Here is a 51,705-nt window from a genome sequence, read left to right as displayed (position 1 = left end):
AGTTTCTACGTCTACATTGCGCTTCTTCTTGCATTTGTTGTAGTCCTTTTCATCCTCTCTCATAGTCAGATTTCTGAAATGAATCGGGAAGAGCTTATGGAAAATCTTCCGGAGGTAATGCTATCTGCCCCGTCTAATGAGGCTGAATTTAAGTTTACTGGGGATCTATGTTTTATTTTTCCCGTCCGTATATTCGAAGTACCCGAGATAAAAAATATGTTATAATTACGGGCAAAGAATTCAGATCGTTATAGGTTTTGACTTCATTTCCTTGCGCTGTTTAAAAATTTTCTGGCGATTGGCTCCCAGCTTTTCTGTTATTCTTCTCAGATTATATAGCAATTTTTGGAAAACTGGATATCCTTTAATTTGTTCGTAGTGCGAAATGAACGCCAATCGTCTTAGTTACATCTCCCTTAAAATACTGTGACCTGGATACTTCTGAGGATACCTTTCACCTATACATTTTTTATTGGAGATGAAAACAATTGACCGTGTTGTTTTTTCTGGCTGAGCAGAGTGATTCATCAGAGTGATCAAGTGTTGATCCAAGCATGCTTGTTTTCATTGCAGGTTTCTGATGAAAAATTGTGGGATTCTCCCTTTGATTTCGGTTATAGCACTTGTGTGAAACGATCTAGCAAGTACGAAGGTTTGCTCTCTATTCCTATTCTGCAGATGGTGCATCCAACCAAAATCTGTGGCCAAGAATTGTCTCGTTTTTTCATGTTTATTAGGTGAATGGGCGAAAATTTTTGTTCCTCCTGAGGGACGTTTTTTCTGATGTAGCCATTGAAATTCTAAATATTTTATTGTCCTGATTCACGTTTTAAACATTTTTATTAGCTCCACGCTTACGGGACCGGTATTTAACTGTAAGAAGCAATGGAGGGCTCAACCAGATGCGCACAGGTGTAAGTCATTTGATATTTTTTGCATTACTTTATTTCTCTGGAAATATCATTTGTCCTTTCGATTAATACGCTGTTTGAAATCCATCTTGTTTCAAATCAACCAGACGCATGAAACTTCAGTTTGAAAAAAATTCCGCAGTTTTATTTTTTGCTACAGGAACTCATGCTTGATTTATCATTCCTTTTTATTGATCCTCTATTCCCTGTCCACGGAAGCATTTCCCATACGATCAATTCGATCTTTTTTTTAATGTGGGTAAACATTCGATTACCCGTAGAAAATCAATTCAAAATTTCCAAAAGAATTTTTTTTGACAATCATAATTATACAGATATGTGACATGGTTGCTGTGGCCAGAATATTGAATGCGACTTTGGTGGTTCCTGAGTTAGATCGGAAGTCTTTTTGGAGAGATTCTAGGTCAGACTTCATTTTAAAGTTTCTCCTTTGTTACCCCCATATATTATTATAACTTTTTCACTTCCTCCAAACAACAATGCTTGGTGAGCATATTCGTCTAATGAAGAGCTCCATTCTTTTCATCTGTACAGCTCCTTTGGTGACATCTTTGACGAACTTCATTTCATCCAATCTTTGGAAGGAGACGTACGAGTAATAAAAGAGCTTCCCAAGGACTCAGAAAATTCTCCTAGAACTCGCAAACATTTCTCATCCTGGGCAAGTTTTAATTATTATCAGGAACTATCGCAGCTATGGGAAGAATATCGGGTATTCTTCATTTCTTTTTTTCGTAATTTTATGAAACTTTCCAAATTGCTGGCTTAGACATAACCCATCATGCTAATTATTTTTTTCCTGTCTCAGAACAGGTGATTCACGCTCCCAAGTCTGACTCAAGGCTTGCAAACAATGATCTCCCCCTTGATATACAGAGGCTACGTTGTCGTTGTCTTTACAATGCTCTTCGTTTCTCTCCTCCCATCGAGACACTTGGAAAAGTCTATATACTCTCTATTTCATCATTCTGTTTCTGCATTATTAAACCTTCATTTTCTGAGAATTGTAATTCACTGCAGAAACTGGTGGAGCGGTTGAAGTCGAGGGGGAAATACATTGCCCTTCATTTAAGATTTGAAAAGGATATGCTTTCATTCACCGGCTGTACGTATGGTCTTAATCCTGCTGAAGCTGAGGAGCTGCGAAAGATGCGGTTGTGGAATCAGCTTATTTTCATCTTGAAACTGTAATTATTTTGAGTGTATCTGATTTTGATCATCTTTTTATGCGCAGGGAGAGGACAAGCCACTGGAAAACAAAGGACATTAACTCAACGGAGCAAAGAAGGGGAGGTTTCTGCCCTTTGACTCCAGAGGAGGTGGGAATTTTTCTACGAGCGTTGGGATATCCGCCATCCACTTGGATCTACATCGCAGCAGGAGAAATATTCGGCGGTGACAATCGCCTTTTGAGCTTTCGATCACGTTTTCCTCGTCTAGTATTCAAGGTCCGTAGATTCCTCTCCCAAAGTTATCTTAAGTAGTGTAAAATTTTACCTGTATCGAAGGAGGGTTTGTAAATGGTATGAACAGGAAGATTTGGCGACTTCTGAGGAGCTGAAAATAGTATCAAATCATGCGTCGCAAGCTGCTGCTCTAGATTATATTATATCTGTTGAAAGTGACGTTTTTGTGCCTTCATACTCTGGAAACATGGCGAGAGCTGTTGAGGGTCATCGTAGATTTCTTGGACATCGCAGGACTATTGTTCCTGATAGGTAAAACTTGTTTCCTCTGTTTTTTTTTTAACTGATCTCGTAGAAGTGTTCCAAATTTTATATTTTTTCCCAAAAAACAACCCCGAAGTGTCATAAGCATGTACTTTTGAAATATCCAATAGCTTTTGTTTCTTTTTTCCCCTTTTCAGGAAAAGATTAGTAGAGCTTTTTGATAAATTAGAAAGAGGAGTGTTGGCGGAAGGACCAGCATTGACCCAGCTTGTACGTCGCATGCACCTGTCCAGGTGGGTATTTATAATTATCTTTAAACAACAGACATAAAATATTTTCTCTCAATTAATAATTGAGATTGTTCTGTATTGGCAGACAAGGGGCGCCGAGGAAAAGACTTGGTCCAACACCAGGAATTAAAGGCCGTGGTCGCTTTAGAACTGAAGAATCTTTCTACGAAAATCCGTTACCCGAATGCCTATGCCGAAGACGATTACATGGCTGAATCAGAACTGTCAGATTGGGTTATCAAACTCAAATACACCAATAATATAGTTTTGTTTCCTTTTGCAAAGTGGTATTTTTGAAACTAAATACTGATGTATACATAATGCACATACGAGGACAGGATGGTTCTTCCGTCCCAAGACAAAAACTGTCCTGTCCGCAGGCGTTGGAAGTAGGGAACGGCAGCCGTCATCCGTCACGTCACACGTCACGGTGACGGCAACACGACGGATTACGTTATGTTGACGGTGATGAAATTAAGGGCCCATAACGGTGAAGGTGACGGTGACGGTGACAAACCCGCCGTGACGGTGATGCGACGGTGACGGGGGGCCTCGTACAGGTGATGTGTCGGGATGTCACGGATTTTTAAAAACTTTAAAATTGGTCGAAAAAGCTGAAAAACATTATATTTAAGCTTTCCGACGGCCTACCATGGCGCTAACTCGATTCCTTGGCATTTTGCACAAAAGTCCCCGCTTTAATTCAGGCGTGTAAACGGACGCTGCCCAAAAAAAATTGGAGATATGCCCCTCTGATTCTCTCTCTATATTTCCCTACAAAAAACCAAAGAAAATTCCATATATATTATATAAGACCTTGTAAATATTTTTATTGGATTTTCACTCCTGCAACGCGCGATCGAGAGCTGTTTTAAAGGCATATTTACAACAAAAATTTAAGGATAGTCCCTCTGACTTTAGAAATTACTATAAACTCCTATTTTCCTTGTAATTATATCCTTTTCTATTTAAAAATTCATGTATTCCTCGAATAAATTCCCAAAAAATAATAAAATTCCAGAAAATCTAGAAAATTCAGTAATTCATCCCCACATAAATTAACATTAAAATTAATTTTTAAACCCGCCATTTATATTTAAATAGAGTTATTCCAAACTTAAATAAATTCCATAAAATTCATAAATTAACAGAAAAATAAAATCAGAATTCACTTAGAATATTAATTAACATGTAAATATATGATAACAACCCTATTTTAAATTGTTTATATGCGTAAAATTGTGCTAATTACTTGAGTTAAGCACAGAATTTAAGGTGTTATCATTCATCTCATTGGGTTATTTATTCTTGCACAATGACAGTTTTGAACAGTTTTGCATCAATTATGCAAATGAAAGGTTGCAGCAGCATTTTAATCGTCTTCTCTTCAAATTATAACAAGAGGATGTTGTCAAAATCATCATTCAGAAAGCTATTGGTGACGTATTTTGTGATTTAAAAAAATGGAATACGATAAAGACCCTAGGATGTTTTATATAAAGATATCATAGGCCGTATTTTTGTAAAAATACGTTTACGACATTGTAATTTAAAATGCTCTATCTGGTGTTTCGGTTTATTTTTTTGGCAGAGAAGAAGTCGAAGTAAAAGAAAGGATTATTGAAGGAGAAAGAAATAAAAAAAGGAGAATAATATCTAAAAAGAAAATAGGTTGGACTTAATGGGCCTGTAAGGGTTGAGCAGGTGCTTCAGTACCCACGCCAGCCACAGGCAGGCGAGCGCGAGCACTCAAGCCCACCACAGCCAACAGGGGGTAGCGCGCCTGATAGGCAACACAACCGGCCACATAAGGTACGCAGAGGCCCACCAGGCCCATAGAGAGGAACCCGATCGCGCTTTAGAGTAGGTATGGCATTTGATTTCAATATGAAGCAGTTGAGATCTATATAGTGACGTGTTCTTTAAAAAGTTTCCATATAGGATTTAGAGTCCCACTATCTTTTATTGTTGCAGCGGGCCAGGCCACCGATGAGCAACAAACGGATCGTGGCCCAATGGGTCACGATCTAAAGAAAACAAAAAAAGTAAATTGAGATCGGGCTTCGAGCCAACCCTACCCGAATCCCATGTCTTTTCGGGCTTATTTTAAAAGACAAATATGATCTCATATGTCCGATCTTCTTAAGGAAGATCAGATGGTGAGATCTCCCATTTAATTTAATATCTTTTATTCTATTTTTCCAGGGCCTTGATTGGCTATCACGGATGACGAGGATCGTGGGACCATCGACGGATGAATCTGCAGAAAGGGAGGGTGACGGGGTTCTGACAAGTTGCAGACGGGGCGTGCCGATGTGGCAAGTGGGGGTACACTATTTTAATCGGGGTCCACGGCTACGATTTAATTGCAGCCGTCAGACCTAGATGAAGGCTATCTAACAGATAGGGGCATTTTGGTCCACTCTTGCCCCTGGCCGTCAACGCCGCTGGTCAGAGGTCATTTTTGGCTAGCAAGGGGGACCGTTGGGTGATCCAACAAGGCCGGAGGACCCCTGGGCCGTCCCCCTCCATTGGACAGCCTGGGAGGTCCCTGCCAAGCTGTTAAAGGGGCCCCGAAGCTACCCAATTCTGTATCTTTCACCACCAAATTCTGAATATCATTTTTAAAATACAAAATCAGAGGGGGGAAGTTCCTCCTTTTTCTTTCCATTTTCTTTCAATTCTCTCGGTCAACGGCAGTGACAGTGCTGTGACTTGAAGGGACAACGTAGCGAGAGTGAAAGAAGAAGAGGGAGTTGGACGTTCTTACCTGAAGGACGATGCGGCAGGAATGAGGTCTGGAGCCGTCGGTGACCACGAGCAGCTACGGACATCCAGTAAGTATCCGCCTATCCATTTATTTTCATACACATCTCTTGACAAACCTGGATAGATATCAAGTTTTTGAGAAGTTCGGACCGCGGATTCGTTGTAGCATTTCATCGAACACCTTTTGTGTTCAATCATTATTTTTCAATTTGCCAAGTTTCATTTTATCAACCTTATAAAAATTAAAAATATGTATTCATTCATTTACTCCAATTTCTATCGGGAATTCTTTCGGACAGCTCACGGGCGTTCGACAGAAGTTCCCCTTTATATTCATTTTCTACTATATCAAAATTTATATAACTATATAAAGCACATATAAAATTTAAACATACATCCCCCAGATTTCAACTCCCTTTCCGGCTTTTGGTCGAACACCTCTCTGATGTTTGACTAAATCACATTATATTTCTTAAAATTGACCATAAATATACCTATGAAAAGATATAAAACATTTAACAATAAATCTACTAATCCTTTAGTAAATATTTTACCTATATAAGTAGTATTCTATAACTATAGGTTATCTTATAGTCATATAAATACTTCTTAAATACTATTATTACCCCTTTACTTCTTAATATCTCTCTATTATTATCTCAACACTTAATTAGTATATCATAGTTAGATAATTACTCTGTTCCTCCCTCTCTATCTTATTATTTCATATAACTAGTTCTCTAGCTTACCTATTTATAATTAGTAAAATAATCTATCCTTAGCTATAAATTTCTACTTTGTTCTTTTTATTTTCTTTCCTATTATTAAAATAAGTACTCTTATTCAGTAACTCTCTAATTCTCTTATTAACCTATTATTCTCTATCTGCTTATTCATTACTAATTTCTTCTTATACTTACTATCTCTGTTAGTTTTAGTATTAGAAACTCATAACTCAAGTATCGAATATATCCCTAAAGGCCAGTCCCTGTGGAGACGACCTTACTCTACACTATACAATTCTGAGTAAGTTTACACATCGCATTTTATTTGATTGAAGTGAAAACTATACAACTAAAAAATTAACATCGCATTTCACTTCGTCAAATTAGTGCCGTTGCCGATGACTGGCGTCCCTTAGGTTGATTTGACTTTTGAGTTGTTTTATTTTCTGTATTATTTTCTATTTTCTTGAGCGTGACATAACAGGAAAATAAAATTTATCTTATAACAGCTAACTAGGATAAATTTTAAGTGATATGTTTTCTCTCCTAAGCAAAATATTTTAATTATGGTATTTTTATGCTTGCATGCATTATTGCTAACCTTGTTGCAGGTATAGGAAATACTTAAATTTCAGGTGAAATTTTATTTTCTAATTTTTGTTATTTTATTTTTAAATATTTTTGTGTACTTTACATTTCTATTTTTAATGATTTTACATTCTACCCTTTTGAAAGAGATATTATCAAAAATATCTATGTACATACTAATGGTTATTATGTGGTCATCAAGCCAATCACAGTACCATATTTATTTAAGTTCATTGAATAAAATATTTACGTTCATTATTATTCCGTGTGATGTTTATAATGAAGTCCATGAATATGTGCAATGACTTAGTGAATTATGATGTGATCATAATACATTGATCACTAGTCTTAAAACATGTATTCTATATATTCATATTTGATGGATAGTCGAGACGCACATCAAATTATCTAGATAGAATAACACTAGCTAATCTTACTTATACGATAAGTATATCTGATCCTGTGGCTGTTAGTGTGGCGACACTAAGGACAGATAGGGGTGCTCTTTGGATAAAGAGTTCACTGAATTGATCCGTACGAATCCCTGAATGGTATTATACCTAAACGTCAATCAGGTTGATTCAAGTCGCGGTTTTATAAGTGATCAACTAACTTGAGACACCAAGGACATCTCGTGAGTGGACAACTACGTTTTGACTATGACTTACTAGCCTCTAATCATGGGATTCAAATAAGTTATAGATCGGATGTTTTATAAAGCTTACAAAGATGATTGAGTGGTCGACACGGGATCATCCATCCTTGGTATAAGAGGAGATTGATTCAAGTAAGATGATGTAGAAAAATCCCTTGCCAAGGTAGTGAGGATATTGGAGAAGGCGTTATCCAATGATCCCCATCACGCATTAGTACTAATCCAATGAAGGATTAGGGTTTGACAACAAACCATAACCTAAGTCGTTCGAGAGTCTTGCGTGGATGGTGGATTATAAATATACAAAACCGATGACGGTAAAGGTTCCATGAGAGAGTTCGAGACTACTTGGTATCTTCTAGAGTACTAGGTGTAGCTTGACACCCCATGGGTTGGAAACTTAACCTATCGATTGGGTTAAACTGATCATTATTTAATTAATCTATATGTTGATATAGTTAATTAATAAAGTTGGTCAATAAATGTTATTGGTGTAGTAAAGTATTGACTAGAATGATACGTGGGCCTAGAGGGTCACACGCACAAGGTCACAAAGACATTGGTGGATATATTTTACTTTGTAGGGTTTTTGAGAAAAACCTTTAGAGAAATATAAAGAGGGAAAGAGGTCTCATTTTAAGCACCCATACAAGCCTGATTTGAGAGCCCCTCCCTTTCTCCATTCTCTTCTCCACTCACGCAAGGGAGAGTGGCTTGATGGTGAGGAGCTCTTCTAGATTTTCAAGAAGAATCAAAGAAGAAGATGTGGAGATCCAAGCGCCGAGTGATCGCGTGGATACTTCTAGAGGTCGGACTCGTGAACGACTTCAGAATGATCTCGGAGTAGCAAAGTCAAAGGGTGGAACGAATGAGTTCCCCACAAGGTACAGTCAATGTTTTATTTTGAAGATCGATTGTGAATCGATCGACACGCTTTCATATCCATATAAACGTGTTTTCCATGGATGAACCATGGCACCGAGCCCAACACATACCCTCGCATGATTGATCCATTGAAGGAAACTATAGTTGGAACCATGCTTATTCAAAGCATGAATATCCATCCTCACCATGGGATAGGTGTGATTCAGCAAATGATTATTAGATATCGCGCTCACAATACACATATTCACATATCCAACAACCCCTGACTACTCAACACCTCTTTATTATTATGAGGATGATCATAGCCAATACCTAGCACCTCATGGTTGTCCTCGTGATTATCACCAAGATTTACATTCGAGAAAGGACTCGTTCCATACACTAGTTGTGATTACTCATATGGGGACGTTTTTCAAGGTTGTTTTTCCTGTCATACGTAACGGGACGCCGCAAAGAGTGACGCGTGACTCGAATGTGACAGATTTTTCCAAAATTATAGGATGTGTGATGGGACGGTGACGTGATGAAATTTTCATCACATCATCGTTCGTCACGTATCGTCATCCGTCCAGTCACGTTCGGAGCGCCATGTCTGAGATGTGTCGTTCCCTAGTTGGGAGGGGGACATGGAAGAATGTACTAAAATTCCATTTTATGATATTTTCTCAAGCTTAGAACTTCCATTTTATTTTCCTTTCCCGACGCCACATGGAATTCGGTCGCCAGGGGTGTTTTGGATTCATTTGTCGAACTCTAATTTGCAAATAATATAGTTTTTTCTCTTTCCCAAAGTGGTGTTTACGAAACCAAATACAGATGTAAATGTAATGCACGTATGAGGTCGGGATTGGTTTTTCGTCTCAGGACAAATAACCATCCCGTCTGCCGGGTTTGGATGGCAAACATTGTGAATGTACCAAATTTCTATTTTATGATTTTTTCCTCAAATTTTAAAACTTCTATAAATCAGAACAGTTTTCCAACCGGACAGTTCCCAGACAATACTAAGGGACGTATTATGGGACCAGAACCGTCCTGAACCGTCCAACCATTACAAGAAGAATAGAAACCGATGAATGAATTGCTGATTAGTCTGAAATTGGCAATATTATGGTTCGTCATCCGGCATCCATCCACCCGGCTCGCGGTTCAATATTATGCCCGTATAGTTCAGGAACGCAGACGGGACGAAAAAATAGTCCCGCCCGATAATACATATTTCCAGGGTAAGTTCAGGGACCACCGGACAGGCGGTTTTGTCCCGTGGGACGAAAAAACCGTCCATCTGAAGGTCTCAGACGATGGATGGACGGATGTGGACGAAAAACCGCCGGATTCACATCCGACAGTTAAGATCTCACCACATGGCCGGATGTGGACGAAAAATCTATATTAATATATTAAAAATATCAAATGGGTTTTTTCGTCCGCGACGAATTACGGGACAAAAATTCGTCCCTGGAGGATTGGACGGGACGAAAAACCTTCCCGGTATGATTGGACGGGACGTTTTTTATCATTGGATGAAATTCGTCCCCTCCTCCGTCCCTGAACTTACCATGGACGTCGGACGGTCCGGAACTATAACTGCCCGTCTCTAAGCAACCCGTCAACCGTCCGCGAACCCTATTTATTTTTAATTTACGGAAATTGCTTAAACCCCGAGAGAGGATAGAGCGGTCGTTACAAATCCATGCCCTCTCTTCCCTCGTTCAGAGTCAAGGGGAGGAGCGACGACGGTCGATCGGAGCAGCCGATCTCTCTCGCCAAATCGTTACTCTCTTGGTAGCTGTGGAGGATGATCTCTGCAGGGCCGGGGAATTCTGTCTCGGGATGCTTATTCCCAAAGACCTTCATCCGTCTGCCTCTTTCTCGCGTTAACTTGGCTCCTTACAAGGGCAGATATCGTGGGTCTAGGCTCGCTGGGAAGAGAATTTCCGAGCTTGGAGTACTCTTTTGCGCTCAGGATTCCGTTTTGGTATCCGCCGGTCGAGATTCGGCTGAAGAGGACTCTGAATCCGCTCAGCTGTTTGAGGTAAGGAGTTAAACGAGGTTGAAGGTTTTTTTTTTGCTTCCAAAGATGACTTTGTCTTAATTTTTTTCACTTATTGTGTCCATTTGTTCTATACATTGTACGAGTTTTGTGCTGGGCACGCAGAATAGACGTCCCTGAGGATGTGATCTTGGGAGATGCTCTTTTGATCATGTGTGTCCTCAATCAGTCTGTCATGCTGATTCCGTGCCAAGAATCGCCACTGGCATCAATAAAATTACCATGCGTTGGATGTTGGGTCGCTTCAATAGAACATAGACGTTTTTACAGCTTCCGTTATACAACAAAGATTTGGTATTGCTGCATGCAGACGTATGTTTGTCTCATGATTGTAATTTTTTTGCAATGTCGATTCATTCTTGAATCACTTTTGTGTACTTTTATGACTGACTGGAGGAAAGCTTCGAGAAAGTTATTTGTGCCTTGTGTTCAGTTTTTTTCCATTGGCATCATCCGCTGTTCGGTTATGTATCGCTTCTGAAGAAAATTTTTGTGCTTTCAGAAACTGAAGGATGGAGAGCGAGAACGCGTCAATAAGTTGGAAGAATTCGAAAGGAAGGCCGATGTGCAGTTGGAGAGGCAACTCGTTTTAGCTTCTTCTTGGAGTAGATCGTTGTTGAAACTTCAAGGAAAATTAAAAGGAACTGAGTGGGATCCAGAAAATTCACACAAGATTGATTACAGCGAGTTCTGGAGGCTCCTTAACTCGAACAATGTGCAGTTCATGGAGTATTCAAATCTCGGTCAAACTGTCTCTGGTGAGTCCTTTTTTCGGATTTGTGTGAATATAAAATTCATCAATTCTCATCACAGCCAAAAGATTTATGACTTACCTTGGTTTTTACAAAAAACATACGCACTCTCCATGTAAAGAAAAAATTATTACCCAAGACGAGGATTCTTGTTGTAATATGATGTTATTAACTTGCCTCCTTATCCATGCAGTTATACTACCGTATTATAAAGACGAAAAAAAAAAGGGTACAATAGATTCTAGCAGGGACATTGTTTTCCGTCGGCATGTTGTGGATAGAATGCCAATTGACGCCTGGAATGATGTGTGGCAGAAGCTACACCAACAGCTAATACACGTCGATGTAATTAACGTAAATTCAGTTCCTGCTGAAGTGTACTCTACTGTTGCTACTGCTGTCATCTGGTCTATGCGATTTGCCCTATCGGTAGCATTGTACCTATGGATCGATAACTGGGCAAGACCGATCTATGCTAAGCTGATTCCCTGTGACTTGGGAGCTCCTGAGAAGAAAGCTAGGATGCCTTTGAGACGGCGTGCTCTGGGATCCTTGGGAAAGTCCCGGTGAGTGGTTGAGTTTTTGCTATTAACTTCAATTCGTATTTTGTTTTATTTGTTTATTTTTTTCGATGATAAGTTATGATTTACTTTCTTATAATGATTACAAAAAATGATTTACTTTCTTATGTTAACAGGGCAAAATTCATATCGGCTGAGGAAACTACGGGTGTTACATTTGACGATTTTGCAGGACAAGAATATATAAAAAGAGAGCTACAAGAAATAGTTCGAATCCTGAAAAATGATGAGGAATTTCAAAACAAGGGCATTTACTGCCCCAAAGGAGTTCTACTTCACGGGCCGCCTGGAACAGGAAAGACTTTACTCGCTAAAGCTATCGCAGGAGAGGCTGGACTACCTTTCTTTGCAGCGAATGGAACAGATTTTGTGGAGGTATGCATGACTTTCCTTTTTAATGGGAAAGAGTGGCATATGGCTTTTTTGATGGTCTTTCTCAGCAGTGCAAATTGTGAAGTTTCATGGCCTCTCGTCTTTGCCTACTCCTTAATATTGGCTTTCACGAAAAGAAAGCATGTGATTAATTATATTTATTGATGAGATTTATTATGCGTGAATCTTCAGATGTTTGTAGGTGTTGCTGCAGCAAGGGTTAAGGATCTCTTCTCGAGTGCTCGATCTTATGCGCCATCCATTATATTTATTGATGAGATTGATGCAATTGGAAGCAAGCGCGGTGGCCCTGATGTCGGTGGGGTAAGATTGATTCCTCAATTTCATGATTTTATCACGATACCAGCCTAGAACCAGAACCTGTTCTGGACTTTGATTGACATATGTGAGCTTCTATTTTCTATTTTTATTTTGCGGAGAGACTGCAAACTTCATTCGTTATTGATTGCATTTACTGCAGGGCGGTGCTGAGCGAGAGCAAGGCCTGCTTCAAATCTTAACGGAGATGGATGGTTTCAAGGAATTTACGTCACAGGTATAATGGGACTAGTTTATCAATGCCGTCAGGGCGAGGGCTTAATTGTAATTACGCTGCTAAAATCAGCTTTTCAGGTACTAGTGATTGGCGCAACAAATAGATTAGATATACTTGACCCTGCTCTTCTGAGGAAGGGCCGGTTTGACAAGATTATTCGGGTCGGTTTACCTTCAAAAGATGGCAGACTGGCCATACTGCAGGTACGATCTTGAATATTCTTGTTAAGTAATTTCGTATTTGAACCCCTGCATGTTATCTACTAACCGGCACAATAAATGTCATAGGTTCATGCGAGGAACAAGTTTTTCCGTAGTGAAATGGAGAAGGAAACTCTTCTCCAAGAGATTGCAGAGTTGACAGTTGATTTCACGGGTGCTGAGCTGCAGAACGTCCTGTGAGTGCCAAACATAAAGTCTATATCTAATAATAATAAAATCAAAGTTTCGCTGAAATGCTGGATTCCACAATCAAAAACCTCAAAAAAAATTGAAAGATGATTGAAAGAGAAAACCTCAAAAATTGATTGCAGCATTTGTCACCTTTAGGATCTTGATATTTTTTTTGAGTCATCGGCAGGAACGAGGCAGGAATTTTGACAGCCAGAAAGGACCAGGACCACATTGGGCGGGAAGAATTATTGGAAGCATTGAAGAGGGTATACATTTGTACTATTCCATTCAAATCGATTTGCATAGTGAACTTGATACAAGGGTTACTTCTATTTTTCCCTTCATTATTTTCTTCAAAAACATTTTTCCCCTTCATTATTTGCAGCAAAAAGGTACTTTTGAAACCGGTCAAGAAGATAGCACCGAGATTCCTCATGAACTGAATCTGAGGTTGGCTTATAGAGAGGCATCTGTTGCTGTTCTTGCGTGTTACTATCCAAATCCCCACCGTCCATTTGCTGAGGTCTGTAGAAGAAAGGCTTCCCTTACCTTGTTTTCCCCTATTTCTGTTGTGCCTAAGACGCTTTTCTCCTTTTACAGACGGATATAAAAACCATCCAAAACAAACCAAATATGCGTTATGCAGAAGCATCAGGAAAAGCCTTCTTGAAGAAATCTGATTACGTTGCCTCGATAGTGCGGGCCTGCGCACGTAAGTTTTATGCTGTTGGAATGTCCCTGGTTTTCTCTTAGATAAAAACCCATTTTATTGTGACATAAAATTGACTTGAAATTTAATTATATGCAATGTGACAGCAAGAGTGATTGAAGAAGAGATATTCGGCATCGAAAACTTGTGCTGGATATCTGCAAAGGCAACCTTCAAGGCTTCAAGGCTTGCGGAAAAATTAATTCTCCAGACGGGGATGACGGCGTTTGGAAAAGCTTTTTATAGAACCCAGAGCGATTTAGTGCCAAATGTGCGTCATCCTTTTGATCGTCAATTACGTCAGTTAATTCAGAAAGTAATGATAGCCTTGGGCTTATTTGCAGCTTGCGCCCAAATTGGAAGCGTTACGAGAAGAATACATGCGATTTGCTGTTGAAAAATGTAGGTCAGTGCTTAGGGAGTATCGCTCTGCAGTGGAGACGATTACAGGTCACAAATCTGACTCTTTTCCTCTCATCTTTGATGAAATCCAATGTCTTTTCTTCAATTTTCTAACTGCTAAAACTTAATAATTTTTTTGGCGCTTTGATTGCTTTCAGAAATTCTTCTAGACAAAAGGGAGATCCAGGCAGACAAAATATGGGAGGTCTATAATAAGGCCCCGCGGATCCCTCAGGTAAGATGGTTTATAACCCAAATCTAGGGTTGAGGAGATGGACGAATTTGTCATCGTCATTGTCATCTATGCAGATCATCATTACTCTTGTTACTCGTCAGCAGTTAGGATAAGGCTGATGATTTCATAGCTGCAGACAAATGACAATGATAGTTACGATGATGAGTTGTCAACGTCATTGTTTCCGTGTCTCGGATGGATGACAAAGTCGATGATGACTTATCATCCTCAAGCTGAACGCCTAGAGAGAGAATGGTGAGATGGAGTCACATTTAGAGGAAAAAAGTATATAGTATATTTTTTTTTAAAGCGAAAAAAGAATACTTTATTCACCATCCCATCGGCATCATCCTCTTCATTCATCCGCTGCAAGGATGAAATAGCTGCTGAAAATTGAAATGGACGATGACGCATTGTCATTGTCATCCTGACCACATACAAATGGCAAGAATGATTTTTAATTTGAAAAGTGAAAATGGCAAGAATGATGGCGACTTGTCATCATCATCTATTCCACTGAAACCTACCGAGCATTTTGGTCAGACTGACCTATTTTATTATCTGATCGTCCTTTTTACTTTGGTTGAACTGTTTGTTTCTATGGAAGCCTCCTGTGCACCCTGTTGATGAGTATGGAGCGCTTGTTTATGCTGGAAGATGGGGTATCCATGGAATTTCCCTCCCAGGAAGGCTCACCTTTGCCCCAGGGAACGTGGGATTCTTCACCTTCGGGGCTCCCCGGCCAATGGAGGTTTAACTTCTTGCCGTATACTAACCCAAGCTCTTCAAACGTTATCCTGAAATGTTATTTTCCTTTTTTGCCCCCAGACCCAGATCATCAGCGATGAAGCTTGGAAACTAGTGGATGACATTTGGGACAAAAGAGTGCAGGAAATCTCAGATGAAGTCTCAACGGAGATCAAAGAGGACACCACACCACCGCAACTCTTGCTTGTCGATTACATCCTCTAAACATTTTTCCTCGCGTCTTCATGAAAAACGGTAAAGGAACTTATCTGATTCTGTGGCAATTGTTCTTATTCATTGCTTCCTCTACGAACTTGTCATCATCATTTTCTGTTATGATTCTCATGAGAGTAGTGTTCATGCCAGACTCAGGATACATGGATTATAAGAGGAAAACACCAGGGAAAAGGTCAGAACAGTAGGCTAGAAAAATGAAAACGGGTACCTGGTTGATGTTAAGAGTAGGTTGAGGAAAGTATCAATGGAACTTAAGATACTCCATTGTGAGAAAGAAAAAGATGATAGGCTAGGAAATTATTCAGATAGGTATATGATCCTTAACATGATGTTAGGATATCGGAGACCTTGCAAGTTTTAATAACACGCTCTTGATTTTTTCCTCATCTCCTGTCTCAGGTGGAGAAGCTGCGTTCAGCATCCGGCGCGGATGCACCTTGGATGCCATTTCATTCTGGTACTCCATCAAAGCAGGGGAATCACTTGTCTTGGAAATATCTTTCCTGGACTGTGCGCTGGATAGGAAAAACCATTCTCTCGGTTGGATCCTGTCACTGCTTCAAAGATATATAGATGCCTCATCCATCATCATGCAACAGCTGTTCCAGGTAGTGGCCAATGAGAACTGGTTTCTGTAAGAATATCTGGCCCTTCGTCCACACCCCCCCCCTTCTCCCCCCGGCCTGTTATTTCCTCATTCTTGTGTCATGATCATAACTGAGTTGTCTGAGCTCTGTAAGAATCTCCAAATCTTTCCCCCTTGTTATTTTCATATTGGCATGTCATTAAGCTAACAAGATCATTCACAAAATGATCATGATCCTGTCATGCCGTAGTATCTCTTCTGGGATTTGAACCTGCCACCTGACTCTGATGCCATGTTAGATTCAACTGTGCTACCAACTGTGCTAAAAGATACAACTTTTCCTCTTTAAGCAGGATGTTGTGCTTCAATATGTAGGATTTTGGCTAGCCCATGCAAAACCTCATAAATCTCGCTCCTCTTCTCATGCCTCAAGTCCTTGGCCATGAACTCGTGGACCTGGAAGCCCACCTGGATGGAGCTGCACCCGGGTGTCTTTTCCAAGCCATCATGCCACATGGCGCCCCGGATGCTCGCCACGTGGTCCCACTGGCCCGCCGCTGCACTGTTATGGGAGATCAGGACCCGGCATCCAGCGGTCAACGGCTCGACGGCCGCCATCTTCCGACCCAGCAAATCAACAGCTCCGGCATCTCCATTCCACCGGCAGGGGCTCAGGAGAGCCGCCCAGACGGCCTGGTTCGGGTCAATGGGCATGCTCTCAACGAACCTGACCGCCTCCTCGGTCCTCCCCGCCCGGGCCAGAAGGTCAACCATGCAACCGTAGTGCTCCATCCTCGGGTCAACGCGGAACTCCGCCACCATCTCCTGAAAGAGCCGCTGCCCTTCTTCCACCTCTCCGCCGTGGGCGCAGGCCGAGAGCAGCGCCAAGAAGGTGACGTCATCCGGCTCCACCCCACGGCGGCGCATGTCGCCGTACACCTTCAACGCCGCCCGGCTGCGGCCGTGCACGCCCAGCCCCCAGATCATGGCCGTCCAGGAGATCACACACCGCCTCTCCATCTCCATGAACACCCTCTCAGCGCCGGCCACATCACCGCACTTGGCGAACATGGTCAGCACGGCGTTCCCCAGCTCGGTGGCGCCCCCCAGCCCGCTCTTCTTGGCGAAGGAGAGCACGCAGCCGCCATGCCCAAGCGCGCCCAGCCCCCCGCACGCCGTCGCTGCCGCCACCAGCGTCACCTCGTCTGTTCTGCACCCGCCGTCGTCCAGCATCTCCCGCCACATCCGTAACGCCTCTCCGTAATTCCCGTTGGCGCAGTAACCAGAGATGACGGCGTTCCAGGAGACGGTGTTCTTCCCCGGCATCCGCCTGAAAACAGCCGTCGCCGCTGCCATCTCTCCGGCCCCGGCAAACCCGGCCACCATGGCAGTCCACGTCACCACGTCCTTGACCTCCATCCCGGCGAAGAGCTCCACCGCGGCCGCCACGTCCCCAGCCCGGCAAAGCCCAGTCAGCATGCAGTTCCACGTCACCACGCTCCTCTCCGGCATTTCCTCGAACAACTTCCCCGCGGCGGCTACCTCCCCGCGGAGCACGTGCGCGTGGAGCATGCAGTTCCACGTCACCACGTCCCTGTCCGGCATTTCATCGAACAACCTCGTCGCCGGGGCCGCGTCGGGGGCGGACTTGGAGTAGAAGCTCAGCAGCGCGTTCATGACGAAGACGCTGGACCCGCAGCCGTGGCGGACCACCTGGCCGTGGACGGCGCGCCCTTCGCGCCACCGGCTAGCCATGGCTCGGACCAAGAACGTGAAGGTGAAGCCGTTGGGGGAGAGACCCTTCTCTCTCAACCGCCCGTAGGCTGCCAGCGCTTCTCCCCAGCTCTTCCTCTCGGCGAAGCTTCTGATCAGCTTGTTCTCCGCGACCAGGCTACAGTTTCGCAGAAGCTTCTCCGCCATTGATGGCAAGGTCGCAGAGGCGAGCTTTCCTCCGGCGACAGCACGCGGTCTATCTCACGACGGGCGGCTCCGACTCTTCCATTTGGTGTTGGCTTCTAAAAGGGTACCTCGGGGAAGGCCTTCTTCAGGACGCCCTCGCCATGATGAAGCCAAGCTTCCCTAGTGAACGAAAACGGGAGGTGCTTCCTCTACTGCTCAAGGCCTGCGGTAAGCTCAAGCTCCTCTCCCTTGGAGAGACCTTTCACGGGGTTTTTCTGAAAGAAGGTCTGACTACCGAGCTCTGCGTCGGGACGACGTTGGTGTCCATGTACGGGAAATGCGGGGCCGTGGCCGACGCAAGGAAGCTGTTCGACGAAATGGGTCAGACAAACACGGTCACCTGCAACGCCATGATCGCCGGGTACTGCGACGGACGCGACGTGGCCGCCGCTCAGCGGTTGTTCGACGAGATGGCGGATCGGACCCCGGTGACGTGGACGGTGATGATGCAAGGCCTCGCCAAGGCCGGGGACATGGCCGCCGCCCGAGAGCTCTTCGACAGAACGCCGCCGAGGATGAAGACGGTGGTGACGTGGACGGCGCTGGTTCAAGGCTACGCCGCCAAGGGCTTAATGGCGGCGGCGAGGGAGGTGTTCGAGGAAATGCCAAGCAGAAACTTCTTCGCCTGGTCGTCGATGATCGCCGGGTACTTCAAGGCCGGGTGCCCGGACGACGCCAGAGAGGTGTTCGATAGAATGCCCGAAAGGAATCTCGTCAACTGGAACGCGCTGATAGCGGGGTACGCGCAGAGCGGGTTGTTCAATGAAGCGATCGACTGCTTCCGGAGGATGATGGCGGAGGGGTTCGAACCCGACGAGGTGACTTCGGCGAGCGCGCTGTCGGCCTGCGCGCAAGCCGGATCGCTGGAGCTCGGCAGAGACATCCATGGCTTGATCGAGAGATCGTCGATCACCGTCAACCAGTTCGTCCTCAACGGGCTCGTCGACATGTACGCCAAGTGCGGAGATCTCCCCGCGGCGGAGAGAATCTTCAGGAAGAAGACGAAGAACAGGAAGAACAGGGCGTGCTGGAACGCGATGATCTCGGGGCTCGCCAGCCATGGAAGAAGCGAGGAAGCTCTCGGTCTCTTCTCGGAGATGGAGGGCGAGGGGGAGGTCCCCTGCGGGGTGACCTGCCTGGCCGTTCTCTCCGCCTGCTCTCATGGCGGATTCCTCGAACAAGGGCTGGAGATCTTCGCCAGGATGGAGACTAAGTATGGGGTTGTTCCAACGGTAGAGCACTACGGCTGCTTGATCGATCTCCTGGGCCGGGCTGGAAGAGTGAAGGAAGCTTGCCAGGTGATGAGAACGATGCCGATGGACAAGAACGACGCCATCTGGGGGGCTCTTCTCGGGGCCTGCCGCGTTCATGGCGAAGAACAGCTCGCCGAAGAGATCGCCTTGGAAGCCGGGCTGCGATCCAGAGACGACGACAGGTTCGTTTTTCTCGCTAACATCTACGCGGCTTCCAGCAGGTGGGAAGAAGCGGAGCAGATGAGGAACCAGGCGGGGAGGAAGATCCCCGGCTGCAGCTCGCTTACTTGAACATCTTACAAGTGTGATTACAGATCCTCTTCAAAACCGCCTGAAAATGTTGGGTTTGCCTTGGATCAAACGATTCGGAAGGAATCCGAGATCCTCTTCAAGTCCTTGTAGTGCTTCTTCCATTGGAGGCCTGAAAGGGAATGGGCGATGACGTGAGATGGTACCGTTGGCTGACTAAAAAGAAAAATAAAAATAAAAAGAAAAAAATAAACAACTAAAAAAAGAAAAAATAAAAAAGTTAAAAAAATAAAATAAAAAAGAATAAAAATAAAAATTTTAAAAATTAAAAAGCTAAAAAAGGAAAAACATAAAATAAAAATGAATGAAAATAAAAAAGTTTTAAAAAGAAAAAAAATTAAAAATAAATTAAAAATAAAATTTAAAATAAAAATAATAAACAAATAAAAATTAAAAAATAAAATAAAAATTAAAATTAAAATTAAAAATAAAAATAAAAATAAAATAAAATAAAATAAAAATACAAAAATTAAAAGAAAGAAAAAATAAAGAATAAAAGAAAAAATTAAAAAAAGAATAAAAATAAAAATTTTAAAAATTAAAAAGCTAAAAAAGGAAAAACATAAAATAAAAATGAATGAAAATAAAAAAGTTTTAAAAAGAAAAAAAATGAAAAATAAATTAAAAATAAAATTTAAAATAAAAATAATAAACAAATAAAAATTAAAAAATAAAATAAAAATAAAAATTAAAATTAAAATAAAATAAAATAAAATAAAATAAAATAAAATAAAATAAAATAAAAATAAAAATAAAAATACAAAAATTAAAAGAAAGAAAAAATAAAGAATAAAAGAAAAAAATTAAAAAAAGAATAAAAATAAAAATTTTAAAAATTAAAAAGCTAAAAAAGGAAAAACATAAAATAAAAATGAATGAAAATGAAAAATAAATTAAAAATAAAATTTAAAATAAAAATAATAAACAAATAAAAATTAAAAAATAAAATAAAAATAAAAATTAAAATTAAAATTAAAATTAAAATTAAAAATAAAAATAAAATAAAATAAAATAAAAATACAAATACAAAAATTAAAAGAAAGAAAAAATAAAGAATAAAAGAAAAAAATTAAAAAAAGAAAAATAAATAATAATAACCGTTGGCTGACGATGAAGAAAAAACAGGATGAGAGATGTTACCGTTGGCTGTCACGTTGAAGAGGTAGAGGCGGTTTCCGGCAGCGGAGGCGGTGATCAGGACATGGGGAGGCTCCAGCTCGAACTGGTAGTATGTTCTTCCTTCGTACTGTTTCACGTCTGAACTTAGAACTTTGCCTTCAACGTTCTCTCCGATCACCTCTGGGCCGAAGGCGTTGATCACCTTCCCCGGAGTGCCTATCTTCTCTATGGTTGCATCGCCCTCCAGATCTGTACATTTAAAATTCTTAGGAATATTGCAATGAAACTTACTACTCATTAAAGATGAAAAGTAGCTCCCTTGCTATAAGCTATAGCTTTTAGCTAGACATGGTTGTTCTGTTCTGTTCGTTTTAAATGAACAAAAAATTCACACATAAAAACCACACAAGGCCTTTTCTTTGTTCTGTTTTTTTTTCAAAAAGGAACAAAATTTGCACATTTGCACAAATTCGCACATTCGCACGAAACTAGAACAAAATTCGCATAAAGCGAACAAAAGAACCGCATACGGGTCTGTGTGATGTTCTGTTCGAATTTGTTTTTGATCTGTTCGGAAAACCGAACAGAACGAACAATTTGCACAAAAAGAACAGAACTACCATGTCTACTTTTATTTAGCACAGTTGGTAAGCGCTTGAATCCAACCGAAGAAGATGCGCGTGTTGTCACCTGAGAACCGAAGAACAGGAGCTACGATGACAGAGATGCGGCCTTGTTTGGAGTTGGCGAATCTGAGATCGATCTCGGTGCCGCCGAGGTCGGCGATTGACACTGGAACCTGGGAAATCAGTCAGGTTTTGTTGCTGATCGTTTGATTATGTTCCTTGATTTATTTACCTCTTCCCATCCTTCAGGCACATCAAATGCGTAGGGAATGATCGGGCTCCAGCCAACACCGTGTCCCCCCGACTTCTCATCCGGCCTCTGGTACGTTCTCCAACCTGTCTGAGTATTTATATAAATAAAGTACGTAACATGCAAGCATGTCTGAGTAACATACGAATAAAGTTTATAGCATGCATGCATGAAGTGAATTACAGAACAAGAATGTCGTTCTAGCTTTTCCTTGGGATTATGAGATGGGTTAGTTCATCGCTATAGTGCCTGGTAATCAGACATTGGCTCGAGGCATTTTGTCTACCCACCTTGCAGATCCTTGAACCGATTACCATCTTTCAGCTAACCAACAAGGGATAGTACAGATATATTCAACTGTTGTCCCTGGACTATGCCTTTCAGCCTGTTCATAGGCCATGACATGCGTGCATGCATGTCCGAGCATCATATGATTGAAGGTCACAGCATGAATGCATGTCTGAGCAGCGTTTGAATAAAATTCATAACATTCATGCATGATTAAGTAGTGCATGAATTAAGTATATTACGTGCATGTATTTCTCAGTTGCATATGAATAAAGAACAAAACAAGCATGCATGTAACCAACTTTATTGATATGCTGCTTAAACATCCATGCATGTTGTGAAGCTTATTGATATGCTGCTCAGACATGCATGCATGATGAGCTTTATTTGATATGCTGAGAAGCAGACAAATAAAGTCTATAAAATGCAAGCATATCTAAATATTTCACTACAAGAGAAAACACAGATGTAAGAGAATTGATTCTGATCTTCCAAAACGACAAAATCTAACCCTAAATAACTTCCAGGACTTTGAGAATAATTCAATGAGGAGATTTGCAACATTCTCAGCCGATCAAAATCCAAAACAAATCGCTAGATTTTTTGAAGAAGTAGAAAAAAAGGGATATGTACATTCCATTGAACACTCAAATCCCAATATTCTTAAACCGCGATAATTTCAGCAGGATAAGATTGAGAAAAGGGGTTGGAATCGGACCATTTTCATCTGGCTCGGATAAGCCTGGGATTCTTCCCGCAAGAAGGCCCTGTGTGACGGCCAACCCTAGTTTGGGGAAACCCAAGGCCGCAGAAGAAATCAAAGACAACCCGGAGAGCAGAGCCGCTCTTCTTTTCATGAAATCCTCCTGAACATCGGCATCGTTTCCCTTGGCAGCGATCCTCCTCCCATTGCCGCTCGGAGATAGTTTTGAACTGATGCTCAGGCCCAATGAACAGCGTCCAATAGCGGCAGCAGAAGCCATGAACTTGGGCTGCCGCTAATCCTGAAGAAATCAATCGATCTGCCAACAAGGCTGGAAGATTGAATTCAGATGTCGATCAACTACGCCATTTCAGCGGCGTCTGTGGTAGACGTTGGTCCCCCTCTGGCTCGAAGATCCTGTGATAGGCGTTGGGCCGCGTACTCTCGAGTGCCATGGGAGAGCCGTGGCCGTCGGATTTCAACGGCTGAAGTCCGGCGGACTTTCGATTGTTTGTTAAAATGCGTGTCCGATTAAATTACTCAATTTAATGGCACTGAATTTAACGGCATGTATTTTGTGATGTGATAGATATGCATGTATAATTTACTCAATTTAATAGTTATTTTTACTTGTTTATGCATGCGATAAGGTGTTGATGATAATCCTAAGATTTTTTAGTGATAATCAATTTGGGAGAAAAGGTATGACTTTTAGCCAGTTATTTTTATTCACATTTTCTTAGGCTCAAAGTTAAGACGAATCTTAAAATTAAAAAAAAACGTTTGCTTCAGATTACAGATTTTTTTTCTTGTTCATCAAAGTTTTCTGTAGCATTTATGCCTATCTAGTTTGTCTTTCTTCAATTTGGCTTTATAAGTAAGCCTGATAAAATATGCCACACGTGCATGCTAATTTAAACCCTTTTACATGACTCTTTCAGTGGCGTGATATATTTTCAAGTATAATATTTTATCCACTATCCGTTTTCTAGGTCCTGTACAATAAAGACAACTTTTATTGAAAATAATTATTTATCATTAAAGAATATTTGAGTAAGTAGGCTTTAAAATATGTTCATAACTTTGATCCATTTTTAAAGTACTGAGATAAATTTTGATGTTTTTATAATTGGCTTAAAGGATCCAACTATTTTTCACATTTTCTAACTTTAAAAGATAATCATAATTGTTTATCTATAAGAACGTTTTAAGCACTTGAACACAAGTTGAGAGGTCTGTGAAAAGATCGTTATATTTTCCAACCCATCTTACAATTGTTTTGTATAGTACTTAGTTTGATCTACCTCAATTTTTTTTATTAAATGGTTCAATAGCTTTTACACATAGGTAGCTTGTGCTAAATCAATTTTTCTTTAAAATTTAAAATTAAGCTTAATAAAATCTCCCACACTCCGATGCTCATTAAACTAGTTTGCATGTCTACCTGAGTGAGAGTGGCGGGACCACCAATGATCCTCCATAAATATATGTAATCCTTGGGCCCTATTTGCCACAGCTCCACCCTCGAGATGAAAGACCAGAATGGCTTCAAGCTCGGATCTCATCCTCCCACTCCGTTACGTCTATATCCCATCTCTTGTGCACCATCCATGAATCCTCCTTAGAGAGCAGCATCTCCTTCGAAGCAACCACTAAAATCCTAAAGTGATCGATTACATTAAGTAGCAGAAAAAATCTAGGAAGCCTTGCTCCTTCTCGGTCACCTTTTTGCATTGCCCACCACTGAGATGGTTTCTCTTTTCTTATAGTGGCACCTCCTAGTGACCTTGGTGTCCCTCTATATCTATTCCTTGAGCTAGTGGCTTAAGTTTACTGTGGATCCTATATTTATGCTTTCAGTTGTCACTTGTTTCACAAACAGTGTCTATATTTATGTGGTATTACTCTATTAAAATTTACATATTCTCTTTCTCCATTCAGCTGCCTCCCTCTTCATCTCTAATTTTCATATGTCCTTTTTCTTGTGGACAGGGAGATATTTCTTCACAAAGAATCCCCATGCCAAGTGTGTTGGGTTCTATGGCCGTGACCTGGATGAAAACTAAATGCTCTATAGCGGAAGACTTAAAACAAAATCGTGACGGCATAAAAAATATGAAACAAATCACCTAGGCACATATCACATTCGTGATTCCTTCGATCATCAAGTTAGTGGTGTGGAGTTTCTCATGTGTGCAGCCTCTAGCACATCAAATTTCTCGTTCACGGTGATGAGCTCCGTCCATGCTCTATAATCGTTGTTACGCTGTCCATATTGAATCGTGAAAGGAGAGGTGCTACTAAAACAAGGCAGAACCTTGGTTTGATACCACTGTTGGGTTCTAGGGCCTCGATCTTGATGAAGAACTCCAAATGATGAAAAAAACAAAATACTTATAATGAAGTCCATGAATATGTGAATTATGATGAGATCATAGTATGGAGATCACCAGTCTTTAATAGGATTGGACATTTGGGACCGAGGACAGGTTTGATCAGACCAAACCGGGATTGTAGGTCCTCCATTTCAGGGTGGACCGATTGGTCAAACAAGTATAGATCCAAGGGACAAACCGGAAGTAAATTACTAAATATTTATTTAATATATTTTTGTAAAATTTTAAAATATCAAGTCCAACTCCTGGATAGGTTTCAATTGAGCTCAAAATATCTGCCATATATTTGACCATTTGTAGGCACCCACTTGATGTAGAGGATATTTAACATAACCATGACCATAAATTTTCTACTTTGTCTTTGACTAGTCAACCTGACCAGACTGGGACCAGTCCGAATCGAACTGGGACCAAAAGAAGAATGGTTCGGAACCGGACCGAAGTGTTGGTAAGGTTTAGGTCTTTTTTAAAAACTCAGACCAGACCGTAAGTGTCAAAACCTAGTCTTTAAACATGTGTTCTTAATATTCCTATTCGAAGGATACTTGAGAAGGACATTGAAGTAACCATATAGAATAACACTATCTAGCCTCACTCATATAATGAGTATGATCAGTTCCGTAGCCATTAGTATGGAGACACTAATGATAGATTGTGGGTGCTCTTCAGTGGAAAATTTTCACTGAATGAATCCCTAAAAGGTACTATACCAAACTTGTCAATTAGGTTGATTCATGTCACAGTTGTGAAAGTGGTCCTCAGATTTGAGACACCAAAGACGTCTTGTGGACGGACTGTTGTAATTTGAGTATGGCCAACGAGTCTCTAATCGTGGATTCTAAACGGTCATAGTTTGGGTGCATCAAAAAGTTCATGAAGATGATTGGCGGTCAAGATGGGATCGTCCACCCTTGATACAAGAGGCGACAGCTGAAGGAAGACGTTGCGATGAAGTCCTAAGCCAAAGCAGTGAAATACTAGAGAAGAGTTATCCGATGATTTCCAAATGCATCAACACTAAATTGGATGATCGATTAGTGTTTGAGAGTTGATCATACCCTAAGTCGTCCTAGGAGCATCAAGTGGATGAGGGACTATACGTACACGGAAACCGATGGTGAACATGTTCCAAGAGTGAGTCGATACACACTCCTTCGTATCTTTTAGAGCACGAGGTGTAGCTTGGCACCCGACGTGTTGGAGACTCAACCTATCGATTGTGTAAAATCAATATGGCGTTAATTAATCTATGTGACGATATAGTTAATTAATTTGAAGGCCAATAAAGGTTATTGGGCTGCTCGAGTCGTTAACTAGACTGATACATGGGCCTAGAGGGTCACATGCAAATGGTCTTTGTGTTGGGCCTAGAGGGTCACACGCAAATAATTAATTAATTTCTGATTTAAATGTCAAAGAATTCCATAAAAATCATATTGTGACTCATAAAATTATCTTCTTTCAGAATTTGATGTTAGAAAAATATTCAAAAATTTATAAAATCCCATAAATTTGGAATATCATTTTAAAAATAAATTTAATCATTTTATGCATGCTAACATGCATATATAGTCAAATTAATGAAAATAAATATGTAAATATGGTCATATTAAACTACTAAAATGCATGTTATTAGCAACCCACTTGCGCATGACACATATGAAAGGTGCTCATGCATGTAGACAATGTTTTCCGTAATCCAGAATCATCTCATCTTGCCCGCAACAATACATTGATAAGATGAATGGCTTATGGGTCATCTTTTAGCACTGACTTGATGTTGTCTAGAATATTCCCTTGGATTTCTGAAAGAGCAACCACGAAGGCATACAGTAATTTATGGCTGAGCTCGTCTATAACTTGGTTGGCGCACCCTGGCTTGTCCTTCAGATTGAACTTATGTCTTTCAACTACACCCTGACTATGTCCTTTAACTTCCGACTTTCGTAGGCCACCAAAAGCCCTTCTTGTATCAAAATGCCTTCGAGAGTGTAGTTGGATGTGTCAGATGTGCACTGCACATGGTTTGTCAAACTCGGGTAATCAGAGCACTCACTCACTTGTAATTTCCCTCTTTAAGTTATCCATGGCCTTCTGACATCGCCCTGCCCAATTCCATTTTGTGTCCTTCTTTAACAAATGCGTAAATGGTGCAATTAGCTAGGAGAAGGCCTAGTGAGCTTGTAATAATAATTGACTACTCTGAGGAAGGAGCAGAGCTGTGGAACCCCTTTTGGTGCTGCACAGTTGTGGATTACACACACTTCTATGGATTAGTGTTTAGCAGATGCGTCAATGGTGCAACTAGTTGCCAGAGGAATTCACATTTCTATGGATTGAGCCAGAGATGATGCTCTTTCAACTTGGCTAGCACTTTCTGCGGGTACCTCGCAAGATTGTACAAACTTTGAATTTACAAAATGATATCATCCAAGTATACCACAAAAAATTGTGGATATACTCGCGAAAGATTGAATTCATTAAGCAATAGAAAGTCATCGAAACATTGGTGAGCCCCAAGGGCATTATATTAAACTCAAAAGAGCCATAATGCGTTACACATGCTGTCTTCATCTAATCCCCCTCCTTGATTAACACATGGTGATACTTACTTTTGAGGTCCATCCAAAAGAAGAAACAAGCTTCCCTCACCTGGGTCAAAGAGCTCCCCTACATTTGACATCGGGAACTTGTTCTTCACAATGACTTTGTTGAGCACCCAATAGTCCACACATTGGCAGAGAAATCCATACTTCTTCTAAAATAAACAACATGCCAAACAGTGCCTTAGAGGGTTGGATCAGCCCCAATCCAAGTACCTACTAGAGTTATTTCCTCAACTCCTCCAACTAAGCTGGGGGCATTTTCTAGGGCGCACATGCAAGCGAATGAGAACTAGGCAGTGATAAGCCAAAAAATCACGTAAAATTACGTGGTCGTTGCGCTTTTTAGACTTATGCAATAAATTTATAATTCCCTTAATTACTAAATAAGAATATAGAGCAAGCAAGGGGTCGATCCGCAAGGAGGCAACAATTCAGAATTTTCAAACAATTTTTATGAATCAAGTCAAGTAATTTTGAAGTTTGCAATATTTAATTCAATTAATATTAAATAATATTCTTAAAATAATCAAAATTAAGTAAAACTTAATTTTGATTTCGGTCAGATAATTCCAGATAAGAATATTATTATTATTTTAAGCTCATAAAAATATAAATTATTAATTTCCCAATTTAATAAAATTTATAATAATTTTCAGAATTAAAATTGGGAATTTAATAATCAAGAAAGTGATTTTTGAATTGGAGTTCAAAATGGATGAATTTTCGGTTCAAATTTTATTTTTGGGTTTTTTTATATATTAAATTAAATTCTTAAACAATAAAAACTGAAATCTAGAGAGAGAAACAAATCAAATTAACCTAGAGAGAGAAAGTGAAGAAATTGGGGAAAGCCCCAATTTCGACCCTAAATTAAAAATGTAATGAAGCATAAATGTCCTAAAATGATTAAGAATTAATTATCAAAAGTCAGATCTCGAATCCAAATAAAAAAGAAGTGCTGATGCATTCAAAACATGAATCTAGGGCATGTACATTTCGCCCATGCCAAGGCGTTTTCGAATCGTTCTAGAAGATGATCAAATACAATTCAGAAACTTACAAATTTGATAAAGAGATTCAGATCTGACGACTTCCAGAATGCCTCCTGTGTCCTTCCTGGCCAATTGCTTGGGGAGAGCCTCCAAAAGTGAATTTCGCCTTTTTTTCTGACCTCTATTTAAAGATCCAACCGTCCAGATTGTAGAGGAGGAAAAGACGAACCTGCCCTCAAAATTTCAGCCCAATCGGAGTTGTAGATCTCAGGATATCGCAGTTTTAGTGAGATCAAATGTGGGCCGTTGGATCTCTTTTATTTTCTCTAAAAAATCAGAATTTCCTATTGGCTGGGCTTGATTTTCTCGCTTTCCGTGTTTCGGGACACGCGCACCCTCGTTGTTCGCGTCGGCCGCACTTTTTCGCTGCTTTTTAAGAAAACAGAAAAGGACAAAATAGTGCTTTTCCTGACTTTTCTATCTTCTCTCTCTTCCGCCTTTGTTTTCTCTCTCCTCTCTAGCCGCTCTTTCTGACTTTTCAAATCTCTCTCCTCCTATTAAATATCTTTTCTTCTCTCTCCTCTCTAGCCGCTCTACTCTCTCTCCTCTCTCTTCCGCTTTTCTCTCTCTCTCTTTTAATCACTATATTTGACTTTTCCTATCTCTCTCCTCTCTTCTCTCCTTTCTTATTCAATTAATATATCCCTTCATTCGCCCGAATTACGGGCGAATCACGTGGATATTCATTTTAAATGCATTTAAAATGCAAAATAAATAATCAATATATTATTTAATTAAATAAAAATCATTTCTTGCCTAAATAATGGTCAGAAAAATTCAGAAAAATTCATAAAAATATGGGAAAAATTCAGAAAAATCAGAAGATGATTTACTGACCTTAAACCAAGCAAATAAAATCATGTAAAAATATTTCTTCACTGAAACAATGTCAAATTCCATGTAAAAAATGATAAAAAATATGAAATAATAGAAAAACGACATGTTAACTGATTTCAATGTATTTTATCATGATAACATGCAAATATGACCATAAAACACATAAATAGAATGTATAATTCAGTAATTAAGTATATTAATTTGCATGTTATCAGGCAGCAGCTTGATCGCGTGGTCCACATCTTGCTTGGGTGGCAAGCACGCCAGTTGCTCCACATGCCTCGCCCCAATGAACTCCCACATTATGTCCATGATTGCTCACAACACTCTCCTAGTGACAAAGTTGGAGCCATGGTCACGTGGTCAAATTTGGAGCTAAGAACAATGCTTAGATTAAACGTGCAATTGCCGCAACTCTTGGGCAGGAACGGTGGTCAGCCTTCACTTAGGCAGCAGAAGTCTCTTTGAGAATGCTTTAGATTTCTTAGGGGTTGGGATAAGCATGTAGCATAACACCGAGGCATTTTTTTACCACATGTGTAAATATACATTAGATGCTCCCTTGGGATGAGCTCACAAGGACATCATTATCTTTTAAATTCTTAGAAAATAAATTAGAAGCTCTAACGATTTATATTGAACTAGAGAGTGAATTGACAGAGGAAGAAGACAACAAGATTGATTCCCTGAGGGCATATCTACAAAAAAAGATAAATGAAGGGTCTCTTTGTGCTTTAGATTGCTCGCCATGGATCCCTCTCGTCTCGACCGATGGGAAGGATGAATCGCATCGAGTTAGTGGGGAGGGATGTGCCTCTTGGTTTGTTGGTGATGTGGCAGAGACATGGTCCCCCACCATCTTCCTCACCAATCTAAGATACATTTAATTATAGCAAGGGGAATGTATACTTTTCAGCATTATAACATCATAATGTTTAATTAATGGATATGTGAAAAGGTAGGCTCAAGTGTTGATTTTGACAGCGAGACTCCCTGGTCAAACATTGATGAAAGTTGGCCATATTGATCTGGGAGTGCCATGTGGAAGGGCTCTCGCTCAATGGATCAAAGGTACAATGGGCATAACAGGTTGATGACCAAACTCATAGATACAAATACATTTTGTAGAATAGGATATCTGATTAACCAGAAATTAGGGTTAATTATATTTTCTGAGGTTTGATTTATGAAATTTTTTCTGTAATTTTTAGTGTGTGTGTAGAGCAAGGGTTGAATCTATGGAGAGCAATTATTACAGAGGTGAATTTTTAGTTTATTTATTTTTTAAGGAAATTTATATATTTTAAGAAGGAAATCTAATTTAATGAAATCATACCATTGAAAATTAATTCAAAGCAATTCTAGGAAGGCAATAAAAAATTACTCCCATTAAACATAATATACAAATTTTATATAATACTTTATAGAGTTTATAGCATTTTATAGTAAAATAATAATTAATTGTAATGAAATTTACCTTAACCAAGACTTCAATAGCTCCAGTTGACAGAGAAATGTGGTAATTGACAGGTCATTAACTACATGTCAATGGCAGAGTGTTGAAATGCCCGTGTCGTTAGAAGTGACTATGAGCAACATGCAGTTTTCATGTCCTAGCGACAGTCAAAACTCCCAAGGATGAGCTCAGAAGGACACCATTAACTTTTAAATCCATCGAAAATAAATTAGAGGGTGTAAAGGATCATATTGAACCAGAGAGTGAACTTAAGGAGTAGGACGATGAAGAGATTGATTCCTAGGGCCATATCAAAAAAAAAAGAGGGATCTCTTTGTGCTTTAAATTGCTGGCCAATGACCCCTTTCATCTTGGCCAGTGGGAAGGCAAGATCATGTCGAGTTAGTGAGAGGGCACGTGCCTCATGGTTTGTACATTTAATTCTATCGAGGGGAAGGTAGAAAAAAACTCAGCATCGTATCATCATAATCTTCATATTATATACGATATCACTTCTTCAAATTTGTATGTTCATGTGAGGCCGACCGGGGGTCGGGTTAGTCTTTCAACAAAAAAGATGGTGTTGACGTATTTATTATACTATTGGATATGGAAATCTTAGTCTTCCAATATCTCTATTTAAATCTTCAATGCGACCCCTCTTTTATTTAGTGGGCTATATGAGGCCCTCTTGACAACATGTTCAAAGTTTCATTGTGGGTTTTTCCAGGTCCATCCATGGTGAAAAAAAATTGAACATTGAACTCATTAGATGACCCACTAAAAAATAAAATTTATGGTATAGACAAACCCCTCCACCGCCTTTTCTCCAAGTCAATACTAAAACCAATTTATGCCTTCTTTATCAAAAAAAATAATTCAAAGAGATAATACCATTCCACCAGAGGGAAGGAAAAATAATTCTAACTCTTCACAGGGTGTTGTTATCCTCTTCACAGCCATCCTGCACCACCCCGGCGGACGTGGCAGCCGCCCTCCTCTCCAGCTCCGCCACTAGTCCACGTAAGCACTCCTCCGCCTCCCCACCCATGAGCAACTCCGCCACGTCAGCCGGGGTAATATCCACCTCAGCAATCAGCCTCCGGACCTCCTCAAACGCCACGTGGCTCTCCACCCCGAGATAGTTCTTGGCGAGCACCTTAAACGCCTCGAACCGGCAATAGGAGAGCTCCACGTGTAAATCCATCCTGCCACGTCGGATCAGCGCGGGGTCCAGCTTGTCCACGTGGTTCGTCGTCACCACCACTATCCTCTCGGCCGCGCAAGCCGACCAAAGCCCGTCGATGAAGTTGAGAAGCCCAGACAGGGTAACCCGGCTTCCGTCCTCCTCCGGCGGCGCTTCCGGCAGCGCCGCCGCCGCCTCGGCGGGGACGCGGCGGCGCCGCCCGGCGGGGCCGCCGGCGAGGTCCAGCGAGCAGTCTATGTCTTCGACGACGATGATAGACTTGGGGGTGGTTTCGATGAGGAGGCGTCTGAGGGCGGCGTTATCTTTAACGGCGGTCAGCTCGAGGTCGTAGACGTCGTACTCGAGGAGGTTGGCCATGGCGGCGACGGCGGAGCTCTTCCCCGTGCCAGGTGGCCCGTAGAGAAGATAGCCACGTTTCCAGACCTTGCCCACGCGGGAGTAGTACTCCCGGTTGTTCTTGAAGGCGAGGAGGTCTCGCACGAGCGCCGCCTTCTCGGCGGGGTCCATGGCCAGGGTGTCGAACGTGGCGGGGTGCTCGAAGGGCACGTGGCACCAGGGGGAGGCGGCGCCGCCGTGGCCGTTGCCGCCGGCGCCGCCGTTGCCGTTGGTGAAGAGGCGGCGCTGGCGGCGCGCCGCCAGGATCTCGTTGCCGCGGCGGACGACGAAATCGAGGTAGTCGGTCTGGGCGAGGCGGCGGTGGCGGCGGTGGAAGGAGAGGACGTAGCGGCGCTCGTCGGGGGGGGAGGAGAAGAGAGAGAGAGGGGCGGACTTGGGTTTAGAGAGAGAGGAGCGCCACCAGAAGGGGTGGCCGTGGAAGAGGTCGGAGACTTGCTGGTTGTGGTCGAGGGTGAGGGCGAATTGCGCGGAGTTGTGCGGAAGCTCGGCGAGGAGGCGCCGCGCGGAGGAAGAGCAGGCGGCGGAGAGGTAGGCGGAGATGGCCGCGAAGGCCGGGTTGCGCTTGAAGCGGTGGGCGTCCGTGTATTCCGAGAGGGAGATTTCCACGAAGGGGTAGAACTTGGAGAGGAGCTTCTCCGCTTGCTCGTGCGGGTCGAAGTTGAGGGAGAGATACGGGAGGACAGAGCGCAGGGTCATTAGAAAGAACATCAACGTCGTTATGGCTGACCCCAGCCCCCACCCCACCCCGCTAACCCCTGCTGTTTGCTCCCACATCCTCTCTTTCTCTCTCTAAACTCTGTGCCTCTCTTTCTTTCTCTCTGCCTCTCTCTATTCGCTCTCTGTACCTCTCTGTAAGCTCTGTTTCCTCTATTCTCTCCCCCCCTCTCTATTCTCTCTGTCCGTGCCAATCTCTACTCTTCGTCTCCCTCAACTCTCTCTCTCTCTCTCTGCCCTCTCTAAACTCTGTCTCTCTCCATTCTCTCTCTTTTCTCTGTCTCTCCCTCTTTCCCTCTCTCTCTCTCTCTCTCTCTCTCTCTCTCTCTCTTATAGGCCTCTGTATCTTCTCTCTATCTTTTGGTAGTTCATCTTCTTCTTAATCTTCTTGGTTATTTATGGAGTGGAGAGGTGAGGCTGGTTGGTGAATGGGAAAGAAGGAAGAGTCCTTTTGTCGAAATAGTCGGCGAAAGCTTCGCGGCGAAGAGAGGGCGTTCAACGAAGTCGTGGCTGTTTGACGTTGCACGGAAATGGAGTCTCGAAGATTCCGCTGTGAAAACGTCCGTGGAAGAGCGTTCAGACTTGTGCAAGGCGGTCAGCGTTCGGAAGTGCGTTGAATCGTGGCTCCCCCACCCCGGCCTACGACGACTGCGGCTTACTGGTCAAGCACCTCTGGAGATGGCGTCTACTTGGACTCCTATCATAACACGGTTTTGACCCACAACTCTGATTCCTCCCTCCCTCTCTCTCTCTGATTTCTCTCGCTCTCTCTGATCTCTCTCTCTCTCTCTCTGATTTCTCTCTGATATCTCTCTCTCTCTCTCTCTCTGTGGTTCTCTCTCTGATCTCTCTCTCTCTCTCTCTCTCTCTCTGTGGTTCTCTCTCTGATCTCTCTCTCTCTCTCTCTGTGGTTCTCTCTCTGATCTCTCTCTCTCTCTCTGTGGTTCTCTCTCTGATCTCTCTCTCTCTCTCTCTGTAGTTCTCTCTCTGATCTCTCTCTCTCTCTCTCTCTCTCTCTCTGTGGTTCTCTCTCTGATCTCTCTCTCTCTGATCTCTCCCTCTCTGGCTCTCTCTGTGATCTCTCTCTCTCTCTCTCTGATTCTCTCTGATCTCTCTCTCTCTCTCTGTGGTTCTCTCTCTGATCTCTCTCTCTCTGATCTCTCCCTCTCTTGCTCTCTCTGTGATATCTCTCTCTCTCTCTGATTTCTCTCTCTCTCTCTGTGGCTCTCTCTGTGATCTCTCTCTCTCTCTGATTTCTCTCTCTCTCTCTCTCTCTGATTTCTCTCGCTCTCTCTCTCTGTGGCTCTCTCTGTGATCTCTCTCTCTCTGATTTCTCTCTCTCTCTGGCTCTCTCTGTGATCTCTCTCTCTCTCTCTGATTTCTCTCTCTCTCTCTGGCTCTCTCTTTTCTCTCTCTCTCTCTGATTTCTCTCTCTCTCTCTGGCTCTCTCTGTGATCTCTCTCTCTCTCTGATTTCTCTCTCTCTCTCTGGCTCTCTCTATGATCTCTCTCTCTCTCTGGCTCTCTCTGATTTCTCTCTCTCTCTGGCTCTCTGTGATCTCTCTCTCTCTCTGTGATCTCTCTCTCTGATTTCTCTCTCTCTCTCTCTCTCTCTCTCTGTGATCTCTCTCTCTCTGATTTTCTCTCTCTCTCTCTATGATTTTTCTCTCTCTCTGGCTCTGTCCGTGATCTCTCTCTCTCTGGTTCTCTCTCTGATCTCTCTCTTTGATTTCTCTATCTGGTTCTCTCTGTACTATATCTATATATATATCTCTGGTTTCTCTCTCTGTGATTTTTCTCTCTCTGATTTCTCTCTCTGGTTCTCTCTGTGATTTCTCTCTCACTCTGTTATTTCTCTCTCTGATATCTAACTCTTTGATATCGCTCTTTCTCTGTTATTTCTCCCTCTGAGATCGAACTCTGTGATTTCTCTCTTTCTATCTCTCTCTCTGTGATTTCTCCCTCTGATATCTCTCTCTGTGATTTTTCTCTCTCTCTCTCTGTGATTTCTCTCTCTCTCTCTCTCTGATTTTTCTCCCCGATTTCTCTCTCTGATTTTTCTCCCTCCGATTTCTCTCTCTGATTTCCCTCCCTCCGATTTCTCTCTCTCTCTCTCTGATTTTTCTCCCTCCAATTTCTCTGTCTGATTTTTCTCTCTGATCTCTCTATGATTTCTCTATGATTTCTCTGTCTCTCTATCTAATGCCTCTATCTGATTGCTCTCTCTCCCTCTAATTTCTCTCTGTTTCTCTCTCTCTGATTGTGCTCTCTCTGCGTGATTCCTCTCTCTTATTGCTCCCTCTCTCTACCTGTTTTTTCTCTCTGATTGCTCTCTCTATCTCCCTAATTTCTCTCCCTGTCTCTCTCTCTATGCGATTCCTCTCTCTGATTGCTCTCTCTATCTAATTCCTCTCTCTGATTACTCTCTCTGTCTCTCTCTCTCTCTCTCTGATTACTCTCTCTCTCTCTCTCTCTCTGATTTCTCTCGCTCTCTATTGATTCCGCTCTCTAAATCTGATTCTTCTGTTTCTCTCTAATTTCTCTCCCTCTCTTCTCTCTCATTTCTCTCGATATTTATCTGGATCCTCTCTCTCAATCTGATTCTCCTCTCTCTGTGACTTTCCTCTCCCAGTCTCCCTGACTCCTTTCATTCTGGTTCTTCTCTTTCAATCTGGTTCCTCTCTCTCTCTCTCTCTCTCCCTCTCTCCCTAGGATTCTCCTATCTCTCTTTCTAGTTCCTTTCTTTCTCTCTCTCTCCCCATGGTTCTCCTATCTCCCTGTCGAGTTCCTCTCTCTCGATGGTTGTCCTATCTCTCTATCTAGTTCCTCTCAATCAAATTTCTCTCCCTCTCTCTCTGATTTTCCTCTCTCTATCAAATTTCTCTCTTTCTCTCCGATTTCTCTATCTGATTCCCCTTTCTCTCTCATTCCTCCCTCTCTCTCTCTGATGCGGGACACGAAAATAGATTCATGAATTTAGTAAAATAACACAAATATGTAGGTAATTATGATTCCTTGAGGGTGATCCGAAGTCGGTATAATCTTATAGGAATGGATTACGTAAATGGACTGGGGGCTCTACAAGGCACTTTGGTAATACAATAACATGATAACTAATGGGAATATAGTATTTGAAATGGTCGTCTAAAGCGTAACACAGAAATTCTAAGCAACTCTCACTTGAGCAAATTAATAATTATCATGAACCATTTATATCTCAAAAGTTAAGGTGTCTCAAGGTACCTGAGAGATGGGAGCCAATAGCTTGAGTATCTTGATGTTGAATGGCCTTGAGTTATGTTGAACTGCAGCTCCACGAGTGATGCAAACGGAGAGAAGGGGAAGGTGTGGGAATACGGATAAAAAGGAAATGTGAGAATTGATCGACACAAGAGAAGGTTGACGGGTAAGATGCAAGGAGTGGAGGTGAAGTGTGAGGTTGGAGGAGTTGGATGAGACACGGTGTGGGAATCGGTGAAATGAAGAAGAAGGATGATTGAACTAGGTGAAGATGGTGGGTTAATTTGAAGGAAAGTGTTCAATGATGGGGAATGGTGGGGATAAGTGAATATGTAAGTTATGGATAGGGAAGTATGGAGAAAGAGGAAGAAGAAACCCAAGAGGAGTTGACAATGTTGAAGTAGACAAGCTACGAGCTCGTTCCGTTGTCGATCCGTTGCCCGTTGCTGTTATCGCCAAAGGAAATCACCAAGAATCACTCTTTTCTCACAAAATAACTTCACAATAATTCTTCAACAAAAGATGTTCATACAAGCTGGCTCATGGCCCTTTTTAAGGGAAGGAAACATGCAGTTACAAGGAAAATAAACTGTCAAATTCGGAATGGTGGCTGAAGAGAAATGGTATAGAGAAGGGTAGTTCCACGTAGAGAAAATAGTGGAGAAAGGTGAGGGGGAGAGGTTATGAGAAAAGTCAAATAGGATGTTATGAGAGAAAAGAGAAAGAGAGAAAATTAGAGAGGAAAAGAAAGGTGGAATAGTCAATAATTGTAGGCGGTTAAAAAGGATGAGAGAACGTATAGAAGAAAGAGAATGAGCGGAGAAGAAAAGTCAAATAAAGGAGTTGAGTGCGGAGAGAGAGAAAAGAACGTGAGAGAGATGGGAAGAAAAGTCAAAGAATAGAGAGAGGAGAGAGAGAAAAAGAACGGTTAACCATTTCCCATCATTCTCCCTGTGTTGGAAAAACTCGTGTCCCAAGAGTTTATAACTTCAAGGCTGGCTCTCTTGATTCTCCTAGTGCCTTCGAGGTAGAATGCTTTGTCTTTATGAGCATTAGTAGTCTTCAGCGCTTTATGGTTTTGTTGATCCACCATATCATTATCTGGCACTTCTTTGGGGTCAAAGAAGTCATCAAAGTATCTATCCAATTCCTTGTTTTCATATTCAAGATCACTTATCGTGTCTTCATTTAAGTCGTCCTCAAAATCATCAATGTTGTCTTCATCTTCAATGTCTTCATTATCGGTCATTTCTTCTCGGCCTTCAAGGTCAGTGTCGTCTTCTTGATCTTCAAGTGCTGTTAGTGCTCCATCATCCTCGATGTCATGAAAGTTAGCTTTTTGGGAGGAGGGTCGAATATGATTAAGTAGAAAACTTGGCTTTGTGCGCACAAAACTTATCCCGGCATTCCATCTTGCTATAGGTTGATTTGGTTTGATTAACGGAGCTTCAGGTTCCTCAACTTGTGGTTCCTCGTACAATGGTTGGTGATCTCCATTAGCGGCAATGATATCTTGATTTCCGTCAATTCCTCGTGGATTGGAAGAATTTGAATTGAATGAAGGATTCATTGGAGATGAAGAAGAATTTTTGAACAAGTAGGATGCAACATCAAGTAAATTAGGCAATGAGATCCAACAGGCATCTGAAATTGGTCTGTTAGCCCATTTCATAAGAAACCTATGTAGACCACCTTCCAGAGTAGAGATAAATTGGTCACTGATAATATAATCAATTTGCTCTTTCTCACTAAAACACTCAATATTTGGTGGAGTGGAGTTTGTATCACTTCGAAGAAAAGGAAAATGCTCAATCAACTCACTACAAATATTGGGAAATTCATTTGAAAAGGTTTTCTGAAATCCATGGACGATGGAAAACTTGGAATGTTCTTTTCTACTAATGAGTTGTTGATCAGTGGATGATAATAAGAAAATAGGGAAGGAACTTTCTCTAATTTCTTTTCTAAGGACGTGATTAAAGATCAAATGGAGGGAAGGAGTAAGATAAACTTGCTTAGAAATTTGTTTTCGGATGCAAGGTTTGAGATTGATTTTCTTACCTTTAAAAATGAAAGAACACAAGTTAGATTTTCCTTGAATGGTGACATCATTATCGTATAACCACGGTCGGCCAAGTAAGATACATCCTACATTCATAGGAATAACATCTAGCCATATCTCATCTTCATATGATAGAATTTTTAGTTGTAATAGGCATCTATAAGTAATAGGAATGGAACTGGAATTTACCCATGATACGTGATAAGGATGAGGGTGTTTCTCTAATTTAAGATCAAGATTTTCTACAGCAGTATGAGATATTGCATTCACGCTACTTCCACTATCTACTATGACTTTGCAATATGAGGGACCTACTTTGACAAAGGTGACAAATATTGATGTTCTAAGAGGATCTTCATGAGATGTTTGGGTTAAGACCCGTTGCATTACATGGAGGTGATGTTCTGGATCTTCAAATTCTACAACAGCTGGGTCAACCTCATATTCTTCCTTTTCCATATTGTCATCTAGAGGTTCATTTCCCATTGACAAACCATTTTCCTCAATAAGTAATGCTCCTGTAGGACAATTGGGTGAAATATGACCTGGTTTCCCACACTTATAGCATGTTGTTCGACTATTTACTGGAAGTTTTTCTGAATTTCTTTTCCTATTTGGAGGAACATAGGGAGGTGTTCTCGAAGGTAGAGAAGAAGAAGATTGTGGATCACTATGTGATTTTGGATAAGTGATAGCAAGAACACTGTTTGAGGAGCCTTGTGGATAGGTGATTCTTTTAGGATACATAGACGAGGATGAAGAGAAGAAAGTATCTAAGTCGATGGATGCTCGGTATGCTTCTTGTAATGATCTAATATTCCTTAAGATAACTTCTCGTCGTATGTCATCTCGTAGTCCAGTTCTAAACCTTGACAAGGTGAGGTGAGGATCTTCTTTTAAACCACAAGTCATCATCAATTCATCAAATTCAGTCACATATTCTAAGGCACTACGATTTCCTTGTTGAATTCGTTGCCATTGATCAACAAGACAATCTTGGTAGTTCAAAGGGACATATTTTTTTCATAATTTAGTTTCACTTCCTCCCAAGTACCAATGGGTTCCTGAAATCGGCTATCTAAAAGGCGCACCAGGTTGCTCTAGAATATTTTAGCTAGACCTACTAACTTCAATTCCACAAGTCTAACTTTACGAGCCTCCGACATATCTACCCATGAGAAATAGCCACTCATTTGAGATTCCCAATTCAGATATTCTTTTGGATTAGTAGAACCTTCAAAGGTGGGAATATCTACTTTGACGTGCTTATATTCATTATTGGAGTGATGGGTTTGATTCCTCCCAAAAGCATTTCTTTGGTTGTCTAAGTTTGGACTATGACCATAAAGGTTTCTAGGAAAATCATGGGTATGAGTCCTAGGATGTTCTATGGGTGGAGGAAGAGCCTTAGTCCGACTATTTTCTAAAGATGTTAAACGTTGTGTTACATCTTTAAGGCCATCTAAAATCACTTTTGCCCAAGGTGGAATAGGCTCTTCTATGGGAATATTTGACTCTTTATCCTTTTGAGAATAATCTAGACCCAATCGATTCGTCATAATGAGATAAAACAAAAGAGCAAGTAAAATTTTTTTTAAAGAGAAATAGAAATAAACAAGCAAGCAAGATCTTTCGTCATTAGTGTCTCTGTCTATCTATTTCTGACTCCTCTCTCTAGCTCTCTGACTCCGCGCACTCGCCCATTCTCTCTGTTGCTCTCTGACTCTCTATGGTCATTGTTCTATCCCTGTCCTTCTCTCTCTCTCTCTCTCTTTTATTTTTTATTTTTAAATTTGTTTTCTCTCTCTTTCATACATTCTTATATTATGTTTTCTATCTCTTTCATATATATATATATATATATATGTATATATATATATCTCACCAAGTTATCATTCTGCATACATGATGATAGGTCCAAAGAAATAAAAAAAGTAATTGAATGAAATAAAAACGAATTAACACATACATTTGTAGATGTATGTGTTAATTAACACATATAAAAAGAAATAGACGGAGTGGCCTAGTTCCACTACAACCCCTAGCTGACCTGCACTACGAGACCCTGCCCTACTTCCGATACCGAGTCAGTCCCATTTTATTGGGAAGGCTTTTGTCCCATTTAACTTGGGATTGCTTTCATCCCATCCCAAATCTCATATTATTTGGGTCGTTCGAAACTGTCCCAATTGGGAACTGTCCCATCTGGCAACCATCCATCAAAATCATCCCGTCTGGGTCTAGAAAATTGTCCTGTATGGGAAATATCCTATAGAGGAACAGGCCTCATTCATAAGTATTAAAATACGAGAAAAAATCATAAAATGAAATTTATGTAAATTTGTCTTGTGTCCCATCAAACAACCGTGGATGGGACGGTTTTCTCATCCAGAAATGTAACCATTGGGTACAATTTGTCAATTTTAATTAGTGGTTTTTTGTCGAGTGATATTTGATGGTTCTTTGTTTATCATGTGCATTGGTAAAAATTTTACCCATTGATTAATCACAAATTCTCTCTGCCTTCTTGTACATTTTATTGTGATTTTAAAACTCAGTTAACTTGTAACTACAAAAGTATGTCGTATTAACTTGTAACTCCATATTTACAACAATATGGAATAATCTTGGTAGCTTCAGCTTTATTTCATCAGGGAGACCCGTGTAAATTAAGAACAGTCATAAATCAAAACCAGTAACCATCTATGGTCATGAACAGAATAATATTAGGCATGTCCGCACCCATCAAGTTGCATCATTATAATGAAAATAGTTTCTGACTAAGTAAATGCAACTACAAGGTTCTCTTATGTTTAGCTAATTATGATACATAATAATCAAATTTGTAATGCGAATGTAACCATCCACAGAGCATATTCTCAGAATCAACCCACAAGGAAATCTGGACCTCTCACCTTAGGATCATCTCTAGCAAAATCTGTGAGGGTTGACTTGTTCAACACTCATGTTCTAGAAGCTTTCAGAATGATCTAGAATTCTCTGGACTCTTCTAGAATATTCTAGATGCTTCTAGAACCATCAAGACTCTTCTAGAACCTTCTAGATACTTTTACAATCTTAGGAGCTCTATTCCATCCTAGAAGCTAATGAATCTTTCTATAAGCTTGTGTGTCTTTCTAGGTGTTCTAGAAAGTTGTGGAAACTTCTAGTGAGGGTTTCTAGAAGCTTCCAAGGAGCTCTATAAAAGGAGGCATCTTCCCCATCATGTGGGTGAATTCTGAAGAAGGAATTCTTGAGAGCATCCTGTGAGCATCCTTGGAGGATTCAAGCTTAGCTAATTGGGGGGTTGGAGAAGAGTAGGGGACAAAGCATCTTGCAAAGAGGCTTTTGGAAGAAGCTGACACCAATGGTGTATCTTCTTGTTGGTTAGTCCCTTTGGTGAACTTGTTCTCTTTTCTACCTTTCATACTTGCTATATTGGACCACTATTGTGAACACTTATCATCCTGTTCAAGAAGGTTATTTTCTCCAAATGAGTGTATGGGTTGTTTGTTTACTCTCATCCCAATACTCCTGGTGGATTCTTGAGTTAGTTGGATACATACTTTAGGCTCCATTAAGATAAGATCCTCAACAAAATCATTCATCAAATCTCTTTCTAAACGATAATCTAGTTCGCCAGAAATCCAGAAATATGTTCGCCCAATTACATGGTTACCTCACAAGTAATAGGAAATCGAACGAGAGTAAAGAAATGAGCTATTGAAATACGGATAATACGGATAATAAAAGAGCCTTGTCTTCCGTCTTTGGATGGAATCAAGAAACAAATATCAAGGGAATGCTCCACCTGTATATAGTAGAAAAGAGACAAAATCATGATCCTTCCATACAAAATTGCCTCCTCCAGGTACTCTGGTCGATCAATATTGAGAATAAAATGCAAGGAGGACTGAGTCGTATAAAAGTGTACCAGGGTTTCCATTCGTAGGGTCCAAAGAACCCCAAAATGCTCAAGGTTGGAGATGTAATTGAAGCTCAAAAAACGTAAATACAAACTCTTTGTATCTATAGAAGTAATCTAGCTACCACAGTTTATAAATTTCTTAGTCTTCCATTTGGCAGTGATCGATAATCTTAAAACACAGCGGGATAACTTTTCAAGAAAGATAATTAAAAATCGGAATCGTTTGTTAAGAAATATGAGATGCAGATATGTACCCAAGAAAAGAAAGGGAGAAGAAGATGGAGTTGCATCTTACAATCCTCATTGAACCAAATTCATGTTGGATCAAACAAGATTCTCTCCTTGTTATTCACCTAAGGAAGAAGAGACGAAAAACAAAAGGTATGGGTCTATGGGAAATGGCAGAACTTGACTTATGTTCAACAATCACATTAAATTCAGATTTATAGTGCAAAATTACAACTTTTCAAAGCAACTTGAGGAAGAAACATTTCAAAGAAATCCTAAAGACATGGAATAGGAACCTTCAGAAAACACTAGAAGAGTTGCATCTCTTCACTTTGACTTTTGAAAAACATAACCACCACTTTAATCATCCAAAGGGTCAATATTATTTCCCATGGATTATTTCAAAAACATATCTACTCCAATATTGTCAGCGTGGCATGGGTCAGCTGGTAGTCTCGAAAAGTTTTCGAATTCTGAAACATTCTTCCTTCTGAGACGAAAGTTACCGGCTCTCCTTCCCCCACCTCCCCGTCTGCATGAAGCTTCCCTATCAGAACATCAAACGTATCTATAGCATCCAGGACATAGCTACGGTAGCCAAGCCCATGTCGGCTCTTCACTGAGACGCACACCTTCTCCGTTGTTTCTTCGGCGTCAGTGTTTTGCTCCAAACTTACTAAAATGGTGGAGTCCTCCTCCTGGTATTCTTCTATAGCGACGTCGTCCTGCATCACAGTCCCTTCAGAAACAAGGTGCTGTAGGGCGGGCCTCAACGCTATCTTTCTAGCGAGAAATCTCTTCAAATTTGCGACAGTCTCTTCGAAGGGCAGCCAGCAGCGGATGACTTCGCCTCTGTACGTCTTGACGCGCACTGTCGCGTCGGGCCATTCGAAGTAGTCTAGTCTAATCTCCCCCGGAGATTCGTCGACGTTGGGTGTTATGAAATCGAAACTTGTACGCACGCGATCGCCGATTGTAAGGAGCTGCTCCCGCGGGCGCACCTCGAACTTCTCCTCGATGAGGGTCCAGACATCGGCGACGCTGAGCTCACGCTCTCCACTCTTTTCGTAGACTTCAAGTCTCTGGGGAGTCTCTGTGAAGTCGCCCTAGACAACCACTGCAAGGGGACGCATTCTCTCTCTCTCTCTCTCCCTTCCTCTCTCTCTCTCTCTTCCCCTCTCTCTCTCCCTCTCTCTCTCTCTCCCTTCCTCTCTCTCTCTCTCTCTCTCTCTCTCCCCCCCTCTCTCTCCCTTCCTCTCTCTCTCTCTCTTCCCCTCTATATCTCCCTTCCTCTCTCTCTCTCTTCCCCTCTCTATCTTCCTTCCTCTCTCTCTCTCTCTTCCCCTCTCTATCTCCCTTTCTCTCTCTCTCTCTTCCCCTCTCTCTCTCCCTTCCTCTCTCTCTCTCTCTCTCTCTCTCTCTCTCTCTCTCTCTCTCTTTTTTTTTCTTTCTCTCTTTCCCTCTCTCTCTCTCTTTCTTTCTCTCTCTCTTCCTCTCTTCCTCTCTTCCTCTCTCCCCCTCTCTCTCTTCCTCCCTCTCTTCCCCCCTCTCTCTTCCTCCCCTCTATCCCTCTCTCTCTTCCTCCCTGTCTCTCTCTCTCTCTCTCTCTCTCTTCCTCCTCTCTCTCTTTTCCTCCTCTCTCTATCTCTCTCTCCCTCCCTCTCTCTCTTCGTCGCTCTGTCTTTATTCCTCCCTCTCGCTCTTTCTTCCTATCTCTTCCTCAATCTCACTCTTTCTTCCTCTCTTTCTTTCTTCCTTCCTCTCTTTCTTTCTTCCTTCCTCTTTTTCTTTCTTCCTCTCTCTCCCCCCGCTTATCTCTCTCTGTCTTTCTAAGAGAGAAACGAGGATAAGTACAGGGAAAATGGAAAGGTTTATATCTGGACAAGGATCCCCGAGAATACCTGATTTCTATGCGTAGAAAATACATGAATGACTGCAAATAACAGATGATCAAAGCACATTTCTTGCGCACTATGCGTGAAACTTTTGTACGAAATTTTCATTCTGCATGCATAACAGACTCCTCCCAATGTAAACTACGTGAGTGCATGCCAAAACGTAGCATGCACTCGCGTTTTGTATAACTCGTCAGAGAACTTCACATTTTTTGTCTTTTGGCGATTCTAGTTTAACCATTTCAGGAGGATCAGAAACATTTGTGGCCCACGCTGGACTTACAAGGTGTACTTTTTCTATTAGTCGATGAAAATAAAATACCCATATTATGTTAACATACAATCAGAGTTGCATGAAATTTACCAATGCCACAAAATGCGGCGGCGAAAATAAGGAAATTAACTTCATGTATCTTAAAAATTAAAGAAAGTAGTTTCAAAGATCTTAAAAAATAAATAAATTAGTTTTCTTTTAAAACCCAATCCACTTTTTGCTTGTTTGATTATATTATTCTTTAAAACCAAATACATTAGGTCTCAAATATTATTAGTAGTGAGCAATCTTGAAAATAAAACATATAAAATTCTGTTGGGAAAATGACATGTTTAATTTACCAGACAGTCTTTTTCAAAAATGTTTAATTTATAATATGCGAATGTGAAATCATCAATTTTTAATATTTCTAAGAGTTTAATATTTATATAATACTATTTTATAAATAATATTTATTTTACATGAGACAAAAATTTTAAATGAAAGAACTGTATATTTTTGAAATTATTGATTCAGTGAATGATAATTACACACATCTTGTACTGGGATATCAAATACCATGAATTCCATAGTCGTGTTTCATGGGTATGAAAAACACTCAGAAGACAGATGTTAATTTCAATGAAATTAATATTATTTTGATAATTTATGTTATCTAATAATCTAGTTATGCATTCACAATATAGTTCAAATTTAATTGAGGCATTGGGAATCCCATCAACGACATGTGCCATAGAATTAGACCATTAATTAAATTTCATCGGCTTAGATCAGATCTCATCTGATAAATTTGGGACCAAGATATTCTCATTCTAAACTCGGAGATTAAGGCTGCTGATTAGGGGTATGGTACGGTACTAAAGGTCCTCGGACTTCCAGGTGGTTTTTTTCATTATTTCCTAATAATCCTAAAAAATGATCGTACTCCATTGAGACATCTAAGTCAAAATTCAGCTCTCATTTAAAAATAATATGAAATCTAGTCTTACACAGTAATAATTCTGGTTTTTTAGTAGCAATGGGAAAAACTGTTGGGATGAGTGAATTAGGAATCAAAATTTTATCATAAGCAGTGAAGATGAATCACGTAGCCAGTATATACTAAGAACTTGTACTCAATAGTATACGACTGGCAATAGGTTATGAAATTACCTTAGACTTCTCCTATCTTAATCTCGTCAGAAGTTTTATCTTCAATTTTAATCTCTAATGCATAATTGGAGAAAAAAAATCAGGGTATTCACTAATTTACTTTAGAATTCTATTATCTAAAATTTTGTCTCAAAATTTTTCATGTATTTTTTCCAAATAACTCAATAATTTTCAATATCTATCAAGCCTTAAATGGCCTGGTAAACTCTTATTCAATAAAATTTGACTTTTGGCCAAGTCAAAATAAAACATGAGAAAATATTTCCACAATAATTGGATATTAGGATACTAAATCAAGAAAAATTAATCTGATTTGAGCCTGAATTGGTTAATTCATATGTCAATATCTTCATTCATAGAAAGAAAGTTGACTTTAATTTCACAGTCAAGTAATCAAACTTTCGAGGTTGGGCATTAAGGTTCAGGAAATACATATATGTATGTCAAAATCATTACCAATTTTTTTGGTACTTATGGCTTCATGGCATTAGTACATTGAAAAGGTCAAATAAAAAATGTATGTTCACCTTTTAGTGAATTATTTAAGTATCTTATAGAGAAAATTAATATAAAATATATGAATTTCAAAAACAACTACACCTAGTTTGACCAGAAACTTGCGAGAATTTGATGAAGTTGAATTTTCAGAAGAAATCTAGTTCACCTTATTTTTAAATGTTCTTAGAATAAAACTGATAGTCATAAAATTTATAAAATAAAAAATACTTATTGGTCAGCACTACCACTTCCTTACGATTATGTCTCCCTCCTCTTTCTCTCTCTATCTCTCTCTCCCTCTTTCCCTATCTCTTTCTCATCAGAATTTATGATTTCATAAAATGTTAGCTTTTCTGATGTTTTGGTCCAAATCTCTTGCTAGACTGAAATTTAAGGGAGAAAATCAGTGAATGAAGAGAAAGAGAAAAAAAATGAAAATAAAAAATATTTATAACTTACTTTTTATCTTTTGATGATTGAATTGTAGGAAGGATGAGTTATGCTACAATGTGGAATATATAATGTTATGTTATGTTTTTTACAGAGATAAGTTCCCAGATCTAATTAGAGCAATGTATATAAAAAATAGAAACAAAATACTCCAAAAAACCAATCATGTCAATGATCAAATCATCTTGTATAAAGTCAAATCATCAATCAAATGAGTGTTTGAATGAGTCTATTCAAGTCACACAGATGTCCCCCAGCTAGATTTTTGTATTCATGCGCCCATTGATAATTCAAATTTTTTTTTTTTGTGTTGTCGAAGATTACTGTGAAGGTATCCTTACCATCCCAATTTCTCAAAGACAAGAAGGATTGGCCTCCCTTTTCAAACTCACATGTGTATTTCTAAAAAGAAGGCATTCCTTTTATACTTAAATAAGAAATTTCCATATATTTTCCACCATTTGGTGTGATGGATATTATGTGGCCTTCAAATCTATCACACATGTCTATATATACTCAACGAGATAAATATTTTATTCATTATTAACTAGTATGATGTTTGCAATAAACATATATCAATACACAAAATTTCTAAATTAATTATGATGAAATCAGTATACAATAATCACTATTGTTTAAACATGTTTTATAAAAATTTATCTTCACATGATACATCAGATGAATTTAAAAATATCCAAATAAAATCCAACTTATATGATGGATATGGTTGATCTGTGGCCAGTGTGTAGATGCTTCAAGGATAGATGGTGTATCCACTTTAGGGAAAGATTAAATTGAAATGATCTATTTGAATCCCTGAACGATATTATACCTAACTATGAATTGTGTTGATTTATCTTGTAGTCAATTGTGCGAATGCATTACTTAATTTTAAAAGAAAATAAAAATATCTCAGTTAATCATATGAACTTTTCAAATGAGCTGAGAACTCTGTGTAAGTCTCACAATCAAGACCCAGCTGATCGATCCTTTATCTGTATTTTGTGGAGAGCAATGTCTGTAAGCTTTTTGGCAAGATAAGAAGGCTATGATTGCAAGTGTATTTCTTTTTGGGGATAAGAAAGGCTATGACTGCAAGTGTATCTCTGGAAGCCGCACATCCAATAACTTGATCATTGCCTAAGTTCACTTGCCCTTAGTAACCAACATATGGGAACTTGAGTAAGTAATCCTAAGATCCGAGACAACAATTTCACATTTTTGTATGGATGATTATGTTTTGACTACAACCTATGAGTCTAGAAATGCTAGATTTAAATCAATCTTATAATGGATACAAAAATAAGCTAATGACGGTGATTAGATGCCCAAGATGGAAATTTTTGCACTTGGTATAAATAGATATCAACTCGAGGAAGAAGATGCATTAAATCACTAGCCATGGTAGTGGATATATAGATAAAAGTTTCACCAATGATCCTCGTTACACTTCAATACTAACCAAAATATCGGACAGGGTTTGAGAGTGATAACATGCATTTTTAGTAGTTCAATATTGTTGGGTTCTAGAGGCCTATATGGATGAAGAAAATAAAATGATTCGCAGCAGAAGACTTAAGAAAAATCGTACGGCATCAATAAAACCATGAAACAAAGTACCTTTGCATGGATCACATCCATAATTTCTTGGATCCAAGAGTGAGACGAGTTGAGCTGCTCAAGTGTGCAGCCTCAAGATGCATCCTGATGTAACACAACTTCCGAGAACAGACGGAACGTGTTACACACTATCAAGTGATTAATGACGGACCCATAACACGATGTGGTGCGATGCGAAGTAAATGACATGTTGGTTTTAAAGAATTAATGAGAAATATGTCTAAAGTCAGATGACACGAGACATAATCAATTGTTGAAACATGACGGGTTTTGACACGTTCAAGCTCCCAATGATCCATGTGATCAAATCAAAGGGACGACGTAGTGGGGGACGCTCTTCATCCATGAGGGTCCACACTATCAAGTGAACAACTAGGTCTACTACCGACAAAGAGAATTTCCTACCACACAACGATGTCTATTCCGACAGTAGATATATGCTCACGTAGTCTCTCATAGTAGTCTCAGAAGGCACTAGAAGACGTAATTAAGATGAAATAAAGGAAGGGAGAAAAGGAGATGACCTGTAAGTCCAGCTGAATTTGCAAGGAGTTCGCATGTTCCAAAGATAACTGTGGATTCCCTGCCGAGAAGAGAGATGAATGCAGTTATCCAGGCGTCGAGATAGTGCGGTTGCTTGTTTGATGACTATTAAGGCATTGTCGATATCAATATCAGACTGAGAGGTCGAGCAGGAAATGACCAAGTTACCGGCGAAGTCCTTGGCAATGGAACATTCTTGGGAGTAGAATGATTGAGTGGGACAGTCTGGAGAGATTGTTACAGCCTTCATGAGTGATTCACTATGAAAGCCCCCGAAATGTGTTTCCTGGGTTGTGTTCACCGTAGATGAACAATAGAGATTGCCGAACATAAGGGACCACAATTAGTCTGCAAAGTAGTCAGAATGCTCATGGTGTCTTAAGCCCCCACAGTCGCAGAGGATTCAAGGATAGACCGGAAACTAGAGGGCGGAGTGCTGTTGGTTTCAAGAGGCCTAGATCTGGATGAACAAATCGTAATGATTTGCAGCGTAACACTTGAATGGAATCGAATGGCATCTTTAAAATCATGAAATGAAGTACGTTTCCACAGATCACATCTGTGATTTCTTGGATCACGGAGTGAGACGAGTCGAGCTGCTCACATGTGCAGCCTCTAGACGTATCCACACAATACTGAGCACATCCAATCTCCTCCTTCTCCTTGACGAGCCCAGTTCTACCTCCACCATCGTCGTGACACCGTTCCCATCGCATCGGGCATGGAGAGGAGGTGTGGGGAGAGTGGAAAAGAAGGGAAGTTTTTTGGGTTTTTGTGAAAAATACCTACTTACTATAAATAGGGATTTTCTTGTGACCCTCTAGGCCAATGTATCTGTCTAGCTAATGACTCCAACGGCCAAATAACCTTTATTGGCCTTCCAAATTAATTAACTATATCATCATATAGATTAATTAATGTTGGATCGATTTAGCCCAATCGATAGGTCGAGTCTCCATCACGTGGGGTACGAAGATACACCTCGTGTCGTAGAAGATACAAAGGAGTGTGTATCAATTCACTCATCGAACCTGTTCATCATTAGTTATCGCATGTGTATAATCCCTCCTCCACATGACGCTCCTAGGACGACTTAGGGTATGGTCAACTGTCAAAACCTAATTGGTCTTCCGAGTTAGTACTAATGGATTCGGAAATCATCGGAGAACTCTTCTATGATATTTCACTGCCTTGGCCAAGGACTTCATCACTTCGCTTGGTTCCTCTTGTAAGAACTTGCACTTCACTTGGAAGAAATGAGAGACAGAGAGACAGAGTGAGAAGAGGAAAGAAGAGGAGGAGAAGAATGAGGAAGAGAAGGAGAAGAGGCACCGGCTCAGTCTAGTGGTTTAGATCTCTTATTCTCCATGAAATCAAAGTCTACATTGGTTCTTATTATGTATTGTGCGGTGTTACTAAATATAGTAAGTGTTTAAACTATAACTGTTATATGAGTTATAATGGCTATGGATCGAACGGTTTAGATCGTTCGATCTGTTTTAATCATAGCCGTTATTACAAATATAATGGCTGTGTCTTGATTTAATCGTGACCATTAGATCCTATCTATATTTGACCTATCTATCTTTAATCCTAGTCTATGTTTAAACTTATATGTTTCCTATTATCTTTTCTCTAACGAGAATGGGGTATGTGTTAGATTACTACTTTCTACTTCTTATTAAAGATCCTATTGGCTGCTCCTTTGGCGAGTTTCTGTTGTCACTCCCCGTCTTCTTCTTGTTTCGTCTTCACCCCCTGTCAAGCACGACGGTCACTCCCCGACATTAAGCTTGTCTCGTAACAGCATGAAGTGAGGTCATGGCAATGGTTTCGTTAAAGCATCTACGAGCTGATCATCTCCTTTGATAAATTTAACCCGGATGTTTTTGGCAGCTACCTCTTCATGAATAAAATCAAAATTGATTTCCACATGTTTAGTTCTTGCATGAAAGACGGGGTTAGCTGCTAAATAGGTAACCCCAATGTTGTCACACCATAATGTTGGACTATGACTGAGTTGTATTTGTATTTCTTTGAGAATTAATTGTATCCATAAGATATCTGCTGCATAATTTGCTAGCGCCTTATATTCAGCTTCTGTAGTAGACCATGCCACAGTTTGTTGTTTCTTTGAACTATACAAAATAAGATTTTTTCTGATATATAAAATGAAATCACTAGTCGACCTTCTATCGATTTTATTTCCAGCCCAATCAGCCTCACTGAAGGCATTTAAAGTAAGCTCTGAAACATTGAATAAACTAAGTCCATGGTGAATTGTACCTTTTAAACAACGGAGCAAGTGTTTGAGAAATTTCCAGTCACCAGTGGTTGGTGAATGCTTTTTCTGGCAAGCCTTGTTTACGTCGAATCCAATATCTGGTCTAGTTCAAGTCAGATATTGCAGGGCGCCACAAGCCCGTCTATAGATTGTTCCATCAGTAAGTGGATCATCTAATGTGACTGAATCTGAAATGGCACATGGTGTAGGAAGGGGTTTGCAGTT

At 40.6% G+C, this 51,705-nt stretch overlaps 5 protein-coding genes and 1 pseudogene across 8 annotated transcripts in view; 3 read left to right on the top strand and 3 right to left on the bottom strand.

Annotated features, from left to right (window-relative positions):
- The window catches only part of LOC144705976 (O-fucosyltransferase family protein), a 3,379-nt gene extending 203 nt beyond the window's left edge, over positions 1-3,176 (top strand). Inside the window, exons 1-11 of one of the 3 annotated variants that reach the window (XM_078578858.1) lie at positions 1-114; positions 574-652; positions 847-914; positions 1,247-1,335; positions 1,467-1,644; positions 1,746-1,874; positions 1,953-2,086; positions 2,167-2,380; positions 2,466-2,650; positions 2,800-2,895; positions 2,978-3,176. The exon at positions 1-114 is cut by the window's left edge and continues 203 nt beyond it. In XM_078578858.1, the coding sequence (XP_078434984.1) occupies positions 1-114; positions 574-652; positions 847-914; positions 1,247-1,335; positions 1,467-1,644; positions 1,746-1,874; positions 1,953-2,086; positions 2,167-2,380; positions 2,466-2,650; positions 2,800-2,895; positions 2,978-3,107 (1,416 nt within the window). In that variant the 3' untranslated portion in view covers positions 3,108-3,176. Of the gene's footprint in view, positions 115-573; positions 653-716; positions 738-846; positions 915-1,246; positions 1,336-1,466; positions 1,645-1,745; positions 1,875-1,952; positions 2,087-2,166; positions 2,381-2,465; positions 2,651-2,799; positions 2,896-2,977 lie in introns of those variants that run through there. The other 2 variants (XM_078578859.1, XM_078578860.1) reach the window with 2 other exon arrangements.
- A 7,009-nt stretch (positions 3,177-10,185) lies between these two features.
- Positions 10,186-16,322, top strand: EMB3144 (AAA-type ATPase family protein). The gene is made up of 17 exons (XM_078578823.1): positions 10,186-10,549; positions 11,070-11,325; positions 11,513-11,885; positions 12,017-12,275; positions 12,465-12,596; positions 12,754-12,828; positions 12,906-13,031; positions 13,116-13,225; positions 13,408-13,486; positions 13,606-13,743; positions 13,821-13,932; positions 14,037-14,200; positions 14,274-14,379; positions 14,490-14,566; positions 15,174-15,317; positions 15,395-15,568; positions 15,950-16,322. The coding sequence occupies exons 1-16, from the start codon at positions 10,313-10,315 to the stop codon at positions 15,536-15,538; spliced, it is 2,532 nt and encodes an 843-aa protein (XP_078434949.1). The 5' UTR covers positions 10,186-10,312; the 3' UTR covers positions 15,539-15,568; positions 15,950-16,322.
- Positions 16,323-16,481: 159 nt separating this feature from the next.
- LOC144705954 (pentatricopeptide repeat-containing protein At3g29230-like) lies at positions 16,482-18,056 on the bottom strand. The gene has a single exon (XM_078578825.1). The coding sequence runs from the start codon at positions 18,054-18,056 to the stop codon at positions 16,482-16,484; it is 1,575 nt and encodes a 524-aa protein (XP_078434951.1).
- A 2-nt stretch (positions 18,057-18,058) lies between these two features.
- On the top strand, positions 18,059-19,755 carry LOC144705953 (Pentatricopeptide repeat (PPR-like) superfamily protein). The gene has a single exon (XM_078578824.1). It carries the CDS (start codon positions 18,059-18,061, stop codon positions 19,637-19,639), a length of 1,581 nt encoding a protein of 526 aa, XP_078434950.1. The 3' UTR covers positions 19,640-19,755.
- On the bottom strand, positions 19,590-23,061 carry LOC144705955 (thylakoid lumenal protein (Mog1/PsbP/DUF1795-like photosystem II reaction center PsbP family protein)). 2 transcript variants are annotated; one of them, XM_078578827.1, is made up of 5 exons: positions 22,659-23,061; positions 21,635-21,738; positions 21,467-21,575; positions 20,798-21,025; positions 19,590-19,769 (listed from the first exon to the last, which is right to left on the bottom strand). In XM_078578827.1, exons 1-5 carry the CDS (start codon positions 22,921-22,923, stop codon positions 19,705-19,707), a joined length of 771 nt encoding a protein of 256 aa, XP_078434953.1. In that variant the 5' UTR covers positions 22,924-23,061; the 3' UTR covers positions 19,590-19,704. The 2 variants fall into 2 exon arrangements, with proteins under 2 accessions (XP_078434953.1, XP_078434954.1); XM_078578828.1 differs by having other exon boundaries at positions 21,635-21,742; positions 22,659-22,802.
- An 8,770-nt stretch (positions 23,062-31,831) lies between these two features.
- LOC144705520 (AAA-ATPase ASD, mitochondrial pseudogene) lies at positions 31,832-33,689 on the bottom strand (annotated as a pseudogene).
- Between the last annotated feature and the right edge of the window lie 18,016 nt (positions 33,690-51,705).

This window comes from Wolffia australiana, chromosome 7 (assembly GCF_029677425.1).
Source record: "Wolffia australiana isolate 7733 chromosome 7, ASM2967742v1".
Taxonomy (NCBI): domain Eukaryota; kingdom Viridiplantae; phylum Streptophyta; class Magnoliopsida; order Alismatales; family Araceae; genus Wolffia; species Wolffia australiana.
The sequence above is the reverse complement of the archived record's forward strand: the minus strand, read 5'-3'. Positions and strand labels throughout refer to the sequence as shown.

What these genes read in the sequence shown, in the direction of transcription:
- LOC144705953 (XM_078578824.1), top strand. Translation starts at nt 18,059, where the DNA reads ATGGCAAGGTCGCAGAGGCGAGCTTTCCTCCGGCGACAGCACGCGGTC.
- EMB3144 (XM_078578823.1), top strand. Translation starts at nt 10,313, where the DNA reads ATGATCTCTGCAGGGCCGGGGAATTCTGTCTCGGGATGCTTATTCCCA. An exon ending in GTGGCCCTGATGTCGGTGGG is followed by an intron (nt 12,597 to 12,753) that starts GTAAGATTGATT and finishes CATTTACTGCAG; the next exon opens with GGCGGTGCTGAGCGAGAGCA. An exon ending in CCCACCGTCCATTTGCTGAG is followed by an intron (nt 13,744 to 13,820) that starts GTCTGTAGAAGA and finishes CTCCTTTTACAG; the next exon opens with ACGGATATAAAAACCATCCA.
- LOC144705954 (XM_078578825.1), bottom strand. Translation starts at nt 18,056, where the DNA reads ATGGCGGAGAAGCTTCTGCGAAACTGTAGCCTGGTCGCGGAGAACAAG.
- LOC144705955 (XM_078578827.1), bottom strand. Translation starts at nt 22,923, where the DNA reads ATGGCTTCTGCTGCCGCTATTGGACGCTGTTCATTGGGCCTGAGCATC. An exon ending in ATCCGAGCCAGATGAAAATG is followed by an intron (nt 21,739 to 22,658) that starts GTCCGATTCCAA and finishes ATACTCAGACAG; the next exon opens with GTTGGAGAACGTACCAGAGG. An exon ending in TCCTGTTCTTCGGTTCTCAG is followed by an intron (nt 21,026 to 21,466) that starts GTGACAACACGC and finishes TTAAATGTACAG; the next exon opens with ATCTGGAGGGCGATGCAACC.